The following is a 68,603-nucleotide window of genomic DNA, read 5'->3' as shown; positions in this document are numbered from 1 at the left end:
CCCGGGTCAATTAGTTTGCCATTCAGAGAAAAATGAGTCAAATCAAACAGAAAACTATAAATGACAACAGTGCTCCTCCTGAAAAAGCCCTCAGTCTATCAGGTTCAGCAGCCACGATTCACTGCATTGTGCTCCTTATAAGAATTAGGTAATTGGAGACATGCTGCAATGAAATACATATTGCAAAAATGACAGCTGTTGTTGTGTCAGTGTCACACTGTAAATATGAACATTCTCAATCTGGAGGGCTCGGCATAATCACTGTTTATCCATTATATCCTCCTCTATCCTTCTAAATGGCAGCACACACAGTCAGATTGCCCTCAATCATTCGGTAATTGATGCTGTGGCATTTCACGCTGGTCTTACCCAAAACAGCATTGGTTAACTCTCATCCCCCATCACTGCCACCCTCCCTGTCAAGATCTTCCTCCCTTCTCCAAATATCCTAAGGCTTCTTTCTCTGCAGTGTTAACTTTAGATTGATTTAAGCTCTCCTGGAAGCCAATTTGGTCCGTTTGAACGTTCTTATAATCTCCTGATTTGATTCACCAGGGGACTGTTGTTGGTTGAACAGAGAGCAGGCCATACAGCAGAGAAGTAAAGAATAGCATCACACACACGGTGCAGCAAAGGAAGTACAATCTTGCGATAAAAGAAGAGCCGCCTGAGGGTACGGGGAGTGGCCGCAAGGACTCCCTTTCTTCCTCTGCATTTTTTTTTGAATTATTAAATCACATAAACGCACGAACACCTGGGATAGCCCATGAAGGAAGATGCAGATGAGCGGAGGAGAAAGAGAAGAGGTGGGAGTGGTTGAAGCGCCACCCTAAACATCCTGCTATTCTGAAGAAGATGTGAATATAACAGGATCCTTGTATGGTCTGTGGCAAGGATTAAATGCAGCCCACACTGTCGAAACATGGATCAAGCGCTCTTTTTATCCTTTCTGCCCACTGCTAACTGAACAGTTTTGCTGTGTTCTAAGAAACGAAGGGGTTCCACACAGACCAGAAGGAGCAGATCTTTTGATGCGGGACATGTTTTAAGGGTCATGGATGGTGTCTTGTCATCCCTCCTCCCTTTATTTCCCAGCATATGAGCTTTAAAGGAGGTTAGAAGTGACAAAAGCAAAGCTGCCTGTCCTTTGTCAAAGAATGCCACAAATATGCTGCTGGAGTGTTGTTGTTTTTTTTCTCTTTTCGATTGGCTTTGCATACATGTGCATATGTCCTGTGTATCTGTAGGTTCAGGTAATGTTTGACAGCTGTTCAGTGCAAGGCTTTTTGGCCGTTTCAATGAACAGGAGCTCCGACTGAGCAGCTGCCTGCATCCTCCTCGTGCACGTTCACTTTAAAGACAGGAAAAGGTAGAACCACTTGCCTTTAAAACCTCTTTGAAGCAAAGTCAGAACCCGAAAAATTACGTGTGCCGGGGTGGGGAGGAGGGAAGAAAAGAACGCCGAGGCAGTGGAATCATCTGGTGAACCTGTGGGAGACAGAAGTGTGGGGTGAAAGAGGAGAGAGAGAGCGTTGGGGAGGGAGGAGGGGAGGGAGGGAGGCGGCAGAGGAAGACGCAGATACAGAAAGTGTTTTGGGATGGGAATGCACTTGGGGAGTAGAAAAAGCACACCACCTTTGCATTTAAAAACACTCCAAAACTTTGCAATATAAAAGGGAGGAGTAGGAAGGCAGGACACAAAAGAATATTCACAATGCCTCTGCAAAAAAAAAAAAAAAAAAGAGAACGCTGTTTCTTCTGCTTCCTCGCCTCTCTGCCTGGGTAGAGTCTCTCTACGTTGATCACGATTTACCGTCTGAAGATGCATTGGCAGTTGTTGACAGAGACAGAGTTTGTGATGGTAGTCACAGTTATTCCATAGAGATAGACGAGGGAGGGGCGATGAGGGGGAGTCGACTCCCCTCTCTTGTTTTCTTGCTGACTCTCTTAACTGTGTTTACTCTTTCAACACTGACATCCAAAGGTACGCAGAGCTGATAAAACTTTCCTGCCACTGGAATTTAACACAGTTTTTGTTTTGGTGCATTAACTTGTTATTCATTTGGCATTATATCCAGCCAAATAGCAAACAGGCAAAATGAACAGCTTGCATGGCTAATTCATCAATTTCATCCAGCGTTTCTGACTGACGGTATCAAAAAAAGAGGAGATTTAAACTGCTCCACTTTTCAAGAGGCTACCTTGTCACTCGCTGTTCAACAGAACAATAAAGTCCATCTGTATTTCAGAGAAAAATAGATAACATGGAATAAAAAAAGAATACATCTTCCATCTCCTAAAAAGATCTACAAGACCATTAGACAGACTAATGGTCTTCTGAGATAAATGAGAAGGAACAGCCTGGAAAAAAAAGATTTTAAAAATTAACAGATGGTAAAACAGCTCCTTTTTTACAGCCGCACGGAGACCTACCACTTCAATTTCCATCCCAATATACTCAGAGTCCTATTTTAGGTGAAATTTAAGGGATCCTATTGTACAAGGCCCAACTCCCTCAGGGTCGGTGAGCAATGCGAGGCACTGGTGGCGATGCTGGAGAGGCTGTGATCATGCCCAAGTTTCGTCTGAAGCATCTGAGCCATGATCGCAGGGAAGCTTCAAGTAAAAACTGCAAGAGCAGCGAGTGGAGATGAGAGAGGAGAAAAAACAACTGATTTCCATCAAAACAGATTGTCAAACCAGATGGGGACTATTCGAGAACTGGGGCAGAGTGGATGGGGAGGGAATCTGATTGGGCAAATCTCAACACAAACCAGACAGCAGCATCAGAACAAAATGGATTTTCTAAGCACTCCGCTGCTACGCTGTCATGTAACTCTAAATGGTTCTAAATAATTCTGAATTAAGTTTTTATTCAATGTACTCAGTATTAAAGCACTCAAAAAGCGGATTCTATATGGAACTGTACACACTGTAGAGTGCACAGTTGTGTTTGCGCTTTGTGGAGAAGGTTCAGCTCTGCAGTTGCAATCTCAGGGTCAGCCATGATAGCTGCGTTTAATTTCCTGGACAAAGAAGGTGTCTCTGACCTCTCACCTGTGAGTATGACGTCTCTGCGTTACCAATGATGAGCATGAGCACCGTGTAAGTTAGTGTGGTTTGGTGTGTATTTCATTAATTCCTCCTGAACTCTCAGTGCTCCTGCAATGATTCTGCATGCTCTGACCATTATCATGCTGCCTCTGGCAACACCTGAGCAAAGCTCATCAGCATGCCAGCGTTGATCCCACACAAGGTTTTCCCCAAAGTGGATTGGCTCGCACGTATCCTTTAAACATGTTATCTGAGCCAGCGCACGCTTGAGCCTCCAACAAGAGGCTCTTTCTGTCAGCCGCAGAGCGCACAGAGTAAACACACAAGCTCATTCTCAGGCCAAAGGACAAATGCGCTCCACGTTGTGGGATATCAATGTTCAAACAACCAAAATGTGATTTTGAATCAATTGTGTTAAGAAAAGTAGCACTCTGACTAAACAGACATGAGGAGAGCAGGCAAAATTCTGTACAAAAAGTCATATTTAAACACAAATATATTGGTTTAAGCCATTTTGGAGTGGGGAATGTACCAGACTATTTCTTCCTAAAGTCTCCACTGTTGTCAAGAAACAACTCCCTGACATAAAGTAGCCCAGCAGATAGCCTCCAATAAAATGCCAAATTGCAGTTTTTAGCACCTGATGTTTCGCAAGAAACAGACAAACAAGCTTATTCACTGCTTGCTGTTAATTAGTGAGCTTGCTGGAAAGCAGACTGTTACCTTTGAACAAGGCCGGGTTAGCTGTTTCCCCATGATTCCAGTCTTTATGCTGAACGAAGCAAACTACTTGCTAACTTTGGCCACACATTCACATTATAGACATGAGAGTGCTGTTAATATTCTCATCAAACTCAACAAGAAAGCAAAGTACACTCACTGCCCACTTTATTTCGTACACTTTGCCGTTTTGCCTTCAGAACTGCCTTCATTTTTCATTGCATACTTTCAACAAGGTGTTGGAAACATTCCTCAGAAATGTTGGTCCATACTGACATGAGTGCGTCACATAGTAGTTGCAGATTTGTCAGCTGCACATCCATGATGCAAATCTCCCATTCCACCACATCCTAAAGGTGCTCTGTTGGACTGAGATTTGGTGACTGAGGAGGCCACTGGAGTACAGTGTCATGTTCAAGAAACCAGTTTGACATGATTTGAGCTTTGTGACATGGAGCATTATCCTGCTGAAAGATGATGGGTACACTGTGGTCATAAAGGGATGGAAATGGTTAGCAACAATACGCAGGTAGGCTGTGGAGTTTACTTGATGCTTAATTGGTACTAAGGGGTGCAAAATGTGCCAAGAAAATATCTCCCACGCCATTACATCACCAGCAGTCTGAATTGTTGATACAAGGCAGGATGGATCTATTCTTTCATGTTGTTTACGCCAAATTCTGACCCTATCTTAATGTTGCAGCTGAAATTGAGACTCATCAGACCAGGCGATGTTGTTCCAATCTTCTATTGTCCAGTTTTGGTGAGCCTGTGTGAACTGTAGCCTCAGATTTCTGTTCTTAGCTGACAGAAGCGGCACCCGGTGAGGTCCTCTGCTGCTGGAGCCCATCTTCTTCAAAGTTCGACGTGTTGTGCATTCAGAGATTGTATTAGGCATTCCTTGGTTTTAACCAGTGGTTATTTGAGTTACTGTTGCCGTTCTATCATCTTGAACCAGTCTGCCCATTTTCCTCTGACCTTTCACATCAACAAGGCATTTTTGTTCACACAACTGCCGCTCGCTCCATATTTTCTCTTTTTCAGACGGTTCTCTGTAAACCCTAGAGATGGCTGAGCATGAAAATCCCAGAAGATCAGCGCTTCTGAAATACTCAGACGAACAATCAACCATGTCATTTAAAGTCACTTAAATCCCTTTTCTTTGATAATTTGATGCTCGGTTTGAACTTCAGCAAGTTGTCTAGACTACGCCTTCATGCCTAAATGCATTGAGTTGCAGCCATGTGATTGACTGATTAGCTATTTGCGTTAACAAGCAATTGAACAGGTGCACCTAATAAAATGGCCAGTGAGTGTATATTTCCCAAAATGGCAAACAATTCCATCCATTCATCCATTATTTATGTATCGCTTAACCCTCTGTAGGCGGGCTAGAGCCTATCTCAACTGACTTAAGGTGAAGGCAGGAGACACCTGGACAGGTTGCCAGTCTATCACAGGGCTACACATAGAGAACCAAGCACACTCACATTCACACCTATGGACAGTTTAGAGTCATTACGTAACCTTAACATGTTTTTGGACTGTGGGAGGAAGTCGGAGAATCCAGTGAAAACCCATTGCACAGGGAGAACATGCAAACTCCACACAATCGGGGATCTTCTATGATGCCAACAACTGTGTAATTCCTGCCAAGCAATTCCTTTATATTAATTGCTGATTTACAGTGATTACATATAGTTTATGGATTTGTAGTGAGTGAGTTTGGATGCCCCTATGAATAATATCCTGTTAAGCAGGTGTTCTATCATCAAAATGACCTTCCCTTTCCTGCATATTCCCTCCTTGAGCTCCTCATGTCAAGAGGGAGGAAATGAATATGATTATTGACAGTGAGGCGAATCTCCTTCTCCGCCACATTGGTCTGATCACAGACCAGCTTCCACTTTCCAGCCTACCAACTTCGCTATCTTTTTTCACCCTTAAACACGCCTGTAGCATTCCTCAAGGTCGCCCGCGGTGCCCGAGGCGGTGGAGAAACTCCGATGAACACAGGCTCAATTCAATCTCTCCGCGAAGCCGCTCTACCCGTATGTTTATGATAAGATGAGATTGACATGCTCGGGTTTTTATTTCCTTTTCTGTGGAGACATTGATCTAACCTGCAGCAACATGCAATACGTCAATACTGAATTTTTAAAAGGTGAACGGGCAAAAAATAATGACACAAATTCAGAGTCCGTTGAAAAGATGCGACACTTACCCTCTTGAAATGCATATTTTCCCTATAAAACCTTTTATTGAAAGACACAGGAGCTCCTTAATTCCATCCTATTTTTCTCGCCACTAACAATCCCTGTGAGTATAGTGTAATGTACTGCACTGTGAAAAGGGCACTGTGGGTCAGAAGCTAAAATCTGCCAACAAATGGGTTTCTGCAAAAAAAAAAAAAAAAAAGCACTTGTATATTTAACAAGTTCTAGTCCCAGGACATGGTTAAAATTTCTAACTTTGCAGAAGAATCGCTGTGAAGTTTTCAAGAAATATTTCATAACAGTGTTTAAAATACTGCATATAGCTGTGGCTGTCATTGTGTCCAAAACAATCCCCCAGTAGCAGGTAGAGGCAGTGTATAGTGAACATTGTGAGCTGCTGTCATTGTTAAAAGGCAGCATCATCCAGGACTCCAAGACAACAGCTTATTAAGGAAAGAAATAATGATGCCCAAGTCTGTTCACATGTATGAGGACATCTTGTTTCAGCCCTGCTCCTGGGCACAATATTGGTGTGTTAACGTGAACCGGCAGTCCACTGTTGTCTTTATTTTCTTGTTGGTTGCAGAACAATAATTATGCAAATATGCAGTCCGCTTAGTTTTGTCACCATAACAGTGTTCAAACAGCAAAACAGTGTTCAAACACAGTTCTGACATGAGAGCTGGACAATCTCAAACAATGAACTGGCATCTTTCCACATAAGAACTTCTCACTGTTTGCTTTACTTTATATCTTTGCCACTAATGGGAGCCGGTTCTTCATTCTAATGATGAAAATGCAATGCTTAATTGCTTCTCCCTCTCTCCAAGCATTTTTTTTTAAAATCTACTGTCAGATATTCGGATATTTATGCAGAGTTTGTTTGCAAACCTTTGGTTCAGTCTAAATGATCATAAAAATGTTTTTTATGGTAAGAAATAAAAGCTCCCTGCCTTCCTAGCACCATAAATAAAGCAGTAATGAAAACAATGCTTTTCAGCGAATATTTCACCGTGTTTATGACAAACCGATGTAAAGCCCCGTCGTCTAAAGTATTTACCGTAAAAGTTAAAGTCAACAATTCACATCAAACACAGTGATTGCCAAATTTGATTTTGGCTTTGTAAATGGGAAACAAAGTGGCTGCAAGCGATCCACACAACACCTTTCCAGCATGCACTGGGAAATTCAAGCTTGCACACAGGACAGAGGATAAAGGAAGGGGAGATGGGTGAAAAGGGGTTCAGTAAATCTAATACACTAAACTGAATCCCAACAATCTTTCTCCAGAGTCATTAACTGCACCTTTAACCTATAAAACCAGCTTTGACACCATAGCATAAAGCATGTGAACAAAGGACATGAGACATGTAATAATTGGTTTACTAGGGAAATGTAGTGCAAAATGTGTGCAGAGAGTTTGCCCAGGTCTTTATTAAGTGCATTAGCTATAGCTGTATTTAAACTCTATGCACTAGGTGCCCCCTACAATAAATATCACTATCCATAGGGTGAGAAATCTCCTTTTCACAGACTGGTAGAGTGATCTAAACTTGGCTCCTCATGAACACTTCCAAAGTCGAGAGAATAGCAACTTTTATATTTGCATAAATATATACAATTTTCCATTCTCTAATGATTAAGTCCTCTCAGATTTTCATGCACGACTCCAGAAGAAATCAAACTTGAAAAAACAGCCAACTCCATCCAAAGGGATAAAATCAGTATTGACCCCATACTGTGCACGCTTGTTCCACTAATTCTCCAGATACTTATTATCACTGCTCTGTGTGTTTTATGAAAAGGCTTCTGTATCGGTTGTACCACGCAACCTAGATAGATGGTGTCTGTCTGGTCTGTGTATAAAGCACTACAGAGAGTCATAAATAAACAGCTCACGCCTCTGTCAGAACAAGAGAGCTGAAGAAAGAAACAGGTCTCGGGTAGTTGTGGGTACTCCACATGCCATCACAGAGCTGGGCAAATGCAGTAATCTACAGGAAAGTGTGCTATTAACATTTGTGAGGTGACAGGAATCACTGAAAGGCTTTACAGCGTCGTTTGGCATGCTTTTGACGGTTTGACTTTTCAGATCTGTTAGTGATTGTGTTTTTATTTATCTTGTTTTTTTTCTTCTTTTTTACGGTGCATTTAAAAGCCCACTCACTATTTTTATAAAGCAGCGTGCATAAAAATAAAACAGACAAAAAAAGACTAATAGGTGACATCTGATTGGTGGTCTCTCTGCGGGTCTTATCTGCTTAGAAAAAAAATAAAAAGAACTGTGGGAGCCTGAAATTCTGAAGGTATGTGTGACTTTAAATTAGCAGTAACATGTACTGGTCTCTTTGCTGTGGTTGGTGATAGTCTGTTTCCATTTACAGGGGCAAGAAATGTAACCTTATTAAACCATGTGCTACATCCCGTCCAAATTATGTATAAAATTACCATAACCACAATCCACACCTACAGCTGTAAATGCAGTCTCTCTGCTGCTGCTGCTGCTGCGGTGTTGTCACGTTTGTCACTTTGCACATGTGCGCCACACAAGTGTGTGTGTACTTCTGTGCCTGATCCAGAGGATCAAAAACTCACAGTGTGTTTTGTCCTCCGCTGCAGCTAGTTGTGCTGAGGCACAGCTTTTCCCCCATTCTAATGAATGTAGTTAAACTGGTTAGGTGCTGGGTCCAGGATACTCTCTCTCAGGCATGCTGCGCCTGAATCTAATGTGTAGACAGATGATGTATTGGAACCATCACATCAAGGAGTTGCTCATATGAGCCGGGGATGCCTGGCTCTGCGCTGCCTACCTCCTGTGCGGTGGTGCTGGTGAGGGTGTGTGTGGGGGGGGTGTAGGTGGGGGAAGTGGGTGGGATGCTGAGGGGTGGGCTTGGACGAGGTTGTATTTTCTTTGGGGAATTGCATGTTTCAGCAGTATGGATATTGCAGGCTGTGGCAGAAGGAATAAACAGACTTTCTCTGTACCCCCCCACCACCACCACCACCACCCACCGCCGCCCCCTTTTCTTCAGGGATGGGCCTGTTCACAGCAGCGGTTCGGTGACTGATGTTTGTCTGCGTTGTGCGTCTATTTATTTGTTTGGCAAACAAATGCATTATTAACAAGCCACTGCCACATGTTATCATTTCAGCGTATTCTCCGTTTGCATCAGTGTCTCTCCATTCAAGTGCAAATTAGGTAGGTCACCGCGCAACTGTAACAGCAAAAGCCTAAGGTGAAATTTCTGACTCAACAGGATGTGCGACTTCGGTGCATACATATATGATCCGATGTCGTTTATTATTTGGGCTAAAAAATAGCCCAATCTGTATAAATGCACCTCAGTAGAAGAGGGCACAGGTGGTTTTCTCTCCCATGCAGGTTATGTCTCCATGCCTTACTGACAAAATGTGGCCATTACTGTGGCCCATGAAATTAGCAGGGCTCATTTGGAAGGAAGCCTATGGAAAGAGGTTTTAAAAAATGATATAAAGCGGTCTGGACCATTAAAACTGGCGATAAATCCTGACATTCAGTATGCATTTCCCCTTAACTCGCAGTCCCATTAGATATTAGACTGAGTGGGCCCCTAAGCGTCATTTCAGACCCGAAAGGAAATGCCTGTAGGTTTGCCTGGGAACAGCTTGAATAAAAATAATGCTGTGAAAGGCTTATTCGCACTCACAATCACACTTAAGGCAATTTCACCCATAACAGGGACTAGGACTGGGAGAAAATGAGTCTATGGCAAAAGACACCTTTTTCTGAAGGCTTTTTTTTTCTCCATGCATACCAATGTATTTAGCTCATCTGCAATCAAAAGGAAAGGTTGAAAATCTTGTTAGGGTCTCTCTCCTTTGGCAGTGTGAGTCTACAGAAAGGTACAATTCACATCCACACACCGAAGGACAGAAGAATGAGGCATAGAAATTCAGGAAATATCCAAACACAAACTGGGCATCAAACTTGGCCTCAGTGGTCAGAAATGCAGAGATAATTATCAGAAAACTGTTGATATGTATACGCACTACAGAGCACAGCTTCTCATATTGCTTTCCGCGGCTTTCAGAGGAGAGGAGGGAAGCAAAGTGCTCAACTCCTCTGCTGTTAAACCATGGGTTGGGATTCAAGATGGGTCAGGAAGCCATTTCTTAAGGGTCTCACAGTGTGCCAACAGTATCAACATGTTTTCTTGACCTTGGGTCTCTGAAAGGAAAAGTAAATGTTGGATCTGAAGAAGGCAGCTTTTCACTACAAGAGGGAAGAAACAACTCGAGCCGAGGTTAAACTTGCACTCAAAAACTGTGCTTTTACGAGAATCTGTTAATACAGAGGAGTGAAGAGATGTTTCAGGGTGAAAGCACCAGGATTATTTATACAACCAGATTCTGGAAAAAAAAAAAACAAATCAAAAAATGTCGAGTAAATCTCAAATCAGTCACTTTATCAGTTGTTTTTTTAGTATATTTAGCTCTGAACGTGAGACCAAATAGTGTGTTATATATAGCATTTTTGATGTGCAAAAGAAAAATATCAATGATGTGCAGCTGATAAAAAGAACAGTGTGTGTAGCAGCAGTGTTGTGATACAAATGGTGCATTATATCGGAGCAGAGGAAGAGTTGGAATTGGTTTATGCTTCGAGTGAGGCTGGGGAAGGGTTCGTGCTTCAAGCAAGGGCAAGGTTTCATTTTAACAGCTTTTCTCAATAAAAGATTTTGGAACTTCGTCATCCACTACAGATAAATAATTTGTGGGAATGTTTTGATGCAGGGAGGAGGAGGAGGTGGAGGGTAGCATTCATCTTGTTTGCACAAATGACGCATTCATTTTTCTTGTTAACATGTTTAAAAACAACAACCTGAGAGAAGGTGACATTTCACCTGCCAACTATCATTCTTGTTCAGATCGAACAAATCACCCGCTAAAGATATGCAAAGGCAATGTAATTAAATGTTCAGACACTACAAGAGGAGCCGAAATGAATGTCAAAGCCGTCTTGATCTTCAGAGAACAGCTTCCAAATCAGCCCCCAGACAACTTTAATTCTTATTTCTAACATGGTTTTAATGTTGCTTCTCTACAGTGGATTGAAGATATGTTTAGATGTTTCCAAATAGGAGCCACTTTGTTCAAGGCTGAATGAGCAGAAATTAAACTCTGTGATGTGTGCACGCATGTTCAGAATACTTATAAGTGTAAAAGGTGAGTGTGTGTCTTTTTGTGTGAGTGTTTACTCATTAAAAGAACCTCATTAGGAATAACTGACATGAGTCTATTACATAATTTAAATTCCAATGCATAGAGCCCTGCTGCACCTCTCCACTGCGAGGGGCACACAGTGCAGTCAGTGTAAGATCTTACTGCATGTGTTCTAGAGTCAAATTTAAGAGCCCGTCCTCAAAGGATGTGTGCCATGAGGACATATTGTAAAGATACCATGGAAGAACAAATAAAAAGCTAAAAAAAAAAAAAAAAGGCCATCTGAGTTCAGGGCGTTTTAACGGCATATGCAAGTTTTGCAGTTATCTGCATGTGTCTTGCAAAGCACAGTAAAATGCCATCTGTTCTTCAATAAAAAGCAGGCCCAAGTCTGTCGTACAATGAGTGTGGACCGTCTGATGATGTGGCAGACTGTATTTACTGCTAGAAACAAAGAATCCAGTCACGATGAGTTATATTTTGCAGTTATGTAGCATTTACCCTTCATTTTGGGCACAATATGCCTTCTAAGTTGCAAACTACAAAGGATTTCAACAAATAGGACTACACCTTGGTTATCACATCTATCGAAATTATATTATTAACATGAGAGCAGTGATTTAGTCAGACTTATTTGATAGTATGCAATAACCAAAAAAGGTTTTTTGTTTTCATTTCTCATTTGCTATGTCCAAGCTTAATTATCTAAGAGGGACATTTGGATACAGACTTTTCATTCCAGTATGGCCACAATTAGCACTTTATAGGCCAGTTTAATACGCTCTCCAAATCACAATGATTTGCTGGCAGTTTCTGCTGCTTTGTGCAGTCCTATTGCTGGCATCAGCAGGCTATCAGCAGGTCTTTTTTCTTTGTTCTCAGCTGTTGTGTTCTGTTATACACAAGATGAAGGTATGTTAAAAAACAAACAAGAAAGCAGACATCCACATAGAAGAAGCAAGAAAGCTAACTTAAGATTCCAGCTGCTCACGTGTGTGATATTGCCAGCTATAAATACTAATGTTTTCCAGGCCCAGACCCAGCAGCTGTTGGTGCTCGTTCTCAACCTCAGTTGAACAAACAGTTTGCTTTATGCTTTCTTATGTTTGTGTTTGAGGCAGAACAATAGTGGTGTGTCAATATGTTTAAACAAGCTCAGGATTATCACAAAGTGCTGCAATGTGGCGCTTAACTCTTCTGGCAGGTTTTCTGCATTACTCATAGATGAAAGATTCTTTTTTTCCTGCCAATGTCATGCTGGCTTTGTTATAAATGGACATTTCCTCGACAGAATGACTCTCACTGTAACGATGAAGACTGGATTTATGATGCTCAACCAATCAGACAGGTTTTACCTAATCACTTGAGAACCTTGTGGATTCAGAGTCTGAAAAATTAAATAAGGGTGTGTGTGAAGCTTTACAGCTTTAATTCTTAGCTGTTACAATGCACAGATCTGTCCAAATAATTACAGATGCTCCAGCAGTGTAACCTTCTCCCCACTTTCTTTTTCATGCTTTTTTTTCAGATCTTTCTTGTTGACCTTTATAGATCACTACACTTTGTGCTTCTCCACTTAATGCTGCTTTGAGAAAGGTTGTTTAAAGGTATAACCAATGTTACCCTCTATAAGAAGTAAATCTTTACTTTTACTTGTAGAGGATCCATATCATCCATAACTGACAAATCTAAGCAAATGGATGAGGTGTGACAACCATATGTGCTATTTCATGCAAAATAATTTAAATAAAATCTACGTTTTGTCTTCATCAGTGATTGGCCTTTAGGGTTTTGTAGCCCACTCTTCTCCAACAGATGCACTTGTTTCAGTAGGGACATACTACATGTGAACACATCAAACCTCAGCTTCCATACAGGATGCATCAAGGTGTGTCTCTACTGAGTGAACACAGCAACCTCTACAACACAACCGCACTAAAAAATTAAGTGTCAGCTTTCCCAAAATATGCTTAACAAACTTTTACCCGATGGATTCACACCAGTGAGATTAGCTATAGCGACCTGCAAAATTAAACACTCAAGGCAACTTGTAACTTCTAAGATAGGTTAAAACAGCAGCAACACCTTCAAGCTGCAGCGCTTTCACTCAGTCCACAACTCATCTGTGATTGGCACAGATTTAACAAAGAAAATCAATAACGGATAAAGGCTTTCACCTGGGTTCACCTAACACACTGTACATCATAAAAAAACCCAGCACGGCTTCTCATATTTGTGTGTTTGTCGTATGTAGTAGAAAGTTTCTTTAGTCTTTTCAGAGCTCTGTGGTAAAATGTTAAAATGTGTCTGTTGAATATATTATCACTGGTAAATTGCTCTCAACCTTCCCAGGGGGGGAAACAGGCATTTTTCTCTACAGCTGTATTGTTTGATTAGAGGATAGATTAAAATTTTAAAAATCATTCATTCAGAAAAAGCTGATATTTCTTTTTGCACTTTGCTGTGATTAGTCTGAATCACCTGGATTATTCTGGCCTTAAAGTTCAGAGAAGGAGGGGTGGGAGGGTGATATGACTGGAAGTGTGTGTGAGGTATAGAGAGACAGAGAGAGAGGGAGAGAGGGAGGGAGGGTGAGAGAAACAGGTGTGTGTGTGTGTGTGTGCGCGCGCGCACGCAGCAATGCCAAAAAATATCCAAAACCGTAGATTTTCCAAACAAGATGGCATCCAATTAAGTGAAAAAAGCCAGACTTGCACCACAGGATGAGGAAACTTTGTGCACGTTAAATACACTTCACTTCAAGTGCTGCTTTAGTGTCAGATCAAAACGTGTGTCTGTTTCGAGAAAAGACACTGAGCAGTGTGTAAAGGCGCACCAATATCCAGCCGTGCTGTGCTGCAACTTTATGTTCAGGAGTGAGTAATAATGAAATTCCAGTAATCACATCACAGTTTCCAATATGCAACAACAAGAAACTGTATCTCAAAATAATAATATTAAAGTCGGTTTACATTTTCTATTTTGTTTCCAGTTGTGTGGATTCATTTTTAAAACTTAACCAATGCGGCTGCGTTACTTCTGGATAAGAAGCTCGTTGCTGCATTTCAGCACCTCGGACAGCGACTCTGCTCACAGTGAACTCTTGTTTCCTTTTTTAGGCCTCTGGACTTGTCTGACTTCATTTACAAACATTTTTTCTGATACAAAAGCCACAGGAATAAAAAAAGTGATAAATGCGCTTAGCCTATACAATACAATATCTTTTATTAAGCGGGACATATAGGGATTCTTCTATTATTTCCACAATGTACATTTGGTGAGCAACGTCACTGAACATTAAATCAGTCAAAGCTACGCAGATTCCGAACACACAATAATGTGAATATGTACTTTATAAATGATATAATTGTTTTTTTGTTTTTTTTAATAAAAGGGCTCCGTCTCTGGTGGCTGAAATATGTCGCCTTTTTTCTCTTTTAATAAACTCGTTGGCGGCCTACATTTGGCTTATTTTCAATATGTTCAGCATCCAAACGCAACACCATTGACAGCACAAAACATAAAAAAGAGAAAAAAAAACTTCCATTCGTGCAAAAAAATGCCTTGGGCGTGAAAGCACTTCTTCTCTGGTTGTCCATAATTCCATATACTTCACTTGGACGGAAACCATATATTCTTTAAGGCTATACAAACATAAAATAGAGCATAACACACTCGGCCTGTCCAGGACATCAGTTCCTCCACTCCACATCTTCTCCTTTGTACATTTTTGCCCACGTACACCCGTTTGTCTGTCGGCAAAGTTTGTTTTCCAAGTAAGGAAAAATCCACGTCCCCGACAAGCACACGCCATTGGCCGGTCAATACGTTTAATCATCCAGATTGCGTAAAAGTTGATTGATGGATGTGAATATATGAAACTCCAAGGAAACGTTCATATTTGACTAGATAGTGGACGAGTGTAGGTATACAGATATTCGTCGGCTTCCTTGGCTAACAGTTATTTAAGTTAAAAATAAATGGCATGTGTTTTTTTTTTTTTTTTGTTCCTCAACATAAGCAGGGTCCCGTGCGACGTGGATCATCGCCGATTAGATTATAGAGGAAACACTAGAAAGCCTGAGAAGGTGGAGTATTTCCATCCGCCCATTAGGGTGCCCCGTTCCAGCTTCAGATAGACACGGTCCTCCCGTTCAACCATCAGCAGTACTCCGTTGCTGGCAGCCTCCCTCGTAACGTCCTGGTCACCGGCGAATGCTGATATAACCGGATAATCATTCTGCATCAGGTTCACCTGCGGGGAAAGAGCGCAAACAAGCTTGGAGTTGAGTCTCATGTTGGGTCACTGAAATGCCATGCCCATTAAATGCAGACCAACCGTCTCCTAATTGCTTACCTGTATGGTTTGTCTGTTGTAGACTTTGACCACGTGAAAGCTGAAACTATATATCCCCCTTCTTGGTGCCTGGAAAACACTTGCTTTGAGATCGAAATGGTTGCCGATGTTCACTAAAACCTGTGATCAGAAAAGGCGCACACTGAGACGGTGCACTATTTTTCCATTTGCATGCTTCACTCAACACAACAGCTGGTTTTGTGGTAATGCATTGTTTGTGTCTGCGATGCAGTGACTGCAGAGAGGCGTATCAGAGAGCGTGGTTCTGTTTCTTTGTCAAACGTTTCGGCTGCGCTTCAGTAGCAGCTTGGGAAGGTTCCCAGTTTGGTGCGTAGCTTATAACAGGCCGCTGTCCAAAGACCTCAGCCGTGAAAACTTACTGGAACATCTAATCAAAAGCTACACAAGGCATATGTAAATGCGGCCGAGGCCTAGGATGCATATGTGATAAATGATCCTGTATGGATGATCATTCGTTTTGGCGGCGCATCTCCAAATCACGCCAATTACGCACAGCATTGGATAAATCCCTTTCAAAGGAGAAGCAACACTGTGCTCTTCAATTCAGACATACTCGTCACTCAGACCACATGCAGTGTCAACAGTGACAGAAAATCAAGGAAACACGACAAGTTCTGCACACCCACGGTACACAGAATGCACCAGGAGAGCATAGTAATTAAGAACAGAGTGTTTAAGAAAATCAGAGATAAATTAGATTTGTGGTGGACTGTGGTGGTGCTAAATTCAGTGAACATCTGACCTGGTCAAAGTAGATGGTCATAGACGTGTTGCTCATCTCTGACGGCTCGTGGTTGGTTCCACGTACGGCGGAAAAAGCCACCTTTGCCCCAGCGGAGCGGACTGATATGCCAAGTGAGGAGGTGACTGCTCCATCCGAAGAAGGGTTCGAGTCGCACACCACAAGACACTTCCCTTCGAGAACGATGGGCTCCGTGTCGTTCTGGCCGAGGCAGAAAGCCACGCCGCATCCCAAGAGGAGGGCCAGTGCCAGTGTGGCACAGGGTCCCGGGCAGCGCGCTGGCACCATGGTTGGATCGCTGATCCCGCGCACACTGATACAACCCAGCAGCCCCTTGGAGGTTTGTTAGTACTCGATCACCTGGTCCACACTTAGTTCCTTCTCTCTTACCCTATCTGTGATGCTCTCTCACTCTCTCAAACTGACACACAGACGCACTTAGACTCTCTCCGGCTGAGACTCCCCTCCCTCCTGTGCGTCTTAGTTGATTTTTGGAGAGTATTCAGACAGCTGTTGTGGTAAATCCTGAAGATATGAGAGAAAATATTGGAGTTTTCAGATGAGACAGTAACAGGAATGGAATTTTACACAGCTTAATCACTAAATTTGACAGGGGAAATAATCTGATGTGTGCGTAAAATGACTATTGTGCGTAAAACGGAAAGCACTCACTACCAGCAAATGGCTTAATATAAACAAAAATGTTGCAGAGATTAGGACTCGCTTTCTCCTCGTTCGTTTTTGATCAAACCAACTATTTATGAAACTGCGCAGCGTTTACTGATAGAACTGTGCACCGCAGCACTTTCCATCAAATTAAAATGTCCAAAATTGTGTTATCGACTTCTATTCTCGTTCAAGCTGACAAATATGATAAAACAAGCACTTTCCCGGCATTTCTTTAGAGAAAAAAGGTAAAGCACGACCTACCTGTGCTATCCATCCCGCTGGTGTGCTCGCTGTCTCTCCCAGACTGTGAACTGAGCGCTCAGATCGCTGATGCAAAAAAAGCAAGAGTCTCTGGGCTCCCTTTCGAGGGACAACTCACGCCCATTCTTTGTGTGTAGCCTCTGCAACAAGACTCCTCAGAAGTGTCCCGCAATTAAGAGCACATGCGTGGACTAATGGTCTTGTTTACATATTAATCAGCTCAATGCTGTGAGCTCAGGGGCCCCTCAGGACGCAAAGATCAGCAGCTCTCAGTGTCTGTCATTTATATGCTGTGGTTTTCTCACGTCTCTCCTGATTAATCCGAAATGCAGGAGCTGCAGCGGATAACCTTGCTGTTGCATGGTACATTCAGCATGCATGTATATGTTACTAATTTGAGACTTAAACAAGCTTTTTATGAGTCCAATAAAGATACTTGTGCGCCATCCAGTGGCAGATTATAATTTTGCAGTATGGGTTTCTGCTTACAGTATATGAAGTAAATAGAAAAATCTATGTGCAAGACTGACCAAAACACTAACTGTGCGTGGTATTCTGCTTGTTAGATAGGTGGGCTGGCATATCAGCAAATTCTTTTACTTTACAAATCAACAAAGACTCCATGACCACGTTGAAAGCAGGTAACACTTCAGAGAATGCTCACTTCACAGAGAATAACCTGCACCTCTCCGTCCTACTCTTAGTCTTTTTCTTTTCAATTCCTGACATGTCATCATCCTTTGAAGAGCTGTGTAGAGGGTCCCTATCTGTGCTTCACACCTCTGAAGGGTTTGAGAGTGGGCTTCACAAGTGACGAACCCTCATGTCAGACCTTTAATGAGCTGTCATTTTCCTGCTTAAAGATATGCTAACTGGCCACATTATGGAGGGCACTCACATCTACACAGGGAGGTACTATATAGAGCGTCTTTATCTGTGCAAGAAAATAGTGGCAGGAAAAATAATGTATTTCTTTCAGTTTACTAGGAATGGACTTTGTATTTTGAATACATGCAAGCACACTGATGGGATAAGGAGACAGAAAAGATGTAAAATGTACAGAATGTCATATTGAATTTGCATTAATAGCTCTGACACACACATAAAATATGTGAATTTGAAGTGTTTTTGAGATTCTCGTGTACATGTAAAATCTCGTACCGAAAAGAAAAGACATTATTTTAAACCATAGTTAATGCTTCCTTTCATTCTCGGTGCGATTTGACAAACATGGCACTATCAGAGCTGACCGACAAACCATGCGGAAGAGTGACATCAGGTATCCAAGAGCCACAACTGTCCCCAGGCATTCAGAAGGACACATAGCTACAGAAAACATCAAATGTCAAGTACGGGGAACATGCAAGGAAAAGGGATGTGGCCTACATGGCATTACCATACCAGGGGCTGCTGTTGCCCCGAAAGGGACTTCACTTCCATCAGGCAAGCTGATCGGCTAGACTGACAACAGCGTTATGGTTATTTTCCCTGACAGCCAGCAGAGCCTACTGGCTTCCAGGAACGGGGAGGTCGATTATGTGATGGGTCTTTAAGAGAGCCGTCTGCTTTTGGAAAGCTAAGGACTGCTTTGTTAAATGCTTTTCTTCACACATCAGACATGTATTTCTGTTAGCATAATCCCTCTAATGACTGAGATGATTTAGTGATTTTTCTGTCACAAGAAAGTAGGTCCACGTACCTACAAAGCTGTTTAATATCTCTGCAACGTAATTCATAATATCAAACGTGATTAGAGGAGAGCCACTCTGTGCTCACACCACCATATGCTTCATCAGGTCTAAAATATCCACTTTAAAATAAATATCTGCGTGTCCATCTGTCTGCCAGTCCATCTGTCTTAATGAGTCTGTATCTTCAAATTTGAAATCAGGTCAGACACTCAAACTGCTTGATTTCTGACTTCTCTCTCACTGCAGGACTGACGAAAAATCCAAAGAGAGAAAGAGAGAGAGGGAGACGGTGTGTTATCTCTCTTGTCTTACATCAGTAAGATGTGACCTCTATTTTAGCATGTGTGAGAAGACAAATAGCATCAATCTAGCCTGTCCCTCCCCTGTTAGTGCTGGGCTAGCAACCTGATGAGGAGTTATATGTAACCCAGAGAAAGGTGATAGAGTCTGCTGTGCCTCCTAAAGCTTACAGTGGCAGGCTTGTGTATGTGAGCATAGTGGGGATAAAAACCTGTCTATTCTGTTTAACTTTTTGACAAAACCTGCTTCTTATAAGTCACATGACTTACAGAGGTAGGTTTTTTTTTTGGTGTGAGGGTTAGACGCATGAGGTTAAAGGTAATTCTCAGGATTCAAAAGTCAGACGGTGTACATATCCATATCATTCAACAATGTGTTTCACCCTTCTGCAGAACCTTGTTTTCGGACTGATTTCAGAATAATCAATCAAAAATTACACTGTGTAGTTTCACATTTCAAATATGGATCTAGATGTCAGTTCAACTGAGGAGCCTAAGTGTGAATAAAAAGAGTTATGTCACATTTCAGAATTATCCGATTCTGTTGAAGGCCTCCTTGCTACAAATAAAGCAAAGGTAACAAAGTTGTACTGGAGACCGATTCTTTTATTGCTGTGGCTACGTTTAATTGCAGTGTTTCCCCAAGATTGAAAATGTAGTCATGCTGGATTGTGTGACCTGTGACTGATGTGCATGCAGAGACTTGTACAGATTCGAGGCAAAAAGTGTAACACAGGTTAGCATTTCCACCTGCAACTACAATTTACAGATGGAAACGCTAAAAGCAGCAGAATATAAGTGGACACTACATTTTACGGAAATTCCCTTGACACACAAAGAGACATTTAAAGAAAGACTTGCCGCTCAGGAATCCAGAATAGAAATCTGTGAGAGAATTCTGTAACAAAAGAGTCTGCATGATGCATAATCGCTGCTCCCTCCAAAAAACAATTTGCATGCTTTATAACAGCCAAACTAGGAAACATGTTGCCAACTGTGTTGTTACACTGATGCAGCAGCAGCAGCATTATGTAGGAGTGGAGTTACAATTAAGAGGAAAAAATGCTTTGTAAACCGTATTTTACAGCAAAAATGACAAAACTTTTCCAGCATTTTTTGTCAGACCTGCTAATTCTATACATCCGTATGATTAAAACTGCAGTTATGACTCCCACCATTCATTTTGATAGGAGACTGGTGGTGGTAGTCAAACAACCGGCCAGAGACGTCACCATGATGGCTAACGAGTCAAGAAAATTTCAAGCTATGTCATTGACGGCTATTGAAATGAGCTGCAACTTTCACGTAGAGTTATTACGAAAGAGCAATGGCCAGTGGGAAAAGTCCGGCACTCATCATTCATTCAGTCAAGAAGGGTCCAGACAAACTACCAACACAGCACTTCCTTACTCTGGACTTAACCCCGTTCATGACTGTGCTGTGGCTGCATCTGAGTACATTAGACTCAGTCAGACAGGGACAGATCTGGCTTCCTTTAAATAGCTGTAGTGACCTGTCAATTACAAGGTAGTCATTGCCTCAAACATACCCCGCCTCATTGTCTATTTTACTTTAAATGAGATGACACTTTACCAAATGAACATTATGCTGCTTTAAAAAAGTCTTGAAATGAGCAATTGAGTCTGGCATAGTATAAGAAGTACATATTGATCAAAAGAAAGGTATTTTTTTTTCATATAATTCTGAACAATCAGACTGTCTTTTTGCAGCCAGAAGAGTCGCCTCCGACTGGCAGTTGGCGGAATGGCGGTTTAAGGTAGTTTCACATTGGTTTCACTTTTCAGATCCAGAGCCTGTGTCCACCTCTTGCACACAATCTACAGTTAGTTGTGAATTCCTCCCACTTTTTTGGAAGCACAATACTAGGTTTAAAGAGTGTCCCTTTCAAGGTCTCATATTCTGCCCGTTTTCAGCAAATTGATAAAAATCTCATCTGTCATTCAATTTTCAGCTACAAATACAACAAAGGTGGTTCATTTCACTTTGAATGCTTAACCTCAAATTGTAACTATGTCTTAAATTGACTATTTCCATGATTTTTTGCTATGCAGACCACTAACCCACTGCTGTCCCCATCCCATTCTAAAAGATTCTCTATTTTTGTGGTCGACAGCACAGTTATAGACAGCTGACCACACAGTAGCTGACAGACCAAATGAGTGACATCAGAACTTTTTGTCACTTCCAACTTTCTGTTTGGGTGACTATTTGACTTGAAAATATCACCGAATTCATAGCTGAGCTTTTGTTTTTAAACTGGTGAATTTGTTGAAACAGGCAAGACGTTGCCATTGTTTTGGTGATTAGAAGGAGAGCATAGTCCTGTCGTCTTTCGTCACAGCCATAAAAAAATAAAAATAAAAATTAGCACTGTTGCAGGAAACAGCAGCAGCCTGGAAATGGCTCTAAAGTGACTGCTGGTTAGCATATAGCCATAACAGGCTGCGGGTCAGTCTCCATTTTTATACTCACTCTTATGGTTTCCATTAAAAACAATTGTGCCTCTGCTTTACAAATGCCCATAAAGTCCAGACCTGCAGCCATAGAACCAAAGGTGATGGTAACGACAGCCACATGAACAGTACAATACGCCGAAGCCAAAGATCCTATCATTGCAGGGGCATTACAATAAAAAATGCTAATCAATGTGATCCACCTCACTTCCACAGATGCTAGAAGTGCATGAAGACTCTTGCGGTCACTCCAGTAACCAACAGACGAGCATTTCGCACACATTGCTCGCAGCAGAAACTGTTCTAGAGAGAACAAACAAACTTGCAAACTGTGAGGCAGCTGCTGTTTTTGAGCAGCTCACATTGGAAGTAGTTGGCAGAGCGGCACCAGGATTATATACATTTTGAGCTGGATGACTATGGATTCATTGTGATGTGTAGCACTTTGGTCAAATTCTTCCTGGCTTGAGAAGCTTGAAAGCTATCTAGTTGTGGGGATCTTGAAGAACGGAGAAAACAAATGTATTCATATCTTAACAACTTTTAGTTTATACCTTCCAGCCTATCACAACTTCAAAACACCATGTAGGACCTTTATTCAATGCCCTTTAAATTCAAGCTAAGCTTACATGAAGCTGAACTTGTCATTGAAATAACAGCAATGTAATCAATCATGATAATCTACATTTTAAAGTGTGTGGAAATCCAGTATGTACACTAAAGGAATATAAAATTAAAACATCATATACAGTCTTCGATTTGAAAAATGCTTTTCTCTGCTTCTATTGAATATTGAATTTTCCTTCGGGGATCAATAAAGTCATTCTTTTCTATTGCGAAGACGCATGCGCAGCTCCTCGGAGAAAGGATATTGATGTCACCGTGGCAACAGGACGCGGAAGTTAGGAAAGCGACTACGGTCTTCGGCACAGAAATGGGTACAAAAAAAGAGAAGACACGATATTAATAGAGCCAACTTGTTGAGCTTTTGGATATCTAACGTTAGACTGATGGCCTGTACGGAAAAACGCTGTCTAAAAAACGTGTTTTTTTTTTAACGTTACACGGCCTTAAAACTTTCTCGCAAGTATGAATTATCCCGCATCTGTCACAGAGATGTCACGACAAGTGAAACGAATGGCGACGTCGAAAGCAGCCGTTTCCAGATTGCCAGCGGTAAGGACGTCGAGAAGAGCTAACAAATCACTTCCAGCTACCACTCGGAGCTTTATGGAAAGGTAATCTGTCAGAACAAGCTCTTTTTTGTTTTTGTTGTGGCATTTCTGGCATTCAGCACCTCGGCCAGCCTGTGCGCAAGTCAAGGCTTTATAGCTCTCTAAGTAAAAAAGATTTATAGCAGCAAAACACAACAACAGCACAACACAAATCAATGCAGGTGGAAGACACTTTGCCACATGTTCAAATTAAGCCATTTGATTCCTTCCAATTGAATGTAGGCAGCAATACAGCAGTGAAACACCAGCAGCAGACTGTTGCACTCCTCATTACATAAACAATTTCATTATTTCCACTGTTTTGTTTTTTTCCCCCATCTATCCATCTATAAATATACATATAAAGAGATTAAGAGCAGGGTTTATGGGTCTTCTTGCAGGAAATTTTGAGTGTCAAACACTTCATTTCCTGTGCTCTGGTGAATTTTTCGGCACCAATTTGCTGGAGACAGTTCAAAATATAATGGAGTATAATGCACTAAGGCTCGCAGGCATTCTGTATTGATTTCTAACATTTATTCTCCTGTAGAGGAGAATAAATGCTTTCTCATTTACTATTATTCCTGCTGAGTCAACACACATTTAGATCGGATTTTCCCCTCTGCTCTCTTTTTGTGTCATTTATTTGGGGAAACAACCTCTTTGAACATGCACGTGCAACTATTAGGGTCAGCCATGAATTGATCTTAACTAATTTATTATTAAATACAGAGGTGCACGTTTCCCCTGCATATCAATCTGAAATGTGGTTACGGACACAACATGAAGCATACTGCAGTGGTTACATAACTTACAAACTTAAGGAACTAATCCTGCCAACCTGTAAGGGTGGACTTTCCATATCCTTGTTTTGCGGTTTGAGCATGTATGACTGAATTAGCCCATATTACTACTTGTCATTTTGTCACATAGGGTAGTGTTTCAGTATGTGAAAAGAGTTATGGAAGAGCTAGTGTGCTTGAGCTGCAGTAAACATTGGAGATTTACATTTTCTTGAGGAAGCAATGGTGTACATTTCAGGCATTTTTTTAAGCAGGAAGGGACTATTTTCATGAAAAAAACAAATAAAACTGAAAATGTAACTGTGATAAGCAGGCAAACATGTAAGCTGCATATTCAGATTTACCAACATATTAATTTATTATTGAAATGTTTTCTTGAAACTGTCTTAGTTGTTCTAAAAGTACATGGCATATTACTGTAATATATAGTTTAGACTACAGTTACAGGCAAAACATATTTCCACCGCAGGATCTCAAAACTCCAGTGATCCCTCCCTAGTTTTCTAGTATTATCATTTCATCAAAGCTTCAGTTTCATCCTGCGGATTTATCATTAAATACTAGTTCAACATTCCCTTTGGCCTCAGGTGCACTTTGTGTTTACTGCTAATCAGCAAACATTAGCATGCTAACATTCTAAATTAAAATACTGGACAGAGTATACCTGCTTATCATCAGCTTGTTAGAATTGGCATTTCAATGCATACTGATGTCAGAATGAAGCTTTAAGCACCATTGTGCCTAAGTACTGTCTCAAAAAGGTACTGCATATCTGTAAAGTCAACACTGTATTGTGATTGGTTAAAAAAAAAAAGTATCTGTCAAATTGCCGCTGATGAGTAGTTGATTTTATAAGACCTGTACTTTCAACATAGCGGGTCCACTTATGACTTGTGTTATCACCCCTCCTAGTCATCTGGTCCTCTTTCCACACTATTCTAAATACCAGAATTTACAAAAAAAAAAAAAAAAAATCAACACCTCTGCATCTTTGCAGCTTCATGTGTCAGTGAGAAATCAATTCATTGAATCATTTGAACTTTCAAGCTGGAATGTTTATCGTTCCCCTTGTTAAAACACCAACAAATATGATTTATTCACCCGGTATCTCGTTCTTGGAGAAGTTTCATCTGATTTTTGACATGTCAGAGATAGACCAAGCAGCTAATTAGAACAGAATATTGCTCACTCAAGTGGTTTAATTGGGCAGCAGTGGCATCATTAACCAGGACAGGTGCAACCAGACAGACCTGATCAATGTTTCTCATTAAGAGAAATGGATGGCATCTCCAAACTGAAAACAGTGTATTTTTTTTTTTTAACTAAATTTTGTTGTGATTTGTAGAGTGCTTTGAAAAACCAGTTATTCATACTTTGTTTTACTGTATCTACCAAATGATGAACACGAGTAATTCCATTTTATCGCCAGAAGTGTATGATAAGATTGCCAAGTAGCTTGTTTAGAACACATTTGTCTCATAGGCCGCAAACTGAACAACAGGAGGTGTGCAGACACTGGTGTCACTTCCTTGAACTGATGTCTAATTAACTTTTCTGTAGACTGCCATCTGAGATCCTGATTAAGATTCTGTCATACCTGGATGCCTCCTCACTTTTCAGCATCAGCCACGTCAGTAAACTTTTCTATCAGCTTGCCAATGATAAGTAAGTATCAACCAGGGCTTGTCGGTACAAGATAAACATAAGCAGTATTTTAAAAACATGAGTAAGTGTACAATGTTAGAGACAGCAATTATTTTTGTTATAGATCGATCAATAATTAATTGTTTTTGTCTGAAAAATAAAAATAGTGACATATTACTATTCACATCTTCTAAGAGCTGAAGTTGACCCTTTTTAACTGACTGTTTTGTCTGACTAACAATGATAAATCCAAATGTCTTCAACTTAATAAGAAAACAAAAATTCCACATTTGAAGAAGTTTTCACATTTTAACGACCAATGTTCTGTCAACTAACAAATCAGTTGTCCACAAATTGTTCTACCTCTATTGAAGTTTGTTTATATATATATATATATATATATATATATATATATATATATATATATATACACATTTAATGATGTATCACTGATCATCATTAAACATTTAAGACCCTTTCCAAAGACAATGAAGTTTTCTACCTTGTTAAAATCTCTTATATGGCGTTTTTATACGCTAAAAGATATCATGAACAAATAAGCGGTCAGGTGGCAATGATGTAGTTATATTGCAGCTATTCTAACACACAAAGGGAATATTTTCATGAGGAAAAACTGTCTTAAAGAACATGCCCATTCAAGAGCAACTTTTTTTGTGGTCTTGTCTGCCTGAATGGCAGACCAGTAACAAATAAGCATAACAGACACATTTAAAAACACCCCCTAGTGAAAATCAAATCTTTTTACCTTGCTAACATGTCCATATAGCGCTTTAACAGTAAAATAAGCATCCAATACCATGGCATGTCCCAATGACAATCTCAAAAACACAGATTCAAACAGCCAGGGTTTTAGATGTAACAACTCTGAGGAATTGATCCTGTAAATTTGCAGTTTGGGGCTTTGTATTCCATTATTCATCTTCAGAATCTGGACAAAAATCTATGCCTGAATTACTCCAATGTTACAACTTGCAATTTTAGAGCGTGAAGTAGTTTGAACTTTGAAACACTGCTATCAGTTTTTAGGGATTTAATCAATGACCGAGGGACTTCTGTGTAATTCAGTCACCTGATAATTACCTTTTGCCGTTGTGTTCACTAACCACAATCCGTCACTCTTTTCTCTGCTTTCCAATACCATCAATGCAGTTCTCTGTGGAAAAGCAGATACATAGCGGAGTTTGGCAAGGATAAACAGAGGAAACCCAAGTGTACTGATGAGCTGCTGCTGAAGATGGAGGATCAAGCTGCAGGCAACTGGAAATGGCTGTACTTCAAGTCTGTAGCCGCACGTGACATGGACAAGTGGAAAAGACATCTCGGACACACGAGCTCTTACACCGGGTTACCCTGCCAAACGGAAAAGGTCCTCAGGTGGAGCAAGAGATTGGGCCAGGCCAAAGTCGTTATTGAAATCCAGTTTGGATGAAGTACATGACGTGTTTTATTTGCTTAACGTATCTGCCACTTGACTTCGCCTACCTGACACTTGAGTGACACAAGTGTCGCTTGTTAGTGAAGCTAATCGAGTGCTTAGCGTGACATTTTCCAAGCATTTGAACCTCTTAGCTACCGAATTCAGAAAAATAGTCTCCCCTTTTCTTGGGAAATCCTACTCTAAATGTGTTTTATTTTAGCCAATGTGGCTCTCTATGTAGCATACTGTGATGCGCATTTGCCATCTGTTCAGTATGTCTAGCCTCTTTTTCAGTTGGAAGGAGCTCTGCGAGGCCTCCATCCACTGTTTGTGGTTGGCAAACAGTAAAACTTTGGAGATCTGCCCTCGCTGTCGAGAAAGTTCAAGGGTAGAGACTAGAGGACAGTTCAAGCTGCTGGCAATCAAAAGCAAAGTATGGTTTGTTTTTCATATCGCACTTAATGACACTTTCTTATTAAAGGTGAGCGAGGAGGTCTCTGTCTGAACGTGATGTCTGCTCAGGGGGATGCCAGCACGCGCGGGAAAGCTCCCTCACCACCTCCACGGCGGTTTCTGCTGTGTTTTTATAACCTCTGATTAGAGACTGTGCAGCACTCAATTTTGAGTTCTGTGGCAGTCGCTGTGGTACAGAGGGGGAAGTAGAAATAATTGTGTTCCTTGCAGAGGCTGTCTGAATTGTTGAAATAAATTGCTTCGCCCCCCAACCCCTCATCCACAGCACACACACACACACACACCTGAACACCTTCCCCTTTCTCCCTCCTACCTCCAGCTCAGACAATCCCCTATGGGGGGTTTGTCTGTTCGAGACACTGAGGAGCATGCGATTTACCTTGGTAATAATCATTTCACAAGACATCACACATTGAGACGGTGCAGAGTAAAATCCCCTGGGTCATCTGAGGCCTCCTGGGCTGCTCCAGTTTTTAGCTTTGTTCCTCCACTTAATTGATATTGGATGGCGCCTCAGCGAGACACTGGCTGCATCACAGTAGGGGCAGCCCTGAATCACAGTTTAGACAGAATTGGATCAAGAGATTTATCACAACAGCTGCGGTTTCATTTCATTCGTTGCATATCATTTCATTAGCAAGAATGGCTTAAATGGAGTCATACCACTCCCTACTGCTGACAAAAGAAATCCAACAGCCATTAAACTCATAATTTTCCTGATTTAAAAAGCAACAGTCAGCTTTTCCAAATGCTGCCCAATTATTTCTGTTCTATTGAATTCAAATAAATGGATAGAAGATTAGATATTTGTTCAATAATTCAATTGTTGTCTTCACATGGCTATTAAGGAGCATAAACAGAGCCATTTCCCACTCAAAGTGGAGAGCCTGTTAATTTCAGCCTTGTTTCATCCAGCAGCTAACCTCTGAAGCGCTCTCTACTCCCCACCACAATACAGCTAACACGCTTTTATTGCAACCTCGCCCCTCAAGCAAATCGCGTTGTTCTCATTCTGCTTTGTGTTTTCTTACTCCAGAAAGTTGAACATCACTTGGGAACTGACGGTCACCGATAAGTCAGGGCATCAGAACACTTTGGAGCTGAGCTGGTCCCAGTTCTTTGAGACTTCTGTGACACTGTGTTGGAGCGCAGGAGGCTACTTGCCCAACTACCAGCACATTTCCACCCTTCAACTCCACGGTGTCAGGAGGATAGGCCTCAGCTGCCCCAGCCTAAAGAAGTATAGACAGCCAGCATCCCCCCCCCCACCCCCCGCTACACCCTCTCTCTCTGTCTCTGTCTCCTCTTCTTTCAGAAAAACCAACAGTTTTCCTTGCTTTTCTCCATCAGACCTGGCTGGAGGTCCCTCATGGCAAAGTTAGACATGCAGACTCTAACTAAAAACGCGCAGGTCATCGGCCAGGACAGAGTGGTGCAGCTGAAGTTGCTACCACCTGGCATCATCATCGGTGTCTGGAGGGTAATTACTTCACCAGCAACCATGGCATTTTAAAATTATTATTCATTAGCTTATTGCAGCTGAGCAAGCGTGATGGGTACTTTAAAAAAAAAAAAATCTCAGAACAAGTGATTCAGCAGGAGAAATTACATGGAATTTAAATGATGGCTCTTTTTGTAGGACCAGCGCTCCGTTGCCTTCATCATGCTCACCCTTCACTTCCACAAGCTGGTGGAAAGAAGCACTCAGGGATCCTCTGATTGGTAGGTGACTCTTACTCACATGTCCACATGGTGTGCAGTGTATCACCGTCAGATGGTTATGCCTCAAATTGAAAGGACGTGATAACTGACAGGATCCACTCGATGCTCCTATTGTGACCCATGTATGAAGCACTGCAGGGTGAGATTTGACACGTCAGCATCGCCGGCACTTGTGTTTCTCCAGAACCGCGAATATTGCGCCTCTGTCAGGGTTTAATGTAGAGAACACTATTCTTGTCATGTGTCAGGACCAGTTAGACCAGTGAGTTTTCTTCAGTAATTTCCCACGAGGAAGCAGCAAAACGCAGGTTTGAATTCTGCCCAGACACGACAGCTATTGAATTTACCCATTCACAGACGTTAAAACAGCGAGCAGGTAAATAAGCATTTGAAGATATTGACTTTTGCATTAAAATTAATTGATTCCAAACCTATAAAAGCTTGAGATTAAAAAGACACTTTCAGCTGAACTGCTCACAACCTGTGTTACACTCAGGCCATGAGCAGGGTCACCATTAGACCTAGTTTTAAAGGCTCATAGGGAGTAAAGATCCGAGACCTGTCACCCAAACTTTCAGTATTTTAGTTTCCGTCTGTCTGAAAATAAGAACTAATCCAGGTTATGTGACAGTGTTTTCTTGGAAGTGCTTCATTGATAATCCAACAAAAGATTCATCGGATCACACAGTATTCCTGATACCGCTATATCCATCACCTCAGCACAGTGTGGCTATAGCTCCCTCTCCTGGTCTCCAATGAGAACACAGTACAGTTACAGTAAATTATGACTGCGGTCCACAAAAGTAAATTAACCTGTGAATGCCTTTGTAATGAAATGCTCTTTTTCTTAATATTCTTGCCCCTCACTGCAGTTTTATTTACTCTTACTTTCCTTTTTTCTTTCTGTAGTCCCTTTGTGGAGCCAATGGAGAGCCTCCCATTTGATGACATAGACCCTGAATACGGTCTCCATGGTTACAAACTACACATTGCTCTCCACAGCACTGAACGCAAGCTCATGTCCGAAAGCTTCTCCCAGCTATTCTGCCATAGAGGTAATGTATTTATGCTCAAAATCACTCAGTCATAGAGTGAATGATGCTGACAAAATATACACTCAGGAGAGGATGTGTGGACCATTTAAAAATCTGGTCTCAGTGGATAGAGTATGGTTCATGCATAATAACTTTTAGATGAGTGCAGAACGGGTTGAAAAATATCAAGTGTTCATTTGCTTTATTTATTTCTCTTACTGCAAATTTAGAATATGAAGCCTCTGTAGCCATATTTGTACATAAGCATATACAAAATGTGTTTGTATTGTTTGTCTATTGTCTGTGACAAACCGGATGCACATTTAGCATTTTTCTCCACCAAAAAATTGATCAACTCACGTCACACTGGGACACTATAAACTCGAGCATGCCTATACTAAATATTACATATATTTGTAATTTCTCTCTTTCTCCTCCAATTAATAACCTTGATTGCACCCTCGTGCTCTTACCACGGTCTCAAGAATACAAGCGCTCAAGAAATGAACTGTTAATAAAGGTTGTTATACTGCTCCTAGATCTAAATTTAGGCGATACAAAAATGCTTTCAAAGCATCTCAGGGTTTTCTGAAACCTGATGATACCCTTATGCTTATATATTTTAGCTTATATTGATCAAATTACAGAAATATATATTATCATTGTGTGAAGACTTGCTTGTGTGTTGTTGTCTTTTACCAGCTCAGATCTCTGATGGACTGATCCAGCTTACTGCCATTAACAGCACAGACTTGTCGCAGCACACTCCTCTGTCTGGCAACATCAGCCTGCCCTGGTGGTGTGAGGCCCTGCAGGGAGAGGTGAAGGTATGACATGTACTTTAGGCTACTTCCATATTGTTTGAATTTGCGTTTAAGTAAGAAAGAAACGCACCCCCAAAGCATACATTGCTCCGAGACAGTATTACCTCAGAAATGCATAAATTATCTGGGGTTCAAATAATTTATGTATTTCTAAGAAGGACATAATTGAAGTTTGTAATTTTAGAATTTTAGAATGTCCAATTACTGCATGAATTTCATTATAAGAGGGTGTGCCGGAGAAAACATTTTCAAACTGGAAAAAAGTTGTTGTTTTTTTCCGTTTTGTTGTTTCTGACTAGAAGCGAAATGAAATTACAAAAATGAACACACATGCCGATACATGTTTCCTTTTTCCACTTCTTGCCAGAACTGCTGCATCATGAGTCTGACTTTACTGGATGAATTCAGGAAGCCCTTCACCTGTGTCAGCTATCCTGTTTCCATGAAGCTGGAAGAGGCGCCCGTTTCTTATGACCACGACGGTGAGCACTACCTGATCCACTACCAGGACTCAGACACTCAGGTGAAGATGCGGCTTGTGTGGGAGGAGGAGCAGCAGCAGTTTGTCCTTGTCAGTTTAGTCGTCTATCTGAGTGTTTGCACTGTCAACAAGCATTTTGGCAGAGATTACTGACCCTGACATACGTCTGTTGAGTTGAGGTTGCTCATCACCACTGTCCAACTTGTGGAAAATTGTCGGGTGAAAGACTGGGTCAGCCGTAGAGCTGCCCCACTCCATCGTAGCAGGTTCTGAAATTGTTCACTTTTGTGATGTCAGTAAATATCATGGTTCAAAACCTACTGTATTGTACTGTGCCCCTTTTTTTCCTATTTTCTGTGCCTTACACATCAGTTCACAGATGTCTGCCTGTTTTTTCTTATTTGATAATACTATTGCCTCTTGTTTCTGTAATGAGAGACTTTGTCCGCACTGTTGACTGTATCTAAAGATGGACAACCCCTCTGTAATGCCATCTATAGATTTCTTGAACAATTCAGTGTTGTGGCTCTGACCATTGCCCTCTTGGCAGAGCCTGACTCCTTGGTGCTTGAGTAGAGCTGTGGCAGACCATCAAATGCCTATGGGCCATGTAACTGTCCTCAGATGGTCCTCCTCTAATGTTATTTAAGCAGATGAGTTACTTTGCTTGTACCGTTTTTATACCAAGCTATCAACATGTTTACTTCTACTGTAAAGCTAGACCTTTTAACATGAGGGCCTATGAGGACTTTTTGGAGCCAGTCTCAAGGGGCCATTTAAGGATTTGAAGTTTTTGTCTTTATTTTTCATCTGCTTGGTTTAAGTTTGCAAAATCATTTTACAAATCTTAAGAATAATGAATGATTAATGCGTTGCTCTCGACATCATGAAGAGAGATAGATAGAATAGAAATATTAATTGGAACATTTAATTATAATTTTATGACATAATTGCTTAAAACCTGTCTGAATTCCATAGTCTGAATCTTTTAATGCTACACTGATAGTTTTTTGCATCTGCTCATTGATTGATTGTCGTAGTATTATAATTAGTCAGTCTATAATTATTCCAGTGACACACTCAAGCTGTTTGCACACAGGCTGCGCAGTTTTTGTACTTTGTATACTCAAAACTAAAAGAGGGAAAATATCATTCTTTAAGAAAACAACTTGAGACTTTCTGACCGAGGTGCTGAAATGACCTTTGTGTTTGTTTTTTTTTATATGTATGCAGTGCAGAAGTGAAGAAGCAAATTTTAAAAAATACAACCATTTTGTTAGAATTTGAGTTATACCCATACAAATATGGATCTTTGTCAAAGTGGAACAAAATAAATCTCTGTCCCAAGTAGAATGCACATTGAATATTTAATGCATAACGAAAACCTGAGCTTATATGTAACCTGGGGAAGGTTTTTGTGGCACCTTGTTTTGATCTGCTTTATGTTGTAATACCGCTCCACCATGACACTTAGTGACTCACAAGTCATTTTTTTTAACACTGTAATAGGATATTTCAAAAGAGCACAGAGTTTAATGGTCCATTTACATCGGATGTTATTTCTATACCAAAACCCTAAGGTCATGTTGAGGAAATAAGATTGCAGGATGTTGCAATTTATCCATGTGTGATGTTTTCTTACATTTGGGCTGAAACACCTAAAAACTCCACGATATCGTTGCCATCCTCTCTCACGGCTGATTTCATCACTTAGCTGGTCCCTTCCAACTTAAAGCATCCAAATTACTGTAATATTAATTATTAATAATCCTCAGTCATTAAATATTCTTATTGTAGTGATGTCTTTCATGTATTTCCTGAATTTTACGTTTTCCTTTGTTGTGTATGTAGATATTTGCTGATGTGAGCAGGCAGACTTTAAATGCATCCACCCTTTTAATTAACACTTTCAAGACTGAACTCTTCGTTTTTACTAAAATCAAGCAAAATTAGGGCATGCTTTACGTGTGTGTTGGAATGAACGCTTTGCTCCTTTTGTATGTGTTTTGCAAATCACATTTTGCCTCCTTTTATTGTGGCATGAATATGTTAAAGTCCACATTTCCTCAATTACACTGTCAGCTGTTATGATCTCACTTTCAGATGAAAATTGAGCCTAATGTCCACACCCTGGGCAAATCTGGCTACAGCGATAGAATTAGTGCGGGAGCAATTGTTGGAAACTGCTGCTGATGGGCCAGCACTGCTGATGGCAATAAAATAAGGCAGGCCTCTGGATAATAGGATTTCAGAGGCTCCCCTTCCTTCTCTCAACGAGGGTCATCATCACCTTGAAAAGATGCTTATTTTTCCAAACACAGCTCCAACATCTTTGGCAGTAGATCCAAAATTATTTGGGGAAATGAGCCAGAGGGGAAACGAGGGGCAACAGTATGTGTGATAAATTGTTTTCAGTGTTTTGTTTTTTTTGTCACAGGCTTCACAATTGAAATGAGACAAAAGCTGTGATGGGAAGAGAGACACCGTCTGAATCATAAGGGAACCGTGTGCTGTCATATTGTTAACATTTTACAGGCATTTCCTTCTGGTTTGTAAAGGCAGAATGAACCAATATAGGGACAACATAGAGCCATATAGAATTACACTGGATTGCTTAGTTGGACACCTGAAACACTGACAAGTACCACAAACTGCCCATTACTTGGACTGAATGATATGTATCATGGAAGATATTCGGGTTATAAGCGTGTTACAACACATTCCCATTATAGTGACCTTCAAACTACTGTTTGCCGTCACATCATCTGGTGCAAACTGCCAATCTTCCATTCCCATTTTATTAGAAAAACCAGGAGCCAAGGGCATTGTGTGCTGGTAATGGACTGGCAAGTATATAAAGCCATTTATTCAAACATTTGAGTCATAGTTGTGGCTGAACAAAGGACCATTGACAGAAAGTACAGTATGTTCTGTCTGGTTTCTGCACAAAATATTAATCTCATGTACCGACTGTGATTTTTCTATGAGGAATTAGAATTAAAAATAGACTACAATTTACATCTATTTGAACATAGTTTAATATAGGCTCTTCTCCAGTAGATGGCTCTCTTTAGTAAACAATGAGGAAATCTATAAACAACATTGTGTTTTCATTTTCTCTGTGCTTTCAATCAGCAAAAGACAGTTCCGGAGAAACAGAATACTTAACTGACTTGTGGAAATCTTTTTATCAGCACAATGATAATCTCTTTTCTGAGAATCATCTCTGCACAGTACAGGGAATTTATTATGCTCTCGTCTTTCCTTGCCGTTTCCCTTTTTCTGCTCTTTTGCAAAGTCATTACCAGCCTGTGTGTTAATCAAAACTTAAAAGACTTCAACACCAAATAACAATTAAGAACGAATCCGCCGCCAAACCACTGAATGGGTAAATTTAGTGGCATAAAGCTTCATTAAACTCATCTTTCTTAGTTTCCTCACAGGCTAATCTTGGAAGAAAATTGCTTCCATTTTTAGCCTTTAATTCTCTCCCATGTGAGTGACCAGCTGGGCCCGCAAACTAAGCCAATGACACAGTCCTTATTTTGTCCTCTCACTGGAGAAAAAACAGTCAACTAATGAAATTCTGCATGAGTGAGATTGATTGTGTGTGTCTGCCAGCATACATGTTGGCTTTCTTTTTTTTTTTTTTAATTTACAATGACACACTGAAAAGATTGTTGCCTTAAAAGAAAATTAATACTCTGTTCATCTTCCCAAAGTTTGGGAAATAATCACACTTTTCTTCCGCACTGATGACTGCTAAGTCCTCACAAATCCTGACCCGTAATATTCCACATTTACGACCCTGTTGAGTATATGAGGCCAGGGAAGTTAATTATGCTTGTAATGATCAGAACTACATCAGCTACAACAGCCCAAAATGTCTCTGCCAAAAATCTCCCATTGGAAGCTGTACAATGAAGCGAGAACTGTTTTGTCGAGGCAACAAAATAACAGATGGCCTGGCATGTACAGTTGCTAGAAGTGAACCCTGCTACAGTAACATTGTAGTCACATTTCTCTAACTGTTCACCATCTTGTCTTCTGTAAGTCTTTTGATCCCTGCAGTGAAGAACAACTGGATAATATGTCAATCTGTGAAATAATTACATTGTAGTGGATTTAAATACAGTAAAAAAAAAACTATGTAATTTTATGGTCAAATGTTACAAAAGACCAAATTATTACATGTAAAACTACAGGGTATGGACAGCAAGACAGCTAAATAAATGATTTACGCTTTTTCAATCTTTAATATATATATTTTTCCTTTCAAATACTGGAAAATAAAGATTTTTTTGCTGCTTTAAATATAGTGAAAAATGTGACATTTTATGATAAAATCTTATAAAAATACAGATTTTTGATGTAGACATTATTGCCAGTTTTGGCCTGTTTTTTGCTTTTTTTCTAACAGTTACCATGTTTTTTTTCTGTGATTGTAATAATTATCTGTAGTTTCACAAAACAGATAAACTCTACAAAATAATAAATTGTTGAAAAAAAAAATAAAAACTGTAACTGTAAAGAAGACCAGCCAGTTAATACAGTCACAGCTGCTAGAGGCCCAGTGAAGCATGTTGGGAATGAAGGCTGGACAGTGCAGTCCAATCCCACAGCACCGCTACTGCGGTACAAATTGCTGAAAACCTTACTGCTGACTATGACAGAAAAGTATCAGAAACCCATTGGGCACTACAAAATGCTTTACATGGGGCTGTGTGTGTGGCTATAAACTGGTCTGAGTGTCCTTTTTGACTCCTGTACCCAACCAAAAGCACCTACAAAGGGCACTTGAGTATCAGAACTGAACCACAGAGCAATGTTCTTCTGAGAGATCTTGAGTTCTTGCTTTCATTTGAGCGTTACTTTGGCACATACCACTTACATAAATGTTGTTACAGACCCCTACACCCCTTCATGGCAACGATATTCTCTTATGACAGTGGCCTCTTTCAGTAGGATAATGTGCCCTGGAATGCTACAAAAATTGTTCAGGAGTGGCTTGAAGAACATGACATGAGGGTTAAAGGTGTTGACTTGGCCTCCAAATCCTCCAGATCTCAAGTCAATCCCATAAGATAGCTACAGAGAGAAAAAGTAGCTCTGATGGTCATTCATTTGAATTTCTCAGGGATATTTCACCCTATTTTGACCAGAACCTGCAGCTTAAGCATGAGAACAGGGTAGAACATTTAGAAGAGGATTATTCTTCATCTTTAAACTGGCAGAGCATGATAGAAATCAATATTTCAGATAGGACACAATCCACCAAAACTGCGATCCTGAAGGGAGCAGATGGGCTGAGTCACCTTGTCATGAAATGGAATTTAATGGAATTAGCCTATGTGTGTGTGTTGCATTTCCTTTGAATTTGTGCATGCATGCATGACCTTCTCATCTGAATGCAGGGAATCAGCAGCATGCTGAATGTAAACAGGTGAACATCTGGTAAGGCACCATGACACTGGATACAAAGGAAATATCCTACCATTGAAAAATGTACAATGGAATCATCATGAAGCCATGGCCCATTTAAACGGAAAAGTTATGGCGGATTACATGTTACATGAACTATGCATGGCTTTTGAGCAAACAATATTTGTTTGCATTCAGGGAGATGAATCACTCATGCTCCAGAGGATGAGTGGAAAGAATGGGTTGTATAGCTCGGGGGAGAGACCACAGCGTTGGTATGGGAAGTGGAGGCAAGCAAACTGTCTGGGAAATGATTCATGTTGCAGGGTTTAGGTGCCCTAACAAAGGCCATAACTCATATTTCATCGTAGATGGAGATGATATAACATCTGCAAAACCTTTGTATTTTGATCTAGCTTGTCCTGGGGCAGAGATACTCATATCTGCTGGAAGGCAGAGATAGAGTACAGTTGCTGTTATTAATAGAGCATATTCAAAACAGCAGCCATTGTGCCAAAGTACTTTCCAGTAAAAAAAAAAAAATTATGATTAGTGATACAAATCCTCTGACAAGTGTAAATATTGAGGTCAAGTCCCTGTAGAGCTATTTATGATGATAATTTACCGAACTAATAGTAATAATTTAAACCCAGAATATGAACAACACAGATTCCAATACTTCTGAATTGATAAGAAATGGCATGTTCAGTAAGTCTTGCACTTTTCAGTTTAAGAGTGCGGAGGAGAGAGTGGTCAGGAAGATGTTGAAGGCCCTCCCTGAGCACAGCTCAACAGGCACCGACATGCTAAATCCAATGCTTTGAAAAAGGCAGTTATTTATCGTGCCATCAAACTTTGGAATAGCTGCCCCCTCCACATATGACAATCTAACAGTAAGGCCTCATTCAAATGCAATCTTAGAATGCACTACTTAATGGCTGAGCAGTAATCCAGTCTGACAAGTATTATGTCCTATTTATGTGATGTTTCTTGTTCTGTTTGTTCCTGTTGTCTGAATGACTGGTCTAGCATCAACTTGTCACCGTAAACAGATGTACATCAAATGTGTATTTTGGTAGATGTGATCTAGATGCTTGATCTTTTTATGTAAGGTTGTTTTTAGGACCCCAGGAAGACTAGCTGGTGCCACTGGCATCAGCTAATGGGGATCCTTTTTAAATAAATAAATAAATAAATAAACCCCACAAAGTTGTATGAAACACTACTTTACCTTGCTGTGTATATTACAAGGTTAGGATGAGACCCTAGAGTATTAATTATAGAGATTAACCCACCTAATTTAATAGCAGTAGTATATCTAAGACACCAAGGTATGAATAATTGTGGAGAAAACCCTCATTATTATATTAAAACAGATAAGAGCCTTTGGTATTATCGATATCGGATATTAACCTAACTACTTTAATATAAGGCTGAGATCCAACAGCATTAGAAAGTACGGAAATTAACATGACAATTTTTTTTAAAGTACTCTACAAAATACATATGAAAATGCAGAAAGTCAGTCTGATTGCAAAATATTGGTTTTGCTTTCCACCAAACTATAAAGCGATGACAATGGGAGGGTTCAGCAGCTTCATTTGAAAGCACCTCTACCTGTTATTTTAATTACTACAAAAGCTTTATCTGCCGTCATGTAGGTGAAAGAAAGAGGGTACAGAGAAGTGGAAGTGCTGGTATTTGGAGCTTCTTGGTAATGAGTCAGTAACTGTAATGTTCTATAGTGGCCTTGAATCATGAACTCAAGAATAACTGAAATGTTAACACAACAAGCAGTGCTTTACCTCTCAAGCCTGATTCTGATTAAATCAAAATTACCTAAATTGGTATGCAAAATAGGTAAGGGCAAATACCTGCGACTGGAGGCTCCACCAGCAGAGGAGGCAAGAGATGCAGGAGCACCGACTGTATTGCACAGTCTGTGGTGCAGGTGTCACGGTAGATCGACTGTGACGTCATCGCGGTGGGCGGTAACAGCTACCTCGGACCCGGAAGTTGGGCGCAGGTAACAAGAGCTGGAAAAAAAATCGAATTTCGGCGCTTGAATTGAGAGTCTGTGTTGCGTAGAGAAGATAACATAGACAAGAACAGCAGGGACGTCTGGAGGAGACATGACGAACGGATGTTGGCTGAGCAGGAGCGGGGTTCAGGTGTTTTATATCTTTGCTACTTCCGGAGATGATGAGCATGATCAGAGGCAGAAGGAACAACAAATCCGCAAATACTGAGTTATATAATCTGAATGAGAGACGTCTGAGGAGGAGATAAGTAGCAGTGATGGTTTTGTAGCTCTGTAGATGCTGGTGTGTGGCTGGCAGACTGACTGCCACTGCTGCCACTATTTTAAAAAAAACGCGCTAAATGTGCGGGCAGGACTGAAGTAGTGATTGGCCAGAGAAGGGGGCTTGTGTTTAGCTGCCTCATGCCTGCCTGACCTAAAGAGAATATCCATAAAAGTCTTTATTTTTAAGTTGCATTTTGATATATGTGGGTGTTTTAGCTAGAACGTGACTGAAAGTGTGACAGTTGCCCTATAATAAAATAGTTTAGGCTGCAGCAGTTTGCCATTATTTGTTTGAGTAATGAATTAGGAAATGATTAAGATTATGATCATGCAACAAACATTGTCAAACAACAACAAAACAAAAATCTGGCAGGGTACATTGTTTAAGGGTACCAGGAAAAAAAATACTTAAAAATCTGTTAATATTGTACCTTCAAGATCTTTAAAGCAGTGACAATAATGGCAAATATCTGCAAAATAATGATATTTTAGTTGATTTAGATGACGTAAACAGTGTAATTTTGCCGTCACAAGTAAAGAAACAAAATACCAATTTGTTAAAAACAGATTTTTATGTTTTGTTTTGTTTTTTGGCATATTTTCTTAAAGTTACCAAGTAATTAATGCTTATTTTCTGAGGTTTTACTAGTTTATAATCTGTACTGGGCATATGGGTTCTGTAAAGCCTCTTGAGACAATTTGATCTGTAATTGCCGCTACATACTTCAAATTGAATTGAACTGAACTTGAACAAAACAGGCATTCTGTAAAATTCTTTGTTATAGTATTCATTGAGTATGAGGAGTTAGCTTTTTTCTAAAGCCATACGTATTTTTAAATACCACTTATTTAATGTCTGGTGGCATAAACACAAGTTATTAACTAATTACTCATAAAATTGTGGTCATCAAATTAAATTTCCACATTTCCGTTTATTTTCTTCCACTTTTCCAGGGTCAGATCACAGTGGCTGCAGGCTTAGCAGGACTTGCACTACATTCGCAGCACTACACCTATCTTAGTGAATGATGGTCCCACTGGGTGGAGACTCCATGTCCCTTCTTCAGGCTGTGCCCAGCTGAGCACCATGGATAAAGTCTTAGACACCAGATGCTCCTCGTGGACCTGGCTCCAGAGGGGGCCCCGGGCCTCCATGTCCCAGGTGAGGTGTTGAAAGCTCTGTCTTTGCTAACCTCATTGGGATCTTTGAATCGCTCTTTGTCTGACCCTTCTCCTAGGATCTCCCACCATCACAGGGCCACACGAACCCCACCACTGTGACAAGCAATTCTCAGAGGGAAGCACGCAGTTTTCAAAATCTGCTAATAATACTTTAGTGCTTCAGACTCTAGGACACCTTCAGAGGTCTTGCTTGGTCCACGCCTTGACAGGCGAAAACTGTTTTGCAGCACAAGCCGAACTGCACAATACTCCTCAGGTGCTTCTATTGTTATGGCTGATGTGTGTTTATCAAAATACCGCTTGCTGTGGCTCCTAAAGCCCAATGTAAAGCGTGACAAGAATAACATCTTTGGCTGCGTGGTCCAGTGTGGCATCAGTCTGCAATGATGGCAAACAGTACAGCAAATAAATAGTCCTGCATATTCTTGTAATACAGGCAATAATACTAACTTTAATTTCCTTTTTTTATATATTGACACTTGTACTTCAGTATAATTTATAGAAGAATTACTGCTTTTTTATTACACTACACATGAGATCTTTACACACTTTAGATTAACATCTTACTTACAAAACAGATGACCATCAACTAAAATATGTCCATTTTATAGATTAGAATGTTTAGTGACACCTTGATAACCTACAACATTAAAATGGTGTAAACGTGTTAAAGCATCAATAAAACCCTTCTGTTACTTGTATTAGTATTTTTAAACTATGTTATTTTTAACTATGTTTGAAGCAGCTCATTGTCGCATACCATTCAGTCCCATAGCTCTGGTGTTTCTTTTCTCATCTTTATGTTGTCTATATTTAAGACAAGTAGATGGTGTCATCTTGGTGTCAAAAATAAATTCTCACCACTATTTCTCCCTCAACCCATTTGGCAAGTTCCTCTGTGTGGAGGCCAGAGAGAAGAAAAAAAAAAAGAGAGACTGCATGAATCAACGCATTATTTTAGTATACTATAGAAGCACATTCCGCATTTCCCATGGTTCACTAGTTTGTGTTGTCCCTCACAGTAACATCCTGTGTGGTGTCTGGTCTCAGAGCAGATGTTTAGTAGGCAGGTACTGTCCAAATTGCTTTCTGATGCAAATGAATGTGGGTTAAAAAAAAGTGTTGCCTGTTTGCTCATACAATGAGCTCTATTTTCAGGATCAAATCTTTGCTAACAGTCTGGGAAATATGCTTATTCAGTTTGCTGCAGAGACTTACATGACAGGAATAATATCGTTCTCATTTCTGCGAGGTCTATATGAAACTACGCCAGCAGTAAGCTAGCTTAGCATAATATAAAGACTTGCAACAGGGAGGAGCTATTTACCTGACTCTGTCTAAAGGGGAAATGGCAGTGTAGCAGCACTTCTAAAGCTCACTGATTAATACATCTTGACATTTATTCCTTCATCCTACTGACTGATACTCCCAAGATATATTTTTTCCCATATCCCACAGGTGCTTTGTTCTGTCATACCAATTTTCATTAAGTTGTCAGTCATTTTGTTTCTAATGGGATTCGAATCGTTGTTTCCTGTTTCTGTTTTAAGTGAAAAGCATATAATTTCATCTGTGCAGTTGGAGCTTTTTGACAACATTCACGCTTGTCATTGTTCTGTATTTAAAGTACTGCCAGTGAGGGTATGGGCAGTCTGTCAGTCATTTTAAAAGGAGACAGACTGAGAATTAAATGAGAGTGACCTTAAATGCTCCACTTTTTTTCAAATAAGATTAAGTTCCAGATGTGCTTGGCTTTGATAAATCTAGAATATATCTCTGGAATATAATTTTAGATGCCATCAGTGGTGTTTTCTTTGGCAGCAATGGCAACAGATTAAGAGAGATTTGGTGTGGCTGATATTTTTAGACATGTACAAATAATACTAGAATCGAAGGAGAATAGAAGGGGCTTTAAAAGCAAAAATGAGGATTGCATTTGAGGAAATGTTGCATTTGTAAGTTGTAACTGTTGTTTTCCTAAAACAATATTAGGGAATATTGAAGATTTTTCTGTGATGGTGGTTTCTTATTATAGTATATTGTTTGGGTCTCTGTCGGTAGTCCTTATTAACCTCCGTTTATTACCTCCGCCAGGAGGTTATGTTGATCACCGGAGTTGTTTGTCCTGCCGTCTGTCCGTCTTGTGTGTGTGTGTGTGTGTGTGTGTGTGTCTGTTAACAGCTTAACTCAAAAGTCATGGACGGATTTTCACCAAATTTTTACAGGATGTCGGAAGAGCACAAGTAACAATCGATTAGATTTTGGAGGTGATCCGGATCACCGTCTGGATCCAGGATTTTTTTTTTTTGAAGGTACAGACAGAGGTCGCTGCAACGATCCCGGGCGACGACCGAATTCCCCCGCGGCAGGTTCGGGCTTCCCGGGCGTGTCGGGACCGACGAATCGAAGCGGCGGCGACGCGTGCGGTACCATAAACACGCTGCGCGCAACGGTACCGTCACGTGCGTGCGGCGGCGACGCGTGCGGTACCGTCACGTGCGTGCGGCGGCGCCGCGTGGCGTCGCTGCAACGATCCCCGGGCGACGGCCGAATCCCCCGCGGCCGCTTCGGGCTGCCCGGCGAGTCGGGACCGGACGAAACGAAGCGGCGGCGACGCGTACGGTACCGTCACACGCGCGCGCAACGGTACGTGCCTGTAGCGGGCGCCGCGTGCAAAAGACTGTGCTGTTACACTGTTACATGCATGTTATGCTTTCTGCACAAACTGTTGAAAACTCAATACAATCCGTCCATGACTTTTGAGTTATGCTGTTAACAGACAGACAGACAGACAGACAAGACAGATGGCCTGGCGGAGGTCTGCGCTCTCCGAGTTGCTTTTCTAGTCTTCTAAATGTATTTAGTCGGGTGAAGGTTGAAGGCTACAAGTTGTGACTTTACAGATGGCAGTTGATGGATTTCATTGTCTCAAATCAGACATAAGCAGGCCAGTTGTTTGTCAGTGTTCAGTCTTTATGTCAACTAGCCAAGAGTATAAATACTGAGTTGAAAAATGAATTGCAAATCTAAGGAGGAGTGATTTCACCGGGAGTTATGTGTGGGACTATTTCCTGGCGCTGTGACTGAGCTAATCCGGTGCTGGCAGATTTACTGTACAGATGTGTGAACAAAATCAATCCTCTCACCTGTCTAAAGTGAGGCTATGCTAAGTACAAAGCTAAGCATACCATGTTAATCTACCAGCTGTATGTGTGAGCTTGTTATTATTTTGTATGTTGTGTATTCATGCCTAGATTGTGACATTAAGCAAAATTAACAATGTTTTCTTCCAACCTCCAGCACATGCTAAATGCAGCACATTTTGAGGGATGCAAAAACCAGACAGGCTTCATAGAAACGGTCTGGGCTCTGCTGGTGCAGAGTTCCTGGAACAATTGGTTTAGTGCAAAGGTCCGTGCCTGAGGCAAACTCTATTGTCTGAACCACTATTTAGAGGGAAAGCAAGAGGCAGGAGGAGAGCGATAAGAACACAGAGGCAGAATTTCCAGACACACAAAGAGATCCTCCGTCATTATGTTGTGGGGAACAGATGTTTTCTCGGCGAACGTCAGGCGTACAAGCACTGAACATCTGCGTCGTGGTGCAGAATCCATGTATCTTAAGTGTCGGTGATATTTTCGGTCATCACAGCCATTCCCCACACTGTTATTTCCTCTGTAAACTCTCTCTACAAGGCCATGAATTATTGAAAACCCAGCGGTTAGTTGTATCTGTGTCATACTAGCATGTTGTTTAGACTTTTGACACTGGGAGATTCCCAGGGGAACTTTACTCATTGCTTGTGTCTGACTTGTTACTGTGAAGTGCCACGTTGAGTTCTTCATCCCACTTACAGCTATGACTGAAAGTGAAAAATGAAACGGAGATGGCTCGGGGTCACAGGGCGTCACTGCTGCACTCTGCTTGGGAATCAGGTTGGTGAAGCCCGCGATGCTACAGCAGGTATTTGATTAAGCGACACAAGGGAAAACTTAGTAAGATATCCACTTATTTTTATTCTAATAAGCTTTTTATTGCATCTCATATATATGGGAACAACAAGTCGCTGCTACAACTTGTTCTGTTACACACATGTTGAAACGAGGCAGTCAGTTACGGGGTGATTACATTTTAATCACATTTCTGCCGTGAGGCACTGTGTGTGCTACCATTAAAGATGATGGCAGTCACTGTGGCTGGCATAACATTTTCCACATACTTGCAGCTGTCACAAAAGCAAATTAAGACAGATATGGCGGGCAGTCTGCCACTTTGATACCTGGGCATTTCCTCGGAACCTGCCAATATCAGATTGTCGCTGAGTCGTAACATTTTGATTCAGCGTAACGGTGCACCACACAGGCCACAAGCTTTTATCACAACACTGCATGTGCATATGAAACATCCAGGACTCCACATGGCATTATAAAGTCAGTATTTGCTTTTGGTGCTGCCAGGGTCTAATTTTATGGAGCATATAAAATTGATGAGATTCTACTGTTGCTATGACAATGACCCTTGCTCTCGCCGACCGCTGGCTGTTACACAAGAATACATGAAGCACATCTGTTGTTCTCTCACAGCCAACAGCTCATTTATGAACTTACATGCTCTCAAATGTAGAGTGGAATTGTGCAAATAATGTGCAACATCAAAACATGATATCCAGACTGAGTTCAGAAGTTGTTTCAAGTTCAAAAGGGAGTCAGTATGAATGATAAAAATGTACACATTTACAAAAACAAAGGTTAGAACAGAAGCTGTGAATAGGTTCAAAGAGTAAGTTAGTGGAATGGCTTTGAAAAACACTAAATAGATTCCAAAAATACTTAAGAATAAGATAACAAACTAATAACAGAAGTATGGACACTAGTGTGTGTGCATTTTGTTTGTGAGTTTTGTATGTGAATAATACACATTTCAGTAGATAAATCCAAAGGGATCTGCAGAAAATACACTCAACAAAAATATAAATGCAACACTTTTATTTTCGCTCCCATTTTTTATGAGATGAACTCAAAGATCTAAAACTTTATCCACATACACAATATCACCATTTCTCTCAAATATTGTTCTCAAATCTGTCCAAATCTGTGATAGTGAGCACTTCTCCTTTGCTGAGATAATCCATCCCACCTCACAGGTGTACCATATCAAGATGCTGATTAGACACCATGATTAGTGCACAGGTGTGCCTTAGACTGCCCACAATAAAAGGCCACTCTGAAAGGTGCAGTTTTGTTTTATTCGGGGTGGGGACGAAGCACACAGGTGCATTTTATTGATGGCATTTTGAATGCACAGAGATACCGTGATGAGATCCTGAGGCCCATTGTTGTGCCATACATCCAAGAACATCACCTCATGTTGCAGCAGGATAATGCACGGCCCCATGTTGCAAGGATCTGTACACAATTCTTGGAAGCTGAAAATGTCCCAGTTCTTGCATGGCCAGCACACTCACCAGACATGTCACCCATTGAGCATGTTTGGGATGCTCTGGATCGGCGTATAAGACAGCGTGTACCAGTTCCCGCCAATATCCAGCAACATCGCACAGCCATTGAAGAGGAGTGGACCCCCACCACCATAAAACAAAACTGCACCTTTCAGAGTGGCCTTTTATTGTGGGCAGTTTAAGGCACACCTGTGCACTAATCATGGTGTCTAATCAGCATCTTGATATGGCACACCTGTGAGGTGGGATGGATTATCTCAGCAAAGGAGAAGTGCTCACTATCACAGATTTGTGATAAATATTTGAGAGAAATGGTAATATTGTGTATGTGGAAAAAATGTTTGATCTTTGAGTTCATCTCATAAAAAATGGGAGCAAAAACAAAAGTGTTGCATTTATATTTTTGTTGAGTGTATATTCATAAAGGTGGAGATGTACAAGCTAAAACTCCAGCCTACACCTTTTCAGTCAGTTCTTTAAACTTCCCTTCTTCAGTGATTTGATTTATAATGAATTATTTATTATTTATTTACATGAGATGCTCAATTGGTTTGTAACCGACTGCTAGCAGCACAGCTGTTGGTCTGCCTGTCAGTATCTCAACATTTACCAAATTTTGTCTTGTTCTTCAGAAGATAGTCAGCTGACACTTGTGACCTTCTGACTTTTCCTCTACCACCACCAAGAGGGAATTTTAGTTTTTTTAGTTAAATATCAACGCAACTATTGACTGGATTGGTATGGCAATTAGTTTGGCAATCATAAGATGAAATATTATATTGATTATGCTTGGAGAAGAAATTGTCATGACTTGACATTTTGTGCTGGGTCACTGTTTTTAGTTCCTTTATTGAAAAGATAAACATTTTAATTAATGAGGAACTGACCCAATTTTTTTGTACCATTATTGTTTCCAGTTCCCTAATTTGTCATCTAGCATCATCATAAGCATTGGATTTTGAGGTATTGACCTATTAGCATGATAACATGCTAAACTAAGATGGTAAATATTATACCTGCTAAACATCAGCATGTTAATATTGTCAATGTGAGCATTTTAGTGTGCTCACATTAACAATTTAGCGCAAAGCACCATTCACTGTGCAGCCTAAAGGAATAATAAAACCAGTATTGCAGCATGTGAGGGAGCATATTCAGCCCTAATCCAGTGTACAGTTCCCCTGAATCCTGATCCATTTAATCCTCTACCAAAGTGGAATGGACGTGAAAGGTCAAATATGGTTCATTATGCTGTCATCATAATCACAAGTGTTTATTTTTCTCTCTCACCCACTCTGTGATTGAATGTGTCAGATCTGCATGGGACTGATGAATGTTATTTTCCCACAGCAACAATCCGGGAGGCTCTGTGTTAAATAATGGCCACCGGAGCTGACTAATGAGTGCAGTTAGTAGCAGTTGAAGTGAGAGATTTCGTTTGTCTCTCTTAACTTGTGGGTGTCCGTGATGAGAGATCTTCATTTGCAGGCATGATGATGATTGATACTATTAGGCCCCAACTTCCTCACCGAAGTCTCCACACTTCGTGATCACTCACCTTTGGTATTAGTAAGATGAATGGTCCTCCGTTGTCTTGAAACGGAGGGGTAATTTCCGCTTACTCTCACGTGCGAGCATTTGTAAGGAAAAGGGGGAAAAAATATGACACAGAGGAAACACAGTTTAATCGTGATTGCTGGAAATGGTAAGGATCATTTTTCATGTTTGCATAACTTGTCATGCTGTAAACATCCTCTACTGCTCTCAAAGCTGTGTGGAGACTTTGCATTGAGATAAGAGGCTTTATCTTTAATCACTGAGGAAATCATGAGCATTACAGAGGGGGAAAACACTGGATTTGCCTGTCTGACTAAAAATAACCTTTTAAATTATGTTACATAGTATTTCTCAAGGCTTTAATTTTAATGTCTCACGACCACTGACGGTTACAGACGATGGTGGGCAGGAACTGAAAGAGAAGAAAGAAATGGAGAGTGCCACAAGAAGGCACTGAAGCGCCTTGTGAGTCAACCTTTACTGTCTTATAGAAAGCATCAACGGCAGGTAGACTTTCTGGTTTCTATATATACTAGCAGTGAGCTGTTTGTGTCTTTGTGTGTGACTTTTTTTAAATTTATAGTTTATATTTCAAAATCTTGCATATATCCTTAAAAATACAAAACTCACTTTCATACTGTTTGGAACAATTTCCTTTAGAGTTTACAGGTCATACTCTGACGTTGTTGGCAGACATTCAAAAACAAATCTGTCCTCTTTTCTTTGTCGTCTTGAAAAGTTTGCTTGACAATATAGTTGTGTTGTTTATCTGTCAAAGCCTATTTTCAGTGATTTGGCCGTCATGCTCAATCATTTGCCCGGATACGGACTCGACGCTTGAGAAGAACGGTTCGAACAGCAGTTCTGTTTTTAGAAAAATTGATTTGCCAGCCCGACAAAGTTAGGTCAGAACAAGACAACATGATTCACAGTGTTTCTGCTCAGATGGTTTTTAGTTGCAGATAAAGCCCAATTAAATCTGTTATTATTTCAGCATGTGCCAAATGCTCTTTTCCAGCTTATTATTAGAAAAATTTGGCAGCTGTTCTGATGTATGTGCCATGCCAAACACTACCTATTGTCACTGAATGTTTTAATCGTATTCATAACATCTTACACAATGTATACATCATATTCTTCCTGCACATTGTTTAGTAGCCTGGCGTCTCCACAGCTTTCCTCCCTCATATACAAAGATGACTCCCTCCATACTGGAAAGCCACTTCAAACTGACTCTCCATCCACACTAAAGTACGGTGCTGGTCAGCTGTCACTTGCTGTTTAACAGACATCTTGAACATATCCATTGAGATATGTTCAAGATGTCTGTGCCAATCTGCTTCAAGACTCTACCAATCATCCCTGTCACCAGCAAACCAAGAGCCACATGGCTAAATGACTACGGACCTGCCACTCTGACCTCCATGGTAAACAGTAATTTCGTTGCACCTTAAAGCCATTTCAACCCCTCTCCTGGACCTCCTACTGTTCAGCTACAGAGCCAACAAATGATGCAGTAAACACGCCATCCATTGTACTGCCAGCAAATGGACTCCTCAAGAAGCTACTGGAGTCCTGTTTGTATATTTCTGCCTTTAACACTCCATCACAAGTAGGACAAGCTCTTTCAGTTTCATCTGCCTGGATGTTGCATTTGAACCTGGGAAAGCACATCTTGTGATGCAATTCAGGGAACAGCATAGAACACAAATCTTTGAGGAGAGTGGAGGTGGTTAAAGATTTCATGAAGAGTCCAGCCCCACCTGCCACTGTCATCCTGTATGACCTCTTAATGGACACTGTGAAGTTCACCTCCTCTCTGGGAAACCTCTTCTCCCTGGACCTGAACCACAGCTCCCTGACCTAAAAAGCTCGAAAGTCCAAAGACAATGATGGCACACCTCTACACCTTCATATAATCTCACTTCCTCCATCACCATCTGGTAGGGTGCCACCACTGTCAAGGACAAAGGAAGACTGCAGTTTGCCATCTGATTGGTTGCCTTATCTCCAGGACTTGGTCACCTCAAGGTCCCTGAGGCAGTCAGAAAAGATTGGGGCCGATCTCTTCCACTCTGGACACAAACGTTTTGAGATATTCCCTTTAGCAGGAGGCTCCTGTCTAGCCAGAACAAAACGTCGCACCACAAAAAGAATTTCTTCCTATCTGCAGCTTCTATAACCAACAAAGACAGAACCCAACCTGACACACATTTTATCATGCCCCCATAGATGGTAGATGTTGCATTAATGCATAGCCTCCACATATGTTTCCATGCATAACGTTAAGATGTATTTTTCTGGACTGTTATTCTTGCACACTGCACATAGTTTTATACTTCATACTGTGAGCATTTAGAGATTTCACTGGTGTATACTATGCACATCCACAACTGTACCGCTCCTGCATTTTAAAAACAGACATATTTTATGTATTTCTGAGAAACTTTATATTCTCTTCTTCTTTTCTTATTGTAAAAGTTTCTACCTTTGCAGTGTATGCTTTTTGACTTGCAGTACCTGATTAAATCTTTTGTTTTTGTTATGCGCCAAAATACCAAGACAGATTTATTGTATGTATAAACTCAAGCCTTTTCCAGACATGGGATACGTAGCATTGCGGTTTCATCAATTTGTTAAATTGACAGCAGTCTGTCATTTAGACAAACATCACTTTCATGTTAATGTTAGTCCTGGCTTCATGCATACATACCCACAGCCGTGACAGAGTGCTGGTGGTACAATCACAGTATTTGTCATACGTGCAAGATTGGACTGTACTTCAGGTGCATAATAATGCACTTTGTAACAAACTGATGATAGTCAGTCTGGATTCTCATAACTATAATGAATTCATTGCTTGTTCCCCATGATCCATCCATAGTAAGCTCAACATTAGCATTAGGAAAGTGCAGGGTTCACTAAATATTTCTGTATCCGCGATGTTCAGTGGAAGAAGAACACCTGAAAATGGTCCGAATCACTTCATGTGGTTTTCATGTCAGATGTCCAGGTGAGGTCTGTTCTCAGTTCTTCTCCTGTGGCCTTGCTGTACTGGCTCGCACACCCTCACGTCATCACTTTCTGCCGTACTCGCAACCTTGTGGGCCGGAGCACACACTGCATCTCATCAGAGAATATTACCTAACACTCAGAGGACAACATTCATCAACGTCAGGTTGCTTTTGCCAACAGTGCATTTCTTTCTGTGGATGCCCCGAGTCCATTTCAGTTGTTCCAGCAGCACCGCAGGGTATGTTGTGCGACCTGTGACACTTCAGCAGCACACGCTGTATCTCTTTCAAGGTTCTTTCGTCTTTAGTTTCTGCTGATATGAAATAAATATATATCAGATTGCTTTTTTGTCCTGGCATCAGTTTTACACTATGAATATCTCTTATTCTGTATAACTGAAGTTTTTATTTTTTTTAAATTCCCAAAATACTGAGATGTCGGGTTTGCTATTTTTTGCCCTTGTAAACTGTATTTAAGGAAGTCATGTCCTCCATTAGTACAAACTCCTCTAATGATGACATTACGAAGCACACAGCATTTGCCAAAAACCAATCCAGCCCACACACAAATCAAAAACATGGCAAAGACGAAGACAAAGTTAAATGCTTGGTTTCGAAAAGCTGTCTTACACACCAGAAATAACTAATTTGACAGTCGCAATAAAATGAAACTGAATACGACACACCAACGCATGATCACAAGCTATTTTCTCTATTAGCAAAAAAGCAATAAGTTTAGTGGTGATAATTACACTGCAATCAACTACCAGCAACTAACACTTTGGCATCTCTAAATAATAAAATATCTGCCTTATCAGTTTGCAAGGAAACCATTATCCACTTTTATCAAATGACACTTAAATGCAAACAACAGGCAGAATCACAACCAAAGAGAGAGAACTTCTGCATTTGAAAGTTGTATTTGAAAATAATCCAACCCAAAAGGACCCAGACCCAGCACACGACCAATTCTCTGCATCCATCAGAAAATGCAATCTAGACAGCTTAGTTTAACTGCATTTTAAAGCAGGAAGTGATTAATTTACTGTATAAACATTAGGTATTTAATCAATAACTGGAGATGGACTTTAACTAAGGAACTTGAACGTAGTGCAGGTTTACTGTGCTTCCTGATGATCATGTTCATAAACTTTAACAGTTAAGAGTCTAAAATACTTCAAAAAATACAAACGTCTGTTAATGTGAAGATTCCCACATCTTAAAAAAACACCAAAGCAGCCTTAAAGGTTCTGAAGTGTTGCCTATAAACACGCGGGTGAACTTATCACCTTCTTCCAGATGGAAAATCTGCGACAAGCGCACCTTGTGTCAGCGGTTTCCAACATACACACTGTAGATATGCAATAGATGTATGCATAATACAGCACCAAACATGCCTAAAGGCGGGTTACTCATTAACTTTCATGAGCAGGTACACTGCAACTTAATGTTGAGTGGCAAGTCCACTTAGTTAAAAGTCCACATAGTTTGCAGGCATTGCATCACTTATTATATCAGTACATATGCAGGCATGGCATAAGTACAGCTCTGGGGGCCGTATGTTATTTAGAGCCTCTTAAGAACAACAGTCGTCCAAAAACACCCTCGGGAATTTACAACGATCCCACTATCGAAGAGAGTCACGTAAGAGCCACAGCCAACACACAAATGCAGGGAAAATCACATTAGCCACTAGAAAGCCTTTTGATTTAAGCAGCACAAACGCTTAAGCCCTGTCGAGGAGGACGGCATGCGTGCGCAAATCATGGCATCTGATTTATTGTTTGAAATTTAACTAGTGAGTTCTGTCCTTGGTGTTTTGTACACTGTAGGTGTAAATCTTAAATCTAAGTGTTCTGAGCAGAAAGGGAAGGAAAGTGTTTCAACCATGATAAACAGAGGGAGCTTAAGTATGACTAAAATATTCAAGCAAGCCTTCCAGCCTATGCAAATGAGTTACATGGGGATTTTCTTTTAAAGCACACGAGATGAATATAGGAGATTAAAATACAGTACACATAAAAAGAACATATGCATTTCCATGGCAGAATTACAAGAATGAATAGAGCTGCCACATGTGAAATATGGCTTTCTTTGTTCACGGACATGAATGTTACACTTGATTAACTTGACATATGATTAAGCTAATCTTCATTGTGAACCACCATGACAAAGCATGTTGTTTTCCGCTACAACTCGTCCCCCTTTCTGTCCTTTACTACTTTGCCCTTTCTTCTCGCTGATCAGGCAGCTAAAGGTCGACCTGGATCCCGATGTATACACACAGGTAGACCAAAGCCAATTTCAGATGTGTCAGTGGAACTGATGCTGCCAGCTTCCTGTGACAGCTTGAGTGGAACAGCCTCAGTCCTCATCTCCAAATCACCTCTGCTTACTGAGCGGAAACCGTTTGTCACATACGCCTGGAATGCACTGTCAAGCCCTGTCAGTGTACATCCATTATATTTATTACATCATGATTGTTATTAGAATAGAATTAGAATTATTACTGTTATTATGCAAAACTATTCACATGCTCCAGAATTCCAGAGATCTACCAAGTGCTGCACTTATATTTTAAAAATTCTAGCTAGCGGTCTCTTTCAATATCGTATGTATAGTGGAAGTCACTGGCAGATTTTGTTCAACGTAGTTAAACTCCATAATTTGATTGGAAGGTAATTTTTGTTTTTAAAAGAAAAATAAAATTGGTCTTAAAAACCAGGTAGATAATGCTAAAAGATTGAGACTATAACTACATGTTCCAGTCAAAACTTCAGCTTCCTCACGAGTTATGATCCACGTAGGACATGGAAATGGAGAAACAGCATCCGTCTTGTATCACAGGTTAGAGCTAGTTAGTCCAAGTATTAATGTTTTACCATGTAACATTGCTGGAGTTATTCGTTTATGGATGACAAGTTAGCAAGGTGTTTGACAAACATAACTGTCTCAGGCCATCAGTGTCAACCTCTCCAAATCTTTTAAAGAGCCATTAACATTGAAATAACCTTTAATAGTATTAAGGACAAGCGACCACACAGAGGGGAAATACCAAAGAGTGGATTTAGTAGTCATGAATTGCGATATATTTGGTGTCGCCCTACATGATGACATAATTAGCTAATGAAATGTTCCTCAGCCTTGGTTTAAACACTAAGGAACTAGTGAAGGTAGTATGCTAGTTAGCTGAATATACTTACAGTTTTTCCTTAAAAGCCATTTGAAGTATGTTGTTTCTAAGCATTCGGAAAGGTCCACAAACATCCAAGTGGCGTAAATTTCTTCATTTGCCTAAGTCCACGATTGCCAGTGCAGACCAGTGTGTACCGCACAAAATTCGTGTCTGCATTGATATTCCACACTGCAAGTGCACAAAATGCACATGTGACAGGAAAACAAAAGGTTCCTAAGGAAAAATATGTGCAGGAGATTTAGCATTATCCTCTTTTTTGTCGTTACAATAAGGGCTGCTGGATTTGGAGGTGGTTTGATTTGTATATGCTTTGCATTGACCGTAGCAAAACACAGCAGGGAGTTCTAAATTCTACAGAAATCCTGTTTTATGTCCACCCACTGTGCTTGGTACAACACACAAATAATCACATTGACACGGTGCTAAATCTCAATATGTAACTAGCTGCTATATCCTGTGAAAAGTCGCAGCCTTTCTGAAACATCCAGGAGAGCCCCATGTGTGGCTTTCTGTGTTTGATTTCAGGGAATGCAACCATCTCTAGCAGACCATTTCCAGTATAGATCGGCCCATGTGCACGTCTGCTGTATGCCTTTAAAGTCTGCAGTTGGTCAGCACATGGGAATATGGAATACATCAATCGACAACAGGCTAGAGTATAAACCCTATTTCTAATGACCACCATTTCAGTGTGTGGAGACATTGAAACATTGACCGGCCTGCTGTCTCTTGGGGTTGGTAAGCTATGTCTGGACAGTTGAGCGAATGTCATGTAACCACTTTTGTAGTAAATGGTGTGCAGGTACATTGTGTTTTTCGGCCTTGGCTAGGCTCTACAAAGGGGTTCACCATGTATGTCTCACTCACCTGTTCACACACACTCACACACCTGAGATGCTTTTGGAGGTGCTCGCCTGTCTGCCATCGGGAACAACTTGGGCTTCAGTGTCTCGACCATGGCCTCTTCATATGGAGGGGCTGGAAGTTGTACCGCAAACGCTGCGATTAGTGGACAACCTGCTGAGCCACAGCTGCCTGTAATAAATTGGCTTGCTCTTTTTTGCCTCGCCTCGGCATTTCCTTGATGGATGCAAACTGTATTTATTAGTTTCACCTCCCCCACCAATGCTCGACAACATTTTGCATGCTGCTTTCCCTCCTTATTTAATTTCTGCATTCCGGGATCATTGAAATAAAACTTGTCAATTTAATTGGAGCCTGACAGCACCCTCCAAACCTCAGGCTGAGCGCGTACTAACTGCACTGAAGTCGTTCCCCTGACTTAAAAGAAGGGGGTTTCTGAGACAAGCACAAAGTAAACTTTAAAGCGTGCAGTAATGTATGCGGGCCCCTCTGTATTTGATGCTGCTCTGTTGCATTAAGATCCATCCCTCAATGCCCATATTTAATGTGTCGACTTGGAGCTTTTCTGTGGCAGAGGGCTGCTGCAGAGCATGGCGGGTGTCACTGGGGAGCTGTGATCACACAGTTGCACTACAGAAAGCATTCTGTGTTGTCCCTGAAGGAGCTCATTCAGCATATTACTGCATAATTACCTCAAAGTGATTACAAAAATCAATGGAGTACTGTGACTGCTTAGGGCACTTTATCCAAAGCTTTGGATAATCACAGTATACATATCTGTCCAGCTTGCTTGCAGAACATTTTGTAAACACTCAGCAACATGCTCAAGACACGACAAATCACTCACACATTTGTACTCCTGCAACCTGTTGCCCTGAGCGCTCTTTGTGTCTCATATGGTTATTGGAAGTATAAGACTGGGACTGTTTGCAGCATTTTATGAAGCCCTGGAGACAAGTGTCAGGATGCATCCCTCCATGAAACCAACAGCATTTTTTTTTTTATGAGATTTAGTACTGGAGATAATGTCTGAGAGCAGAGAGTGTGCTAAATCATCTATCCTGGGGCCCAGTTGGCAAAAAACACTCAAGTTGCTTCCTTCTCAGGAGCACACACGACACGAACCAAGTACACCTGATGGTTCTTTAATTTTTCATGCCGTTGTGTTTACTATAAAGTAAACCCAGGAGCAAAGTGTGACCTTGAGAGAATGTGCTCGGTGCAGTGGGTGTGTTTGAGAAAGTGTGTCTGTGTCTAACTCAGCCCACGTCCTGAGTCTGCAAATGCGTAAAAACTTCTTACCTTTACCGTGCCGAGTAGAATTCAGACGTACATGACATTATGAACCAAACTGCACTGGCGGTTTGTATGTGCTGCACCATACAAGAGCTGAAAGGTGTAATCTGCGATCAAGAAATCAGCAAAACGTGTCAGCTATGTTTCTTCTATTTACACTCTGTTCAAGCGTGTTACTTTAAATGGACTCTTAGCTGACGCAAGGCTTATTGATTTGAAGTAACTGCTTCAATAACGAGCAGTTTGGGGAAGGCTTTGAAATGTTTGTTACCTTCCCTGACCCATCCTGACGATCACAAACAGAGTCTGATGAGCGAAATCTGTTCTGCACATGGGTACATTATGTCAGGTTGGGTGCACACCTTCTTGTGAGAGATTTACAGTGTACACCGTGTCCGGACAGTGCAGCTTTTAACTTCTCCAACCTGTCCTGTCCTTGAAAAAGGGAGGCATTTTAAGGGCACAATGCATCAGGATGATAGAAAACCCGGGCAACAAATTCAAAAAATATCCACAAATCCATCAGGAGCAATGCAGGTATGCGCTAGCAAGGTCATGAGAGATGTTTCCTACGCCAGCATCTACACAAAACTAATTGCGATGCGCCTTAATGATAACATACTGTAGGTGGTTTGGTCCATAAAAAATATAGTCTTACCTGTTGAGATTAAGGCAAAATGTATGATTTTCTCCAGCTGTAAACCAATAAATTGAAAAAATATTACCACAGTAACTTCACGGCATGACGACACCTAGACTAAAATTCTTGACTGTATTTTATGCTGAGTTTTTTTTTTTTTCTGAAATATTCACACACTGCTTCATGAGATGCTTTTCGCTTTCACAGCTTTTCAAGGCTTGGAAGTCGCGGCCATTCAAAGTGGTGAAATTGCTGGTTGGCGATGCGAACAACTGAAAAGTGCGAGGGCGAGTTTTTTTTACCAAAATTACTGATAAGAGCATGAAGCAAAAGAATCGCTCTGCTTTGAGATGAATGAAAAAAAACATGGAGGAAACTAGGAGTAAGAGAGTAAATAAGAAAGGAAGCATTCAGGATTTCCATTCAGAGCTTGCCAACCTCTCTGCACAGCCTCCCTACTAGCTGCTTTTACCACAGGCTGCTGACGGTAATTTATAAAAATGAACATGCCCACTGATAGCTGAAGGCATTCATACCGATGCTTTTCAGTAAAAACATCACTGTGAAATTGGATCATTCATTTATTGTACGTGTGTATCATTTGCACGCAAAATTTAGTTTTAGGACGACATAACCTGGTTATGTCTCCCATATTACATCCCCATTATTCCATTACAACCCATTTAGGAAGACCTGTTCATTTGGTAGATATGACTAACTTTGCATTCACAATAATGTGACATTTGTCAGGGCGGCCATTCATAAAAATGAAGGTTTTCGCCTCAAGCACTGACAGTGTCACTAATGCTGCAATGTGTTTGATCTACGATAATGACTGCAGGCTTGATTGTGTTGGGCCTGTCAAGGACTCCTCACAACACGCTTAGAGCAGAGGTCAAAACCGTAATTGGAATTGAGGAAGCTGAAAGGCTTGGTGTATTACACTAACCTTGGACTGAAAAGAAAACTGCAGGGGAGATGGTTGGGAATCTAAACAAGTAGGAAAGCAGAAACAGAGAGAGAAAATGCATCGCAGGGCTCTATTGTTGATCATGTGTTTGCGCAGTTAAAGGAACAAATCCAATAGGATATGCTGTCCCATTAACCCCTATAATCATTATCCCTTTACATTTTCATACAATCATAGTCATGCATTGCATTTTTCCAGTATAGTACCACCTATATAGTAACTTTTATTGTTAGATACCATACCTGTGTTGGATTCAAAGCATCTTTTCATGCGCAGTGAATTCACAGGACGTATTGTGAGCATGTATCCACTGTTTCTGTCTCTAAATTTTACAATACTGGCCTTCTTAACACCATATCATATCAGTATTAAGTTGCAGATAATTAAATGATAACTGAATTTCAGGCAGAAATTTGAGCATATGGTAAGGAGGAACCGAGAGCGCTTGACAACTGAATTGCAGCTGAAAGTTTTCTGCCTGCAAAAGTCAAGTGACTTCTGGCACATTGCGGTTTGAATAAACTGATGTCAAAAGACGCACAGACTAAAAATGCTCACTGTACAAGGTTGCATAATTATCTGAACTGATCTATTCAAAGAAGAAAGTAAAGAAATATCAGTTTTGTTAAAAATAAAGCGAGCATGAGACCAGATCCCCTGAGATACATGGACACATTTGCTGTTATTCTTGCTACAGATCAAGTAAACGGGCAATTTGTCTCTAAATTATTGCTTCAATTATTGCTCAGGAGATCTTAGGGAATTAACATGAGTCCTAATCTTATATTTGATCATAAATCAAATGCAATATGTTGACCTCTTGGGTTTTGCAGTATGTTACATTTATAGTTAATTGTAGCAGCTAGATCTTGTAAACAATATACATTTAGTGGTTAAATCACTTCTTGCCAACATCTTTCCTCTCTAAAGCTTCATCATTTGTCCTCTTCCATAAGACCTTCAGTTCCCGGCTAACGCACAGAGTAAGTGAAGACGGCGACTTAACGAACACATTGTGATATTGCAAAAGCACTCTTGGTCATTTTACACGGCGCCTCATGAACACTCTTTGTTATCTCCTGCTGCAACAGAGGTACATTATTTTAACCTGCCGTTAATTGAATTCATAGAAGTATTTCACTTTGAAATGTAGAACACATTGTGCCTCAGCTTTCCCCCGAGCAAAATTATTAACATGATTTAGTGTAAGTCTATTTTTTTCCTGCTTGGGGAGTATTAGCACGGAGCCGTGCTGAAGGGGATGCTATTACTTTCCCTCCATTCTGTGAGGGCCAACGGAGCGGGATTACATGATCAAATTCTTCAAACTTCAGCAATCAGTCAAGAACATTTGCTTTGCATTGCAGAAAATCTATAATTCTTGACAGGTGCAAGGGAAAATGGCACAAACGCAAAAGAAAACACCTTTGAAAATAGGTGAAATGCCATTTAAGTGCATGTGCTGCACAGTAACACTGGATGACTGCTGCGATACGTTCCCGAGGTATTGTTTGGAAGTTTCATAATGGCTTTTGTCAGACTGGAAAGAAAACTGCTGAACAATGTGGAATCTAGTTGATGGAGAGACACCAGACTGAATTCTTTTTCTCTGAACCTGGACATATTTCAGAAAAATACATTGCAGAAGACACTGGGTGAATGTGATAAACGCAACGTCTGTCAAATCACATGTTGAACAAGCTGTGCAGATACAAACCAAATCATTTTGTTTCCTGACAGTCTGTTGCATTCTTTTGATAATTTACTCCAACTACGACACACAGAAGCTCTGAATATCACTTTGGACATGCTTTATTTGTTAAAGATAAGTTTTCCTTGGTTTGGGGTGTTGAGCAGCTGAAGTGTCCCTCCTGCTTTAGAGTGTGTCCCATAGTTGAACCTGGCGCTAATCTCCCTTGAGAAATGGGATTGAAAATTTCCCTCCATAGGTAAATAAAAGACAGAGTGTTCACATTATTACAATTCCATTAAACCCCACCAGTGGGGGAACACAAGACGGGAAGGTTATTTAGGATTTATTTACCGAACTGCTGGAGTAAGAACAGAATCTCGCTTACCTAATATTCCTTATGTTCTTCACTTAGTCATACCAATGTAGAAGGTTTTGTATTTACAGCATATTTTCACTGTTGCCAAATTGGTTTTGCACTTGAAAATGTGCAATATTGAATTAAGGATCTATATTTTTAATAGTTATTCTTAGTAAATAAGCTTCATGTAGTTTGCTTTTACTTAAAGGTGTCGGAATCCATAATGATAAGAGAGAATCAAACTGGTTTGGACATTAGTAGGTGTCCACAGGTCATTTTTGCAAGGGGCGGCCATGTTGATAAGATGTTAGAGGCTTTCATTGTGGCCTTGTGTTGCATATCAGGTATGAACTACTAGGTTATATAACAGAATTTTAAAAAAGAACTCCAGTGTAGCAATGAGTAGATAGCAGAGTGTGGCTCAGGTATCTCACTGTTTGATAAATGCAAAGTTTTACTTCCTTCAGATATGTCGTGTTGCAAAAATAAACAAAATCAAGAAAAATCCAGTTCTTCAGCTCCTCAGTCAGTCAAACAAAGCAAGAGTGTTTCTTACACTGATTGTGGAACGGCTATTTGCAATTAAATAATCAGAGGCTGTTATTCCGTTGAGCAAAACACTCCATCAAGTTAAAATAACAAAGTGGCAGCCTTGAGTGGCACAAAAGCACTTTTACATGGTTCTTCTAAATAGATTAAAACTTGAGTGAGCATGGGGCAGCTAGTTCATAATAAAACCTGCTCTCCAACTAACCGGAGCAGTTACATAGGTCATTTATGCCTACGCTCTAATATGAATTATACATGCTTCATTTCCTCAGTAAGTGCCCCAGCTGGTGCCAGGATATATAGTACGGACATTTTTGCCGCTGTTTGGTTAAGATTAGACATAAAAACAAGGGAATAATGGTTTGTGTGATCCAATCTTGGTTAGAGTGAACATGTTTTGATGAAAAGAAATGTTTTTTTTTAAGGTTGAAATAGGAATCCAGTAACAATCTTCTTTTTGTCCAATGTTTTGTTGACCCATCCATTCAGCCCAACCTCCACCCTCCACAGACTTTGTGGCTATATAATGATAAGCACCTTTCCACTGAAGGAACTGAGGAGTGTTTTTAGGAAGGGACTCCAAATTTGCCTTATTAGCCTTTCCATTTCCATAGCAGTGCAAGAATCCTCAGACACACTTGGTGACAAAATAATTTTACAATAGCTTCGACTGGGATATCAATTTGTAGAGTGCCAAAACAATGAAGGGAGCTCCATATGCTGTGAAATATGGTTTGTTTACGTTGCTGATTGAGATGTTTGAGGGGTGAGACTGCTACAGTGGCTGTTTTTTCTTTTTAGTTGACACTTTATGTTGTTTTAATCAATCAGAGTCGAGCCGGTTCTTCTTCAGGGTCGCTCAAAAACCTCGAGTAGGTGCTTTTTTCTTCCCTAAAAACAGCCCTGAAAGAGGTTCTACGTGGATGTGCAGACTGCCCTAAAATGATCCATGAGTTTCCGCAGTGGAAAATGACCTTATGCCACCTCACTTCCTCCTTTGCTCCTTTCATAATTACTACAGTCCCCAGCAGGAAAAATGAAACTTTAAGGCCATAATAACCTGCTTGCACAAACAACAAATGGGGTTGTTTTTTTTTTATTATTTTTTTATTTAGGGGAGGACATTCTCTTCCTGTTGCTGCATTATTGTGAGTATGACAGCATATATTTTCACTTCTCAAATCTGTTTTGGGGAGAGAGAGAGAAAAAAAATCAAGGTTTTGCAACGTTTGACAGTAGCAGGTTGGTAAAAGTGTGAGAATTACTGTCAGCAAAACACCTCTGGAGGATGCAGTCTGCAGATTTGCAAGACAATCATGGTATTCAAAAGGCAGAGGCTGCGAAGGAGAGCCTATATACATTTAAAGCAACACATGCTCAGCAAAGTCTTGTGGCAAGCTAAATATACAATTGGCCATGGCCGCATGAAATCTGCCCGAGTTTATTTGTATCAAAAGAGGTGTGCCGCTGCTTGACTGACTGATGATTACCTTTAACGCTTGAGCAAGCCCGATGACTGACTCCCTACTGCAGGCCTCAACATTTTGCACCTCGGGGGTGGTCTTTGAATTTCAGATGGCTGACAGTGAAATTGAACCATTTGGAACGTAAACAAGATTAGATCATTTTTCTCCTTCAAAAAGAAAGCAAAGATACCCCCCTGTCCATTCTCCTGTGCTGGTTCTGTGGTGATAACATGTGATTGATATTGATCGTCTGATTATTTAATAACGTTACCTTGCTGGTATGACATGGTGAGGGTGTGCGATTCACATAACCTGCTTAGAAGCAAGAGGGAAGAAAAGGTAGATGACAAATGTTAGTGTATATTTTTCACTTCATTAAATCCTGTATGGATAGTATAGTTGCTCAATCAAGTGATGCTTGATAAGAATAATTCTTCATAGGATAAATTTGATCTTACTTGTTTAATTTTGATGGAGACAAGCTATTTTCTTCTATTGAATATCAATATTTATGCATTTATATGACCTCTATAGCATCTTCTTTCATTTGTGATCTCCAAAGTGAATGGTTATTCCATCAATACATTTAACCGCATTTTTTCTAACCTTGTGATAAAGGGTGACCAAAATATGAGTAAAAACTTTCGCGACAGAGCATCACACATTTCCAAAAATACTTGACTCACATTGCACCCTTTCCATCACAACAAATCCAAAGAGCTAAGCCTTTGTTTGGTTCACTGGTGCCGAATCTCCAGCTGTGGAGCCTCTGTGCTAAAAATAATGTGTGCATACATAAATACAAATTCAACCTTTGTCAGACACACCATCTTTATTTTAAGTCAGAATTTATTTGTTTATCTGCCAGTTACTAAGCAAGATGAGTCACTGCTGTTTTCCTCCTTTTATTTCCCATCATCTCCCCTGGTTCTACAATCCAAACAGCACTCACTAAAACAAAGACTGAATACATTTTTGTCTCTGTGCACCCTTTTGTGTAAAACTATGAGGCTTTCTCCTGTACTAAATTGTGATTTGTCCCACAGTGGACTATAGGATTGCATGATTCCTTTTTTAATTTTTCAAATGAAGAGTATGGCATCGAAATAAAGCATTTATGATACCTGCTACATAAAATCTGCATGTAATATTTACTACACAACAACATTACCATGACAAAGCATGTAAAGAGGCTTCACATGCATGCCGCCACACTTAAAATCCACTGATCTCTCTCTCATGACCTCCCTCGTAGCGTTTTGTGGATGCAATCTTAACTGACAAGCTCGACTGTTTTGCATGCAGGGTGGAAACATTAAAGACTGAGTTAATCCTCTCTGATTCCCTGCTGCTGTCACTCACACAGTCTGGGTGAAAGCCACAAAATGTTCCCGAATCAAATAACTTAGCGTTATACCTTTGATCCAGCGTGTAATTTAAGACTAAAATACAGTAATATGGCATCATTTGAAAGGATTTCAATTGTTTTCGTGGTAATCACCTTAGAGATTAAAGGGGGGAGACAGATAATGTAGGGAGCCCTATACTAGAACCAAGAGCCAATTAGAAGACAGGGATGTTTTGCCTGCAGCACAAGAAAGATAATTACCTTACAGCATAAGATTGAACTGCCTGCAACTTTAAGGAGGCATTTTTTGGTTCAAAAACTTGAGGAAAAAAGGGAGAGAAGGCGGAGGAGGAAGAAAAAGCAGCAAGCTGACAGGGTGCGTTCGTGCTCCTTGCTGAGCTCTGGATGTGATCAAGGTGCACATTTCAAAGTTTCACTTGATTATTGTGTTGGTCATTAATCTGATGATTAATCATTTCAAATCAGTTGGGAGCAACTTCCAACTTAATTTGCCAGCAGCACTCTGGTGGAGCTCATTAGCATATCATGTTCCGTTTCTTGCCAAATAAACTTGTCCAATAAAAAAGATAACATGCAAATGCACCAAAGTGACTTTGGTACCTGTGCAATCATAGAGTAAAGAATGTTAGCTTGAAAAAAGGACCTGAAGATGGTGTAAATACTCTAAAATACATATAATTTCACAGTAGCCATAAAATCTATACAATAAGAATGATTAAATGTGTAATGCCATTAGTCTTAACTCTAAGAAATGGAGGTAATTATTGGGTCATAAAATAGATTTCTTGCTGCTTTGGTCATTGTGAACTAAATTTTATTCACTGCATGGAAAACAAGATGCATTACTCTATGTTTTATGGTTTTTCATGGGACATCATTTTTATGCTTCTTTTTTTTGCACAGCTATGCTCTCTGACCTCATGCAACAATTACAAGCAAGTAGTCAAAAGTAATCTGAATTCTCTGACATGTTATTTAATCCTCTCCCTTAAAGATCAACTAAATCTTTATAGTTCTCTGCGAATGAGCGGACCGTGTCGGATGCATATTGCTATTTTTGTAACACTTCTGTTGCTTTGCTCTTTTTTCTTTTCTCTCTTTGAATGAGGACTCCACCCAGCGCTGCTGTTATTTATTAATCTGTCCATAACCTGACTGCTGTGAGCAAATTCTTTTCATAGTCATAAATTTAATGATCTGTCAGATCAAAAGGCTAAATCCATGCCGCCTTCACTTGTTTACAAATTGTCTGCAGGTTGATGCGCTAATAAATCAAAGCGAGAGATAACGTCAAAGTGATGTGCACCGTGTGCTGCTTGACATATCTTAGAAACTTGATTATTCAGTGTCAGATTAGGAAATGCCACAGACAAGCTTCTTTACATCCGTATGACATTTAAGTGGACTATATCCCACATTGCATTTCTGCTATAATGTTTGTGCCATGTATGTGTTTGCTATTACCATTATGAAAACTCCACTTTAGTAGATAAAATGTTGGACTGCAGCGTCTTTCTTTTGTGTGTATTTGAAAAGAGCTATCCACTTTGAAAGGTGGATGAGCATTTTTAGATACACTTGTTTGCTTTCTTGTTGAAACTTAGATGAAAAGATTGATACGTCATTTTTGCACAGTTAATATGAAGCCAGAGTGGTCAGCCAGTTAGTGTAGCTGAGAATGAGGACCGGTGACAGGAGGAAATTGCTTGCTTGGCCAACACACTCACCCCAAAAATATGTAATGGCTACACTGATCCACAGGGCAAAAACAGTGTTAGTTAGTTCTGCAATAAAGGCTGGAAAATTTTGAGATGGCTTTTTCTATTTTGCTTTGCTTTTGGCTATGATCCATACCATGTGACTTGAGTGTCACGTCATAACATCCACATAAGAAAAATAATATATTCTGTACAAGAAGACTGGAAGCTTTGGTCTCTGGACGAGGGTTGGAATTTCATAGTATTGTTTTCTGGCATCGTTATTTGCTGTTTACTTTTTTTTATGATGCTTTGTTTGGTGGCTCTTCCCATTTTCTTACAGTGCAAAAAGAGCTACTTAGTCAGGCTTAGGGGAACATCGTGGTTTCGGTTAAAATACACCTATCACTTGTCAGTCGCTGTTTGGTTTCATTTTCAGTCCCTGTTTTCTGTTATTTTCTGTAGTTGCATGCTTTGGTTTGTGCTACAGAAATAGATGTTTAAGTTTAGTGCCAAAACTGCTTGGTTAGATTTAGGAAAAGATCATGGTTCTGGTTGAAATACACCCACTCAAATGCTTTTGTAAAAATATATTTTGCGCTATTTACCAACTTGGCAGTTGCATTTTTGTAGTGAGACTAGGCTGTCCTTAGAAACAAACTCTGCTAACATTTTTACATTTGTACAAAAACCAAGGTCCAAAAATGATACTGGTGCTAAGTTGATGCATCATGTAACCTAAGAAGAGAACCAGGTTACCTTCTTCCTCATTTTCAGTCTATATATAGAGCAAAGCATTCCCTCTTGTAGTTTTATTCCCCCACCAAGGAGGCGGAGTCTCGACGGAGTTATTTGATGATCGCTGTTGGTTTGTCTGTCTGTTTGTCTGTTAGCAAAATGACTCAAAAACGGACTAATGTTCTTGAGGGAAGGTCAGAAATGACACAAGGACAAACTGATTAGATTTTGGCAGTGATGTGGCTTATTGTCTGGATCCACAGATTTCTTAAAGATCACTGCAAGATAGTGGCACAGTGTCACTGTAACTATGACTACAAGTGAACACTACTTCAGCTGCCTGCTGACGACTACATGATTGTGATCCTACTACAAACTTATCGTCACTTGGGAATCATACAAGGAACAACTGATTAAATTGTGGGAGCGTTTCCAAGTCCCATCAATTCCTGCCGCCCACTGCAAATTTAGGTCATGCGAGTCGGTGTCCGTACTGTGCTCAGCGCAAGGTCAGTTTGTTTATGGGTGCACTTATATTAAATAGCCACGTTCAATACTGCTGTGATTTCTCCTGTCAGAAATGGTACAATGACTGAGCAGCCTTGGTGAAGTACTGCACTCTCTTGAGTGCCTTTCTTGTTACAAATTTGGTGCAAGGATACATGATCTAGTCTTTTCATTACAGTCTCCCAGTTGTTTTCCGAAACATCGATCTGTTTCATTAAATCATTATTACAGATATACAATGGATAATTTTAGGTATTTCGCTCAGTAATGTACTTGCTTCATTATCAAAAAACCTTACTGAAAAGCTTACTACTCCTAAATAACCACATGTAACCATTCATCCATCCATCCATTCATTAAAGATACACCGCTTACTCCTCATTATGGTTGGGGGGGTGGTGTTGATGGGTGCCTATCGCAGCTGACATAGGGCAAAGGCAGAGATCACCATGGAGAGGTTACAGGGCTACACAGAGAGACAGACAAGTACACTCACATTCACACCTACGGAAAATTTAACCTCGACATAGTTTTGGACTGTGGGAGGAAGCCAGAGTAAGCGGAGAAAACCCACACATGCACAGGGAGAACATGCAAACTCCACATGTAGCCATCATGTTATTTTTTTGGATAACATAACTCTTCTAAAACCGCATTTTCTTCCAGTGAAAATGTTTCAAGAATAAAATTTTCCCAGCGTACTGCTAAATGATGTCCAGTGGACAGTCACGTCCAAAACCAGAAGCAGTAGATTGCAGACTCAGTGACTCCACCTGACATTTGTTTTGTTAAGGTCAGCTCTATAATTTACAGACCTTATTTGATTGCCATATGTATTTGGTGAAAGGCCAGTCTCTGTCAGACAAAAGACATGTGCAGCACTGTGGACAACCAACAGCCTGCATTATTCAAGGGATGGACCATCTTTCCTCTCCCTGCTCTGTCTCCCTTGTGGATGCTGCATTTTCAACCTTTTGGAGTCTCAGCTGTGAAGAGTATCCCACAAATGCAGAAGTTCCTAAATTTGAACTATTCTGTGGAAATCCTCTACAAATCATTGATGGATCTCATTGAGAAGGGGAAAACAGTGGAAAAGCTCTGAATAAATAAATTTATAAATTAGTATTCTTCCTACATGTGCTGCATGCTATCTACATCTGTACATCAGGTTCATGTATCTGTTGGATTGAAGTAAACATTTGTAATAGAATGCTAAAGCTTGCAGGAAGTCAGTACAATCAACCATCCTGTTTGGTTTTCCAACTAGAAATTGGAGGAAATATAGATGTGTTTGTAAGGCGGCACTCTGTTTCCATGATTGCAGAGTTCACTCAGTTCTAAAAGTAGATGTTTGTCTGTGGAAAAGCAGCAATGAAAAGGTGAAAGTCTTTAACAAATTCAACTAGCCATTAACATGTAATTGTTTACTGCCAACAGTTATCTCCTATAAAACATCTACAGCTGCTGTCACGCCTAATTAAAATGTATTTATACGCACGTACGTATATATCATTCACAGGTGGGTGTAAAACTGTTATGGGTGGCATTAAAGTACAGTGTGTTGACGTTAAAGTTTCATTTCTGCTCTCGGTTTGCAAAAATAACTCAGTAATTCCACCTTTCCCTTGAAGATTTTAATGATATCTCGTGCTTTTTTAATGAGCAGATCGAGTTTGTTTGGTTGTCATAGTGAGTGAAGAAAAATACACACTACTGTTCAATAGGTTGGGGTCACCCAGACCCTTTCATGTTTTCCTTGAAAACTCACACTTTTATTCATGTGCAACATAATTTCACGAAGGTTTTCTAATCATCAATTAGCCTTTCAACACCATTAGCTAACACAATGTAGCATTAGAACACAGGAGTGATGGTTGCTGGGAATGGGCCTCTGCACACCTATGGAGATATTCCATTAAAAATCAGCTGTTTCCTTTTGCTAGAATAGTCATTTACCACATTAACAATCTCGAGACTGTATTTCTGATTAATTTACTGTTATCTTCATTGAAAAAACAGCTTTTCTTTAAAAAAATAAGGACATTTAAGTGACCCCAAACTTTTGAACAGTAGTGCATGTCTGTACTACAGTGGGGCAAAGAAGCATTTAGTCAGCCACCAATTGTGCAAGTTCTCCCACTTAAAATGATGACAGAGGTCTGTAGTTTTCACCATGCGTACACTTCAACTGTGAGAGACAGAATATGGAAAAAAAATCCAGGAAATCACATTGTAGGTTTTTAAAGAATTTATTTGTAAATTATGCTGGGAAATAAGTATTTGGTCAATAACAAAAGTCCAACTCAGTACTTTGTAATATAACCTTTGTTGTCAATGACAAAGGTCGAATGTTTACGGTAGTTTGCACACACTGTAGCTGGTGTTTTGGCCCATTCCTCCATGCAGATCTCCTCTAGAGCAGTGATGTTTTGGGGCTGTCGCCGGGCAACACGGACTTTCAACTCCCTCCACAGACTTTCTATGGGGTTGAGGTCTGGAGACTGGCTAGGCCACTCCAGGATTTTGAAATGCTTCTTACGGAGCCACTCCTTTGTTGCCCGGGCGGTGTGTTTGGGATCATTGTCATTCCGGAAGACCCAGCCACGTTTCATCTTCAATGCTGTCAGTGATGTAAGGAGGTTTTGGCTCAAAACCTCCCGATACATGGCCCCATTCATTCTTTCCTTAACACGGATCAGTCGTCCTGTCCCCTTTGCAGAAAAACAGCCCAACAGCATGATGTTTCCACCCCCATGCTTCACAGTAGGTATGGTGTTCTTGGGATGCAACTCAGCATTCTTCTTCCCCCAAACTCGATGAGTTGAGTTTATACCAAAAAGTTCTATTTTGGTTTCATCTGACCACATGACATTCTCCCAATCCTCTTCTGGATCATCCATATGCTGTCTGGCAAACTTCAGATGGGTCTGGACATGTACTGGCTTAAACAGGGGGATACGTCTGGCAGTGCAAGATTTGATTC

General features: G+C 40.5%; 2 protein-coding genes across 2 annotated transcripts; one reads left to right on the top strand and one right to left on the bottom strand.

Moving 5' to 3' along the window:
* Positions 1-14,400: 14,400 nt before the first annotated feature.
* cbln2b (cerebellin 2b precursor) lies at positions 14,401-17,587 on the bottom strand. The gene is made up of 4 exons (XM_022203941.2): positions 17,243-17,587; positions 16,313-16,837; positions 15,550-15,669; positions 14,401-15,447 (listed from the first exon to the last, which is right to left on the bottom strand). Exons 2-4 carry the CDS (start codon positions 16,598-16,600, stop codon positions 15,250-15,252), a joined length of 606 nt encoding a protein of 201 aa, XP_022059633.1. The 5' UTR covers positions 16,601-16,837; positions 17,243-17,587; the 3' UTR covers positions 14,401-15,249.
* A 5,000-nt stretch (positions 17,588-22,587) lies between these two features.
* fbxo15 (F-box protein 15) lies at positions 22,588-33,542 on the top strand. The gene is made up of 9 exons (XM_022203943.2): positions 22,588-22,944; positions 25,284-25,388; positions 26,538-26,762; positions 28,316-28,519; positions 28,630-28,759; positions 28,919-29,001; positions 29,911-30,056; positions 30,738-30,862; positions 31,227-33,542. Exons 1-9 carry the CDS (start codon positions 22,796-22,798, stop codon positions 31,491-31,493), a joined length of 1,434 nt encoding a protein of 477 aa, XP_022059635.1. The 5' UTR covers positions 22,588-22,795; the 3' UTR covers positions 31,494-33,542.
* The last annotated feature ends 35,061 nt before the right edge of the window (positions 33,543-68,603 follow it).

The sequence above is a fragment of the Acanthochromis polyacanthus genome, chromosome 20, assembly GCF_021347895.1.
Source record: "Acanthochromis polyacanthus isolate Apoly-LR-REF ecotype Palm Island chromosome 20, KAUST_Apoly_ChrSc, whole genome shotgun sequence".
Lineage (NCBI taxonomy): Eukaryota > Metazoa > Chordata > Actinopteri > Pomacentridae > Acanthochromis > Acanthochromis polyacanthus.
The sequence above is the reverse complement of the archived record's forward strand: the minus strand, read 5'-3'. Positions and strand labels throughout refer to the sequence as shown.

Excerpts from the sequence above, each read along its gene's own strand:
- fbxo15 (XM_022203943.2), top strand. The coding sequence starts at position 22,796 with ATGAATTATCCCGCATCTGTCACAGAGATGTCACGACAAGTGAAACGA. Across the intron at positions 28,760-28,918 it reads TCATCATCGGTGTCTGGAGG|GACCAGCGCTCCGTTGCCTT; the intron begins GTAATTACTTCA and ends CTCTTTTTGTAG. Across the intron at positions 30,863-31,226 it reads CCCTGCAGGGAGAGGTGAAG|AACTGCTGCATCATGAGTCT; the intron begins GTATGACATGTA and ends ACTTCTTGCCAG.
- cbln2b (XM_022203941.2), bottom strand. The coding sequence starts at position 16,600 with ATGGTGCCAGCGCGCTGCCCGGGACCCTGTGCCACACTGGCACTGGCC. Across the intron at positions 15,670-16,312 it reads TGACCATCTACTTTGACCAG|GTTTTAGTGAACATCGGCAA; the intron begins GTCAGATGTTCA and ends TTCTGATCACAG. Across the intron at positions 15,448-15,549 it reads ACAACAGACAAACCATACAG|GTGAACCTGATGCAGAATGA; the intron begins GTAAGCAATTAG and ends CTTTCCCCGCAG.